The sequence below is a fragment of the Pangasianodon hypophthalmus genome, chromosome 26 (genome assembly GCF_027358585.1).
Source record: "Pangasianodon hypophthalmus isolate fPanHyp1 chromosome 26, fPanHyp1.pri, whole genome shotgun sequence".
NCBI lineage: Eukaryota > Metazoa > Chordata > Actinopteri > Siluriformes > Pangasiidae > Pangasianodon > Pangasianodon hypophthalmus.
Genome location: NC_069735.1, coordinates 5,808,950 through 5,881,038, shown reverse-complemented (window position 1 = coordinate 5,881,038; position 72,089 = coordinate 5,808,950).

Below are 72,089 nucleotides of genomic sequence, written 5' to 3'. Positions count from 1 at the left end.
TTATCTTGCATTACACTCAGAGTGAAACAGGTCACAAGTTTTTCAAAATGATCTGATGCCAGACTACCAGCTTCAGCTTTAGAGGATGAGATGCAGCCATTGAAAATAATTCAGGGTCTGCAGAGGCAAACGTAGATTATTTGGGGGCCCCAGGCAAAATAAATGCATGGGACCCTTCTGACAGATTTTTGTTGTTTTATGTCTTCATGTTACCCATGTTAATTATAATTATATAATGTAATGTATTTAAATGTAGTCAGAACACATCTAACAGAACATGAAGTGTTTATTTTTTACAACTTCATGGTGTGTTTTACAAATAGGAAATCAAAACTAAGTGAGGAAACAGAACGTCCATTGTCAACTATTTACAGTACATTTATTAATTTTAGTTAATGTTTATTTCCTAAAATACAATTGTTTATTGTTAGTTCATGTTAGTTCATTATGCATTAACTAACGTATGTATTTTAATTTAAAAATGTGTATTAGTATTTGTTGAAATTGACATTAATCAACATTAACAAATTCTGTAAATGTATCTTCAAGATATTTAATGTTAACTAATATTAACTAATGTATTAACTAACGTATTAAGTAACTTAAAGTATTGATTCGTGGGAGCAAGAGACACTTATTTGTGTCACTTACTTGTGTACAGATACTTGCCAAGCGGTGCCGCTGGTGTTGTGCACATCATTCCTGGTACCACCTATTGCATTTAAGCCCACATTAAGAACTGCTCACTCTATTCAAAACATGCTAACCCTAGCTATTACAAATAATTCATCTTGCAAATAATAAGGTGAAATAAAACTGAAATTGGACGACAGGGTGTGGGTTTGTTTGTCTTTAATTCAGTCAAAATCCTTAATTAATTTGTCATTATCTCCATCACTTACTGCTGTCCTGTTTCCTCTTTTCCTCCTCTTCTTGCTTTCTCCCACGGATTCTGGCTGCCAGAGAGGTATGTCTTCTTCATTTTCATTGCATGACTCGAGTGATTCTTCATTGTGTGACTTGAGTGTGAAGGGGTAGCACGGAAGCATAAATGAGTCTCCATACACGATAGCGCCCTGCAAAGGGGGTTGCAGAGATGGTGCTGTGCATTATTTTAAGATGAAAATGTCTGACTATTTAAATAATCAGCCCTTGGGGTCCCTCTCAGAATGCAGGGCCCCAGGCAATTGGTTGCCTTGCCTGCCCTGTAGCTACACCTCTGAGGGTCTGTCTCAGGTATTCGGGCAGCTGAATTAAGCCCCTGAACTCTGCACTTCATTCTGCTTTTGCATTGTCAGTAAAAACTCTTGCATTTGACCCATACATATTGCTGCCATCTCATCTACTCTGCATTATAATGCAGTATAGACGTTGCTCTTCATCTTCCATGGGGTTGAGCAGCCAGGCCTTGTGACCATTTCTGGTCCTGCAGTGACACAGTGAAGTAAGTAGCTTATCTTTTTCTTTCTAGATGGCTCTGCATACATGTCTGCTGCTCAGTTCACTCCCTACTGTGGCAAAGCATCATCGGAAGAAGGTAATGTAAAGCCTGTCAGGTGTGGCCATCACCATCCAGAAATCCAGAATCATCTGACCAGGCAATGTTTTTCCAGTCTTAAAATGCCCAGTTTCCGTGAGCCTATGCTCACTGTAAATGTATCCTTTCTCATAGCAGACTTGTGACTGTAAACATATTGTTAGAGGAAGCATGCCCATGGTTCCAGTATAATTCTAATGACTGAGGGATTACTGATTGGACCATTAAAGATGAATATCAAAACAAAAAGAATTAATTAGTTATGTAAAACTTTTACTAATTTATCATGTTTATATTTTAAAAGCTAGTGCAGATGTATGTTGATTACCAGGGAAGGAAGCATTAATTTTTTTTGATAACTAAGTTGCCAACCTCAGAAAGTTCCAAAATTTTGTGGCATAGGGGGCATGGTCGAGTGTCAGCTGCAGTCGGAGAGGAGGCAGGTGGAACTGGCAGATAATGTGTGATTCTCACCTGTTTCTTTTTACCGCCAGTCTACTTATTTGTGTTTCTTTTTGCTTTCAGTAATGGCCGTAACCAGAGAGAGTGAGTGATCGAACTGGCAGAGCATGCAACACAGAGAGACACACACCCACATGCCAGGGAGTGTGAACTTGAACTTGAACAGAGTGAAAGCTGCAAGATCATGATGGACCCTTTTCAGTTGGTTTGTGTTTTGAGTTTGTGAAAGTGCGCTGAAAAGCCTGGTGTGAATAAATGAGATGGCCTCCACTGATGATCTGGAGGCCTTCTTGGAGCTTTTCAGGCATGCTGCAGCTGCATGGGAATGGGTGGAGGAGGAATGGGTTCTCCAACTCCTCCCTTTGTTATCAGGGGAAGCCCAGCTTTCCACCCAGCAGCTGACATCACGGACACAGCTGGAGTATTCCAACGTCAAGAGCTTCCGCTTGCTGCACTCCCAGAGGTTGGCCACCCCTTCACCTATGCTCAGCAGCAGAAGGACTCCTGTCAACAGTGGTTGATGAGGGGGGAGTGGGACATGGAACAGATCATCGAGCTGGTGGCACTGGAGCAATTCATCTCATGACTCCCTGGACGAAGCTGTTCAGATAGCAGAGGATCACTTGGAGGCAGTCCCTGGTCCAGGCATCACTCTCTTCCCTCTCTCTCTCTCTCTCTCTCTCTCTCTCCTATACTCTTCCCCCAGTCCCAGCTACCTGGAACCGAGGTGCCAGGGCCCCAAAGCTGGCTCCCCAAACCTGGTTTTCTCCCCACTTTTCCTCCCCCCTTCTCCTCCTTCTCTGATGTCTCCCTCAGCTCTCTCTACACAGGTACAACATTCTGTGCCCAACAGGACCATGGCAATGCCTGGGCAGGTTGGCTGGGGTGGCGGGGAAGCCAGGCATTTCCAGGATCAGCATTCCTTCATGGAAGAGGGAATGCTGATCTGGACCTCTGACATGCCACAGGCCTCCCCCAATTGAGCAGGAACATACCGCATGTCAGTGATTATACAAGGGAGTGCACATCAGGCCTTGGTGGACTCGGGGTGTAACCAGCCCACCGTCCATCAAAGCCCGATTCAATGCGGGGCATTGAGAAATGCACGAATGGTGAAGGTGAGGTGTGTTCACAGGGATTTTAGTGAGTATCCCCTGGTACCAGTGATTATTAAATTCTGGGGGCAAAAGCATAAAGTGGAGGTGGCAGTTAGTCCTTGCCTCACCCATCTACTAATTCTTGGGACCAGTTGGCCAGGGTTTCAGGCATTAGTAAGAGAAATGTTTGTGGATGGGTTCTGCAGTAGCGAGGGTCGGTGTGGAATATGTGCAGCATTAGCATTGGAGGCAATGCTGGGGCTGTTGATGTTAGCTCCATGCCAGGGGAACACAGAGAGTGGGGAGGGCTCTGTCCCTCCACCCTTGGCAGTGATTCCCCTCAGGGATTTCCCCTAGGAGCAGTCGTGCAATGAGACACTGAGGCATGCCTTTGACCAACTGAGAGTAATGATGGCCAACGAATCCAACCTAATGTTGTGCTAACCAACCCATACTTTCAGTTATCAAGGATAGGCTATATCAAGTAATGCAGGACTCTCAAACCAATGAAGAGATTACAGAATTGTTGGTACGGAAGAGCCATACAGAACTCCTGTTCCATGTGGCTCATCATAATCCCGTGGGCTGGGCATTTGGGACAGGATAAAACACTGAACCATCTCATGGTCTGTTTCTATTGGCCAGGCATTCATGGCGATGTTTGCAGGTGGTGTGCAGCATGTCGAGAATGTCAGCTAGTGAATCCGGCCACCCCAAAAGCGCCATTGCACTCTCTTCCTTTAATTGAGGTCCTCTTCGAAAGAATTGGTAGGGACCAATGTCTGGCAATTAAAATGGACTGCACGAGGGCATCGCTTTGTGTTAGTTTTAGTGAACTACGCAATGTGATACCGGGAAGCCATGACTCTTCACAACATCTCAGCATGCCGCATTGCGGAGGCAGCCTTCTGTATTATGTCTCGAGTCGGGATCCTGAAAGAGATCCTGACTGACCAGGGCATGCCCTCTATGTGATGCACTCTTTGCAAAGTGTACGAATTACTGGGGAGTAAATTGATTCACACCAGTGTTTACCATCTGCAGACAGATGGACTGGTTGAACGATTTAATCAATGCTTAAAAATATGATTGTTATGTTCATTCACAATGATGCTCGGAATTGTGATAAGTGGCTCAAACCTCTGTTGTTTGCAGTATGAGAGGTCCCACAAGCTTCCACGGGGGTTTTCCCATTCGAATTATCGTATGGGCGCAAGTCTCATGGCGTCTTGGACCTCATTAGGGAAAATTGGGAGGAGGGACTTTCTAACAGCAAAAACGAAATTCAGAATGTTCTGGATCTGAGAGCAAAACTCCATACCTTAAGTCACCTAACACGGGAGAATTTGCATCAGGCCCAAGAATGGCAGTCCCGACTGTATGACGGGGTACTCAGCTATGGGAATTTGCACCGGGAGGTAAGGTACTCATTTTACTATCTGCGTCGAGCTCTAACTTACTTGCAAAGTGGCAAGGACCCACTTGAGGTCACATGGCGAGTTGGAGAAGTTGACTGTGAGGTCAGGTGAACGGATAGACGTGATGCATGTCAAATATGCCACCTCAATCTCCTGAAACTGTGGAGATAGATGGTTCCTGTGGCTCTTGCAATGGTGGTTCCCTAGAGGGAGGAGCCGGGACAGGAGGTAAGTCTAAAAAGTGTGGCCCAATTCACCCTGATCACCTGTGAAGTCCACCTCTCGCCGTCCCAGAGAGCACAGGTTTCCAGGTTGCAAGGAGAATTTTCTGAAGTGTTTTCACCTCTACCTGGTTGCACAGACCTCATAGAACATCACATTGAGACTCCTCCAGGTGTGGTGGTATGCAGCCAGCTATACTGGATACCTGAACACACAAAAAAAGGTGGTTCAGAATGAACTCAAGGCTATGTTCGATGTGGGAGTAATTGAGGAGTCCCACAGTGATTGGACCAGCCTGGTGCTCTTAGTGCACAAGGCTGAAGGGTCTGTCCATTTTTGTGTGGACTTTAGAAAAGTCAACATGGTGGCTAAATTTGATGCATACCCAATGCCCTTATTGATGAACTGTTTAATCGGTTAGGTACGGTACCCAATGCATATGCTGCTGCATACTTAGACAAAAAAAAGAAACCGTGAAAGCAGATAGCCCTGTTGTGTTCCTTGGTATAACAGGGAAAAAATCTGAATAGGTTTTGTAAATCTTTCTTAAACAGTGAAATAAACTAAGACCATTCTACTCTGTCAAAATCTTTTCAGCATCAAAGGAAAAATACTACTTTGTATGCTGTAAGACTGATTATTTAGAATGAATTTATCAGGCTGCATAATTTTGACTAAGGGCGTCATACTTTAACATCTGTCTGTTCCTCTGATTTAACACTGGGGAGGATATTTTTTTAATTAACACTTTTGCTTGAATTTTAATATTTACACAGCAAGATATTTTATTTTATTTTTAGTCTTGGGTATGATTTGTAAACTTATATGCCCAGATTTTTGTAGTGTGTGTGTGTGTGTATGTGTGTGTGCGCACTATTATGTGTGTTGCTGCTAAATAGTGTGTACAACTCTTATGTTAAAGTATTGCCTATTGGGCTATGCCTAAGTGCAATGTCTAGTACTTTTTAGTGTACATTGGATTCCAGGATGTAAGCTCTGCATGCTTTCCAGCATGCCAGCTACACCCTTTCTAATTCTAGCAATCATAGCTTCTGCAGCAATGTCTATATCTAGTACAATGTAATTATGGAACTGAGAGAGTGAACCATGTTACTAGGAACACTTGTTTCAATGTTTTCACATGTGTCACAAACTTGACCAATGTACTTAGACATACATGCAGACACATACACAGTTATGACATAAGAATACCTGCAAAGTCAGAGAGGATTTCCTCTCACTCAGGGCACTGTTATGTGTTTTTCTTAGTTTGTCTTTCTTGCCTTTTTGGTTTTTTTTCCCCCTAGCGCAGCAGAACATTACATATGTAATGGCAGTTCTACAGCTGAACCAGAGCAGTTTCCTTCAGAGCTAGTGGAGTTTTCCCATTTGTTTGTTTCTTTGCTGAATACTAATAACAAAGTCACCTTGTGACCTCGTGTGAAGTACATAAAAGGCTCTTCTGGTCATTCTTGTCAACCTGAGTGACCCAGGTGGCCATGGTGATCCACCACTCAGTTACAGATCCACAGTTACACAATATGGCTAAATATAATATGGATACCTGACCATGACACCCATATGAGGGCCTTCCCTAAACTTGCCACAAAGTTGGAGGCACATGATTGTGTAGAATGTCTTTGTATGCTGTAGCGTTACAATGTCCCTTCACTGGAACTAAAAGGCCCAAACATGTGCCAGCATGACAATCCATGAAGACATCGTTTGCCAAGGTTGTTGTGGAAGAACTCGAGTGGCCTGCACAGAGCCCTGACCTCAACCCCACTGATCACCTTTTGGGTGAACTGGAACACAGAATACATGCCAGGCTTTCTCGCCTGATATCACTGCCCAACCTCACTAATGCTCTTGTAGCTGAATGAGCACATCCTCCAGCCATGTTCCAAAATCTAGTAGAAAGCCTTCAAAGGAAGGTTGTTATAGCTGCAAAGGGTAAACCACCTCCATATAAGTCCCCATGGTTTTGGAATGAGATGTTCAACTAGCACATGTGGTTGTGATGGTCAGTTGTCTCTTATTCTACTTCCTTTCATTCCAGACCAGCAGGGTGGTTTTGTTCAGAACTAGTGGAGGCTGTGTATCAATATGTGCTTGAGGATTTGTAACATGAGGTGCAACTTGCCAGACAATAATATGCAGGAAGTGCAAATACCATGCTTTATTCAGGCTACGTTTACACGACAATGATGTAGTCAAAAATGGAAAAGTTTTTCTCTTGCATTTTAAAAAAGTTTCACGTATACATGAAAACGGTTTCAAAACGATTCGCGTTTACACATATCCGCGATAACGGCCAAAAATGCTGTATTACGCATGCCAGGTCAGTAGTTGACGCTGTCACCTTGTTAGTTGGTTGTAATATTGGTGAAGTAAATACACACTTTGCTGAAGAAACGTTAGCAAACTCTTGAGCAGCAACAACACTACCATGTACTCCGCCATTGTTGTGTATGTTTGTTCACGCTTGCCTTTACAATAGACACGTACTGCACATTTCTACATACCTAACATGTACTACGCACGCGCATGACGTCACCGTTTTCAAGGATTCCCGTATTGGGTGTTTACATGGACACGATAACGGCTGATCTGTACTGTTTTGAAGATAAGAATCTCTCACCAAGTTTTATCACTAAGCTTGTAAGTGCTTAGTGGATTTACAGACACAAATGTCAGCAAGTGAGGTTGCCACCCAGGAAATAGCCATAGTGGAAGTCAAATGGCATTTAAAGGAAGAAAGCACCTCTAGTCCTGCGTCTATTCTTTCTCGCAATTGTGAAAATACTCTTACAGGCATACAACCAGCACACACATGCAACATGCACACTAACTATATTTTGTCTGACCCTTTGTCAACATTCTAGCACGCTGAGGTCACTTGCAGCATTCATTACCCATAATTTCAAGATATGTGATGTGCTGTGCCACAGTGAACTGTTCATCTGAGACAGTAGGTCTGTTCTAATGTGCACTGGATATGGAGGGCCTGTCAGTAACATCAACAAGTGGAACCATGGTAAGCCAGAATGGGGCAACACTAGTGGCATAGTCTGTTGAATGTGCTGCAGCATTATCCATAACAATAACAGTAGTGGGAATTCATTGCAGCCATTAATTTGGCCAGTCATGTGACAATATTCATCCCTTATGTTTATGGTTATGAATCAATCATGTTTGTTCAGTGCTCACATCACATCTGGTATAGTATGTAGTATATGGAACTGCAGTTGTTTTGAGAAATTATTTAAATTTCTCATATATCAAATGGGGCAGATTCTGCTTCCTTTGTTGAATCAGAGATTTCATTTAAATTTGATTTATATAGAATTTTTAACATAGACATTGTCACAAAGAAGCTTTACAGAAATCCAGATGTAGATCCCCAAGCCAGAGGCACCACCGGCAAACCTTGAGGAACTAGATTCAAAAGGGAATTCATCCTCTGGATGAATCTGGTCTTCTGGTTGACACCAGATAATGGGATTTTAATTCACTACTCTTCCACCATTGTACAATATATAGTCAAACAATACTGAGCATGCTGAAAAGATGTTTGGTATAAGCTTCAAGGTCTTTTATTTTTACATCAAGATCTTTTTATTTTTTAAGTTCTTAGGTAAGCCTACATTATCCAAGTGAAGTGATCCAATGAAGATCAGATAACAATTTGCTTGGGTTTTGCTTCGCTGTGGGGTGAACCACTGTTTTTGGAGGTGGCTGATAGTGAAACTGCAAACAGTGTGCTCAGTAGACAGTGCTCACAGTAGGATCAGAGTATTGGAGCCATCAAACTTCAATATTCTGGTTGTAGAGGGGAGATCTAACATACTGTTGATTAAATCAGTTCATAATAATTTAAAATCAGATCCAACTGAGTTTATAATTTCCATTTAATTCTATTTATAGTGAATTTGAGTACAACAAAGTATAGGTACTTTGAAATTTGAAATGCAGTTCAATATCATTACACTGGGAACATACACAAGTTAAATGATCTGTTTTTGTTGAATGATCTGGTTTTGTGTAATCAAGGAATTTGAATTCAAAGAAATACATTAGTGCCACTTTAAGTAGTGTTCTGTTATTTTTCCTTTAGAGAAAAAGCATTATCAGTACACAGTAGCAGTTAGTGCAGCAATGGTTATGTATAAATCAGAAGTGTAGCTGTATAATTGTACACACCTGGGTTTTAACAAGACAGAGAATACTAACCTATATAGACTGTATGGAATTTAGAGATGATGAGAGGAGGATGAGACTACATACTATCACATGTAGGTGTTATTACAGTGAACAGTGTACTTCCAATGTCATAATGTGAAGCCAATTGAAAAAGAATTAAAACCTGTGAGGAAACAAATACTAATTACTTAATCCTATAAACACAACTTTGGCAGTCAGTTCTTAAGTCAGCTTCTGAGTCAAACCTTCCACTACTTTCAAAATGAATGCTTTGAGCCAGGTGAGGCCAAGAAAATAGGGAGAAAAACAGGACAGGTGAACATACAGAGGAAAGAATTTACTTCTATATTGGACCATTTCATGTTTTTGTAAGCCAGTCTTGTTTTGGAAAACCATTTCTGGGTTCATAGTTTCCTACTCCTCACCCTTACTTGAGTGGGGAAGAATTTGTGAAAGTGGGTGGGCAGAAGTTGCAGTCTGGCTTAAAGAGCAACAATGTTTATCCTTATTCCAAATTTTTGTTGATATATTTTTTAATAATATAAGATGCAGTAACATTTAACACTACAAATAGAACAATGGCACATTCTAAAGCAAAAGATGGCATGAAACCTTCATTGCAGTGTGTAAGCGATTTTGTTATTTTGGATGTACAGTATATTCCAGGGCATTAGAATAGAAATGACAGACTATGAGGTTAAAGTGTAGCATGTCGGCTTTAACTGGATTAATCATACATGAATAACAGCATTCTTTCCCTTATTTCATAGTACTATAAGTACAAAGTAAATTAAGCCTTGGTTTCAAATGTCATATTTGACAGCCTGAAACCTAGATGCATTCTCAAAGGGGTTCATCCCAGGTGATTCACTTGCCCAGTCAAGAACATTCCACTTTGGCAAAACACATTGGTAAAACTTCATAGTTGTTTTTGCAGTGTGTTTTGAGTAATTGCCCTGCTGGAATGGCAACAGCATTCCAGCAAGTTTTGAGCCATTTGGTTTGATCTGAACAGTCAATATTCTTTGGCCATCGTCTGTTACATTTTTAATAAAGAGAAGTGACTCATCTACACTGGCAGCCACACATGCCCATGACAGTATATTTCACAGGTGGTATACTTTGAAATATGAGCAGTTAATGTTTTTTTCTGCACTTTCATTATTATGTCTCTTTGGTACAAGCTAACATTCAGCTAATTTGCCCACAGTTCTTGGCTTGGTACTCTACATGCCTTTTTAATGTACAACTTAAACAAACTTAATAGAGTCTTTTTATAGCAATTACCAGCAGTTTGTATCTTGTGGTTTCTGAAATCTTTGAGGTCATGCTGGTGTGTTCTCCTTTTTATTATTGTCCTTAAAGCATGCCTATATCTTGTAATGTAATATCTTTTGTGTTTATAGAAATTGCTTCACTTCAATCAAATGTAGTGGATACAGTGCCTAGCTGTGTCCAATATCTTTATCAGTTCAATAACTTTATCTGTTCTGGTGTCACTGGCATTTCTGGCAAACATTGACAGAGATTCCTATCTAGTTCCTGTCTATTCTTAAAAGAACCACTCCAATGTTTAACAGAAAAAAAACATCTGTGTTTCCATCTTGGAAGCCGCTCAAGCATCACGTTTCAGGAATTTCCCCATTGTCCACCCCCAAAGCGAAATAATGTGTACACTTTACTCCGTCCGTTTTGGAGTGACCCATTTAACTCTAGTTGACTTTAAATTTCATTACTGCAGCAGTTCTAGTCACCGCAGTCCTCACGTTTATAAAAATGCACCACCAAATATAAAGCTGTTTTTCATATTTGCTGGTGGACTGGTATTGGGCACCTAAAGGGCAGATTTTTCACACATTGTTACCCCATGATTATGGTTTTTGTGTCATATTTCTACAGTCTATTCTTTATGCTTAATCAACGAGCCCAGTTTTGGAAATAATTTTGAACTATAACACATTTTACATGTAGATAGACAATAGGAGTCTATAAATTTGAATTTGAAAGCTTTATTGGTGGACATATCATTCTGGAAAAAAACAAAACAACACTTTGTTCTGTCTCTTTAGACAATCCTTTTTGAAATGACACAAGATTGAATAGTTTTGACATGGTTGTGCTGATTAATATTATTCCCTATCTGTTTTTGGGATACAGCATTGGTGCTTCAAGATTTTGGCTGGCACATGTTGTGTTTCTTTTGATGTGTTTTAGCTACACTCATAACAAACATCAATACAAAAGAAAAATGTGCAGATGAAAAATAAAAGACATATTTTAGACAGATTTTAGCCCTTGATATCCAACCCACTCCCAATTTCAATCCAATATGAAAGTACGATCCTTTCCATATGAATATAGGCTGTACCCACACTGCTTCTTCTTCTTACCTGATCCTGACCTCTGGCATGCCTCCAGTCTGTCGGATGTGATCACCTCCATTGGGAAAGCCTTCTAAAACAAACTCAACACATTCCTGTGGCTGGCCTCTCCATGTCAAGCTCACGCTTAGAAATGCATTACAAGGGCATTCCACTGATGTCTGCTTTCAAGACAGCTCTCCTGAGAGTACCTTAGTGGGCTGTATTTATTGTGAGTCTCACTAGCATGCTAATAATCCGTTCTAGTGAGTTTATATGTGTGCTTAAACAGGAAATGGAAGAAAATGTGTTGATCCCCCACCACTACCAAATATCCACCACCAAACTCTTAACTCAATGGGCCTTATTATTCTACTGTTAACATGGGCCTAGAGACTTCTTGGACACAAATCCTCTGCTACCTTGCTTGATAACAAGCCAGCGATGCATTTTGTTTCCTGTTACTAAACCAGGATATAATAGCAGTTAGAACAGACCTGGAGGTCAGATGGTTTAATGAGTCAAAATTTAATTTAAACCAGAACTGTGGTAAATGTTGTGTTTCCTAATTAACCCAGATAACAGAGCACATATTAGTGTGAGAAAGTGCTGCAGCAAGAATCGGACATTGTATGTAACAGGGTTGATTTATACGAAATGAGACTGAAAATGAGGTTTAGTAGAAACACAGTACAAATGTCCTTTATATATGAGAAGGTACAATGAAGAAATGAGACCACCAGTTTTCCTTGAAATTAAATTTCAATTTAATAATTAGGCATTATGCCCAGACTCCCATTTTATCTAATTAAAGCATGAGTTCTTATACATGTATAGTACATCTTGTGTTGTCAAAGCTAAATTTGAAACTACTTTAAAAACAGGAATTCTGTAAATAACATTTCACCAAAGTATGTAACTGTCATGTACACAGACTATATTGGCTTAAACAATGGCATGCAAAATGCTACAGATCATTTCTACATGTTGATGTCTAGTATAAGTGTGTACTACTAAGAAGATATGCTCCTACAGCTGTTAGATTGTTGTCCTTGTGTCCTACATGGAGATTTAGATAAGGTATGTCTCTTTGAACCTGTATTTGCCATAAATCATGATTTCACCATTGGTACAGTAAGCTATTTTTTTCTGAAAGAAAGACTATTTATGTTTCCTTGTCTATCAGATATCTGAAAAAAAGGTTGTAACAACCATTGATTCCTGTGGTCCCAGGTATCCCAATATAACTGCCCTGAGTTATATGATGCTGAATGTCTGGAATAACTTTAAAACTTCCGTAAGAGGTTTTGGAGACAGAAGCCCCCACAGTTATTCTTTACATCCACTATCAAGCTGTCACTCTTTTCTCTGAGGTTTAGACTTGCTAAGATATGTACCATAGGGGAATGCTGAATGACAGATTATTTAGCTGTTCTGAAACAAAAAAGGTGTTTTCTCACATGTGAAATTAGAGAAGAAAACATATGTGCAAAAATTCAGGTGACTGCATACTACATGCATGGGGTCTGTGATAGATAATTCTTTTCACTTTTTGAAGTTTAAAGTCAAGTAGGTAACCAGGGTAGGATCTAAATTAACAATTAATATTCACATATATGCTCATATTTCACACGTTCCACATATTAATGAATTACCAAATTAAAATGATATAAATCTAATTATATAATTGCTAAGGTTGACACACATAGACTATCTTGCTTTCTTAAGGACTGTATTAGTTCCACTGAATTTAGATGGTTCACATTCCTTGTATGACCTATTCATCAGTCTTCATGGCAGAACCTAAACTGAGGTTAAGCACCCTGGTCAAAGACTCCTTAGCAGTGGCCCCTGAGGGATTTAGGGAACTCCTAGTCTACACGGTCAGCACGAAACAATAACATACATTTAAAAAAAAAAAAAGAAACTCTGCTTCCCAGTGATCATGAAAAGAAAGCAAGATGGTCAAGTGTTTATCCAATTAGTGAAGTCCATGAACTTAACAGGTTAGACTAGTCAAGATTGAATTCTATCCCTATCCCACAGCAAGTCACAGGAAAATCCCCAAATGATAATATGAACACAAGAAATTTGCTGTGTTCAAAACAACCGGCAAAAGAACAAGACTAGCAGACATGGAAAGAGACTCTCGGAAGATTTAGAACAGTATGATTACCCGAAAAAAGCAACTACTATTAATGGATTGTGATAGGGAAATACCAAAATGTACAACTAAAAGAAGCAGATTAATTGTTACAACTGAAGAATCGCTCCATGACATATGCACCCATGGAAGGCCAGCATCTTTGGAAAGTCTGTTTTTTTGCTTTGGCACTCTTTAGTCATTGGTGATGTGGAATATTTGAGGCTAAAGTCAAGCTGCATCAGCAAATCAGCTACAAACAAAAAAGAAGCAGAACTTATCCAAACCAAACAACTGCGGTTGCCTTTGGCTTGGATTTATCCGTCAAGAGCACTACAAAAGAAACACATGTGCTGAAATGGGGATTACATCAACAGATGGCAACCTAGAAGGGCCAAACTCCCAGAATGAGTCAACCGCACTGACTAAACGGCTAATATAAATGCAAGCTGTACTGTACTTGTCCATGTGGAATCGTCATACAATAGAGGGCATAGTTTGGGGCTTATGTACAAATTTATGGGGCATTGATGTGTCTTCATTACCTTTCAATGAGTTACAACTATGCTGAACATGATATTCTAAAAAAATCACTGCTTTCTATTATTCTATGAGAAAGTTGTGCTGAAAATTGTTTTTAAGAGAGTAAGGAATGAGTGAAAATTACTCTACATCTATCTATCACTGAACAAACACTCTATTTCTATTACAATGCGGTAAATTAAGCCTTAACATCAAATAAAAGTTTGAGAAATCTGTAACTGTAAGACTGTAGTTGATAACTTCAAAAACTATAATGAATTTCCTAGTTACACAATTGCACTTTTGTAGTACCTAGTTATAGAAGGGAAATATTTATAATTGCACTATCTGGTGTCACCCAGATGAGGATGGGTTCTTTTTTGAGTCTGGTTCCTCTCAAGGTTTCTTCCTCATATCATCTCAGGGAGATTTTGCCTCTGGCTTGCTCATTGGGGATAAATTTATAAATTTAAAATTGTCCATTGTTAAAAGCACTATAAACATAAAATTTAATTTAATTGAATAAGACCTGTGATTTAACTCATTTGCCAGTTCCTTGGGTTCTTCTGGAAAATACCCTCTACAAAATATCTGTTAGGCCTCTAAGACTAGATTAGATAGATTAGTAAACTGCTATCCTGTGTTTATAGATTTGCTGAAATTCTTTGCTTTTTATGTCCCTGTTTCCCTGATCTGTTTAAAAGTGCTACTTTTGTTAACAGGAACTTGTGTATGAGCATCATTATAGTTTTCTTTACTGTTAAGTCTATCATATCAAGTTGAAGTTATCAACTGTTCAGTGATGGAGACTGGAGTGCAAACTGTTCTTAGCAATTGCAATCCTAAAGCTATCCAAGGCAGAACATCCACAGCCATCTTTCTCGTTTCTATGTGGTACCATCCGCAGTAATCTCATGGTGATATTTAGGCTATCCAAGCAGCGCCATCCTTAGCAGCAGTGAGTGATTTTCGGGTGACAAAAGCTCCAAGCAGTGGTGAGGCATCAGGATGGATTGGGCAGCAGAAGAAGAAATATTCTAGAAATATTCTATTCTAGAAATATTGTAATGCTGTTGTTTTCATCAGTATATAAATGCTTCATCAAACTTATTTGACCATTTTGTACAATAGTAGAAGTACACCAGGTGTACATTAACACACAACCAGTAAATAACTTATAACTCACTCTCTGGCCTTTTTTTAAAACAAAATTCATAATGATTGTAATTTTTTTAATTTTATTTCCTCTACTATAGACAGACACCTGTGGTATTCAGCTTATGTAATAGTCAAACCTGTGGTAGATTTCATGTCTACTTACTAGCAGGAATTGGAGTGCTGGTTCAGTCTGTGCTCTTAAATAATGACCTACTCAGAACATTTCTCTCTTACCTCTAAATCAGAATGCACCCTTTACATTTTCACAATGTTTCCTTTCTGTATTTTTTGTACTTGTATCATGCTGTATTTGACCTTTAGAAACATGACCTTATTAATGTGAGCAGGCTTATTTAGGCTTATTTTCTGTATCATCGGTGTCTGTATTATGCTATAATATAGGTTAGCTTAATTTAACAGTATCAAATGAACAAAATAAAATCCTATTCAGGTGCTATAATATGGTTCTTGGCACACTAATAATGGGCCACAAAAGCCTGATTATAGGAAAACAGCTTCTAGTTCTCATGATCCTGCATTGCACCTAGATGTCTGACCAGGACTCTTCGTGTAGTATAATAACATAACAATGGTCACCAATTATGAAAAACATGGTTAAGAATGGTCAATTTTGCAAGAGTCAGATTTGCAGGCCTTCCAAGTGTCTGCCATCAGCACTGCATCCTCACGCCTTTGATTAAAAGAATAAACACATGTTTTCTGAATGATTCTATATATATATATATATATATATATATATATATATAAAAGACCTCTGAAGGTGTGCTGTGGAACCAAGACATTGGCAGCAGATCCTTTAAGTCGTGTAAGCTGCAAGGTTGGGCCTCCATGGATCAGACTTCCATCAGCACATCCCACAGATGCTCAATCAGATTGAGATCTGGGAAATCTGGAGGCCAAGTCAGCACCTTGAACTATTTGTCATGTTCCTCAAAGCATTCCTGAACAATTTTTGCAGTGTGGCAGGGAGCATTATCCTGCTGAAAGAGACCACTGCCATTAGGCACATATAGAATGTAAGTATGGTGTACACTTCTGCTCTGTGAATTTGACCATCTTCATCTTCATTGTTTTTTTTTTTTTCAGTGTTAGGTGCTTGTATAGTAACAAATGTCTAAAGAGTTTGATTTATTTGTTGATTTGTTTAGTCTAAACTGTCTATGAAATTACATATGGCCTACACATGGCCTTTATAACATATACATAAGGATTGGTTAAATCTTTTATAAAACAATGCTGGAAAATGAAAGGCTTATGTCATAATCCATGAGGTGATATTAGAGCTTTGTCATTTTTTCTGTACATGAAAGAAAAGAAGCCTCAGTTATCATTATGGGTTGACTGATTAGGATTGTTGCTGTAATTTTGTATCCCTATCTTTTAAGTTATTAATTTATTTTTAATATCAGAACACTGATGGCACTTTAATAAAGTTGTAAAAGGTATACATAGCTCTATGTGTTATTAATGCAATTAATGCAACTTTTTAGCTTGAGGGTATTCAAATCATTAATTTGGCCAGCACATGTGCTTTGTAAGTAAGTGAAATGCTTCATAATAATTTTGAATGCAAATGGACCATCAGCACTTCAATTGAAAAACATTAATCTCCGTACTCCTATGAGATGCAGAGAAGACTACAGGTGGACACTTTAGAGAAGATTTATGCTTAATACTTAATGAATTAATTCATTCCTCAGCACCTGAATAGAAAGCTGAACCTCCTGGGCCTTAACACTACCCTCTGCAACTGGATCCTGGACTTCCTGACTGGGAGACCACAGTCAGTCCGGATCGGGAACAGCATCTCCAACACCACCACACTGAGCACTGGGGCCCCCCAGAGCTCTGTGCTCAGTCCACTGCTGTTCACTCTGCTGACTCACGACTGTGTAGCAATGCACAGCTCGAATCATATCATCAAGTTTGCTGATGACATGACCGTAGTGGGTCTCATCAGCAAGAACGACGAGTCAGCATACAGAGAGGAGGTACAGCAGCTAACGGACTGGTGCAGAGCCAACAACCTGTCTCTGAACGTGGACAAAACTAAAGAGATGGTTGTTGACTTCAGGAGAGCACAGAGTGACCACTCTCCACTGAATATCGGCAGCTCCTCCGTGGAGATCGTCAAGAGCAGCAAATTTTTTGGTGTTCACCTGGTGGAGGACCTGGCGGTTCACCTGGTCGCTCAACACCAGCTCCATAACAAAGAAAGCCCAGCAGCATCTCTATTTCCTGCAAAGGCTGAGGAAAGCCCATATCTCACCCCCCTGTCCTCACCATGTTCTACAGAGGGACTATCGAGAGCATCCTGTGCAGCTGCATCACTGCCTGGTATGGGAATTGCACCGTCTCAGATCGCAAGACCCTGCAGCGGATAGTGAGGACAGCCAAGAAGATCATCGGGGTCTCTCTGCCCTCCATCACAGACATTTACACCACACGCTGCATCCACAAAGCCAACAGCATTGTGGATGACCCCACACACCCCTAACATAAACCTTTCACCCTCCTTCCGTCTGGCAAAGGGTACTGAAGCATTCGGGCCCTCACGGCCAGACTGTGCAACAATCAGACTCCTCAACACTCAGGGACTGGACTGAAAACACACACACACTCAACTGAGCATCACCCCATCCTCTTTGCAATTTATGCACATACCTGTATTCAATTTCTGCTGCTATAAATATTTATTATATACTGTATATTTATACTCTCCATCTGGCTGCTATGTTTACATTCAGCAACTTATTTTGTCAATCTTTTGCACTACTGTCATAAGATTCACTTTTTTATTAGTACTGTGTGCTAGTCGGCACTGCACTGTAACTCACCGTGCCCATTGTCCTGTTTTGATAGTTTTTGTACTGTCTTGTGCCATCTGCACATGTTTGCACTGTGCACTTTTTGTAAATATATGTAGTGTCTACTGTAGTTCTGTGTTTTGTTTTATGTAGCACCTTGGTCTTGGAGGAACGCTGTTTTGTTTCACTGTGTACTAACTAGCTGTATATGGTTGAAATGACAATAAAGCCACTTGACTTGACTTGAATATCGCGTTAGTAAAGACAAAGTAATAAATTCCAAGATATGGTTCAAAAATTACAGATACAACAGTCTCAAACAGCTGACCCATAATGCTAATAGAAAGTTCTTCTTCTCTCTTCTTTTTTTAATACAAAGACAAAGCAATAAAGATTTAGGCCAGGAAGATATGGCCAGGAACCTTAGTCAAAAAGGGTACCAAATGGTTACATATGGGTGATCATTCCTGCTAAAGATGTGGTTCTGTTGGATAAGAGTTTTTTTTTTTCACCTGAGCTTCATTACTACTTTTAATGGAATAACGAATTACACTTCTTGCCATGTTCAGAGAAGTTCCCCTTTTCTTTAAAAATGGCTCAACATATGATTCATCAAAAAGCTTTTTTTTTAATCTAGAGTGTCTCTCAGAAGAGGGTGATTTTATTCATTTGGATAGTAGATTTAGTATTCATTCCATGCTGATTTGTCTGATTTGATTGTGTTATTTAACTCTAAATAATTCTGATATTAAGTCTAACTATTTAAAGTTGCACATGAGAATGGTATATAAATTCTGACATGAACTTTGTGTGTCTGTGTTAAACATTTTGTCTAGGACATGGCTTTATATGAAATAATTTAACTATGAACCTCACAACCCACTTTAATAAAGTTGGCTCTTTATTACAGACATGTATAAGATTTAAGAAGCATGCTGAATAATCAAAGGAAAATGTATTATATTAACACTCCAAGACAGGCCTGCTAGGTCAGGGGACATTTGCAGAGATCCCAGAAGGTTTTGAATTTTTGGTGGTATGTTTCTTGGACAAGTTGAATGTTGCAATAAGAACACACATAGTGCTACATTTGACACACATTTTCCCGCTCCACCCAGATGTTATATAAGCTTTGTGAAAAATAGAGGTTCACTGCACATTGATGAAAACTTTTGGGATTTCTGGGCAGTGACTTTCTCATGTAATGTAATTATTTTTAAAAAGGCTTGTCTGCTTATGACTCGAATATGGAATTTATTTGTAGTTTCAATATCAGCATCTACTTTTGTAAATTGCAGCTTCAATATTAGTTTTATCAGTTACACTGGCCCTCCACTTTTGCAGTTAGAGGATTGTTTAATACACCTAATAGTTTCCTTTAGGTGGCCACAGACAAATCCCAAACCTAGTACTGACTAAATTTTGACTTTTTTCAATATTCATCTCAAGGTATCTCATATAGATATTAAGAATTAAACTTATTACAACTTAAACTTAAATTCAAACCTATTTAGTCTGTTGTATTTCACACATACCGTATGTAAAGTATGTAATTAAAAATAATCAGTTCAATAATCAAAAAGTTCAATATAAATAAATAAATAAATAAATAAATAATCTAAATAAATAATATATATATATACATATATATATACATATATATATATACACATACATACATACATACATTATATATATATATATATATATATATATATATATATATATATATATATATCCCTCCATTTTCACAGGCTCAAAAGTAATTGGACAATTGACTGATAAGCAGTTTTATAGCCAGGAGTAGCCTTGTTATTTCATGACAAATTTAGGAGATAAAACCGGTCCAGAGGTGTCGATGCAAGTGAAGGAGGTAATCGTTAGGTTGAAAACACAAAACAGACCTATCAGAGAGATAGCAGAAACTTTAGGAGCGGCCAAATCAACAATTTGGTACATTCTTAAAAGAAGGAATGCACTGGCTAGCTCAGCAACATCAAAAGGCCTGGAAGACAACTAAAGTGGATGACCATAGAATTCTTTCCTTGTTGAAGAAAAACCCCTTCACAACATCTAGCCAAGTCAAGAACACTCTCGAGGAGGTAGGTGTATCTTTGTCAAAGTCTACATCATAGAGACACCTTCAAGAATGTAAATACAGATGGTTTACCGCAAGATGCAAACCACTGGTAACACTCAAGAACAGAAAGGCCAGATTAAACTTGCTAAAAAGAAACCTCTAAAAACAGGTGGAGGAAGTGTTATGGCATGGGCATGTATGGCTGCCAATGCAACTGGGTCACTGGTATTATTGATGATGTGACTGTGGCAGCAGTCAAATGCTGCAAAACTGATAAGATGGTGCTTCACAGTACAGATGGATAATGACCCAAAATGTACCGTGAAAGCAACCCAAGAGCTTCTTAAGGCAAAGATATAAAATTTTCTTAAATGTCTGATGACCTGAAAACAAAACTGAAGGCAGAAAGATCCACAAACAAGAAACAACTGAAGGCAGCTGTAGTAAAGGCCTGGCAAAGCATCTCAAGGGACGGAACTCTGCATTTGGTGATGTCCATGGGTTCCAGATTTCAGGCAGTCATTAATTGCAAAGGATTTGCTTCCAAGTAATAAAAATATTCCTAACATTCATGATTATGTTAGTCTGTCCAATTACTTTTGAGCCTGTGAAAATGGAGGCACTCCAATATAAACAGTTAAATGCAATATTTTTTCATTTCAAATTCATTGTGGTGGTGTATATATATATATATATATATATATATATATATATATATAAGGAGCTATGTCCTCACTGGAGCAAGGAGGTGGAGTGATGTCTTCAGAGGAGCAAGGAGGCGGAGCAATGCCCTCGGTCGAGAAAGGATGCTGAATGATGTTCGAAACGGAGCAAGGAGACAGAAAGATGTCCTCAGTGGAGCAAGAAGGTGGAGCAACGTCTGAAGCAGAGCAGGGACATGGAGTGAGTTGTAATGGCTTCTTTTGCAGGGCAGAGGGATAGAGGGATGTCCTCGGCCAAGAGCGACTTACTCAGCTGGGCAGGGAGAGTGGGGTATGGTTCCAGCCTGGTCGGGAGCCCCCACCTTTTTCCAGGGGGTTCATGGCTTCGAGCCATTTTAGTGTGGTATTTATCCATTCTCCTTTCCCCTGTTGCTCCCACATCAGGCGGTTCAAAAATATCTGCTGAATCCACTGGTCAGTCAAGCTTTCTGTCAGGAATGGAGATGGAAGCGGAAGCAAGTGCAAATAATTTATTGTGTAAAGTACAACCAAAACAAAAGAAACTGTGAAAACAAGAACCGTAAACATGAACTGTGGGTACAAGGCAAGGGACCTACAGACTATAAGTGATAATGAAGCACACATGACAACAAACGACAACTACAACAAAAGCCTGAAAGTGAGACACTGAAAAACTCGAACGTGAATAGTGGTCCTAACAAGGTATAATTAGACACATGTGAGAGTGATTAGTGAGACATGTGACATGTTGGGACTGATGGGTAGTGTAGTTCTGTGCCCTTTGGTGTTAACATGACAACTTTTTAAATGGTAAATGCATACATATAAACATACAGGCATGTACAGTACAATATTAAAGAAAAGACCATTGAATTAAAATGTTAAAAATGATAAAGTATAATAAAACCATTTTGGTCCTAAATGTGCTGAATAATTGTGTGCTCAGTACTGGACAAAACATTGTTGATATTATTATCATTCCACCAAAACTAGATGACTATAATTTATGCCAAATGCAGGTCAAGTGTATCTGTCATATACTGAACTAAAACAGGCCACATTTCATTCCTCTTGTACATGCTGCCATCATACTGTCAGGTTGCAGTGACGGATGCAGTTGCAAAGATATTCTTTATTGAAAGCAGACAGGCGAACAAATCCAAAACATGCAAAGCAAAGGCAGAGTGAAAAACAAGCAGTGTCATCAGAGTATATGAGGCAGAACTAGAATCGGTAAACCAGGAGACAATGAACAAGATCATGAACCAGAAATCAAACATAAGAATAAATACTTGGCATGTACCCAGCATCTTCTGGGTCATAGATTTCAGATGAGACACATGGAATGACAGAGCTAGTTGGCAGTGGCATAGCAGATCCATTTTATATGTTACATCATTGATTTGTTGTAAGATCTCATAGAGACCAATGTGTCGGTGCGTGAGTTTTTTGCAACCTTGTGTGACACAAATGTCTCTAGTGGAGAGCCAGACTTGGTCCCTAGGCTCATATTGGGGTGTGTCTCCTCTACGTCTGCCAGCAAACTCCTTGTTAGTCTGTGCCACCAGCTCTAGCCATTGGCGGGTGGTCTTCCATACTTGTTTGCTCCTTCTGAACCACTCATCAACTGTGGTTGAGTCTGTAGGGTTAGCGTTCCATGGGATCAAGGGTGGTTAGTATCTGAGTATGCACTGGAATGGGGGTGAGCTGGGTGGCAGAATGTTTCAATGATTTCTGTATGTATTCGTCCCAAGGAAGAAACCAATTCTTCCTTGACCAATCTTCCTGATTGCTGGCACAAAAGATTCTTAAAATCCTGCCAATTTCCTGGTTCGCTCACTCAACTTGACCATTAGACTGTGGGTGTTAGCCTGATGTGAGGCTGTCTGACACCCCTAACTTCTCCATAAACTTACTCCAAACCCATGATGTGAAGTAATGGAGTGCCTCTGTTACTTATGATGCTATCTCCCAAAGAAATTCGCACTTCTCCCTTTTGACATATACTGTAGGTGATTTTGGATATGGTGAGCCAGGACCCGTTTGACATGGATCACATGAGTATTTAGGGAAGGGGGATACATCAGTTTGTCATCAATGTAGTTTATTACAAATTTTCCCAACACACTTCTGAGGACATCAATGATCAGACATTGGAATATTGAAGGTGTGCAAGACAGCAGAAAAGGCATTACAGAGTACATGAAGTGACTGGTGGTGCTAAAAGCCATCTTCCATTCATCCCACTTTCTGATTTGGATGTTATGTGCGCTGTGCAAGTTTAGTTTTGAGAAGATGTGGGCATTTCAGAGCTGTTCAAGGGCAGAAGGGACTAGTGGCAGGAGGTAATGATACTTTATTGTGATTTGGTTCAGCCCTCTATAGTCTGTGCATGGTCGGAGACCACCCCCTTTCTTCTCCACAAAGAAGAATCCAGCTGAGGCTGGAGAAGTGACTGGGTGAATGTAGTCCTGCTAGGGGGTAAATGCGACTATACGATAGCATGATACATACCATGAGCTCAATGGCAAAGTCATAAAATCTGTGAGAGGGCAAACCACTGGCTTTTGCCTTTGCTGAACACCTCCTTAAACTCATATACTGTAGATGGGGGAATTTCCATTTTTGTGGTTATGTCAGGGCTCTCGATGGAGGTCGATGCATTTAGGAGCTGAGGTGCTTGGAGCCATGATGTGTGACAGTGAGGGGACCAGTGTGTGATTTCTCATTCTGCCCATGAGATTTGTAGATTGTGCATCTGCATCCATGGAAATCATCTTGGGGCTGCTGCAGTAGTAGCAAAGTTGCTCCCATTTATGCTTTCAGGATTCCATATCTGTTTACTCTGTCTGCTATGACTGTTGGTTTGTTCCATCCACTTTCTCCTTCAAGTGTGCAGAACTACAGGGTGAATTAAGCAGTTTTATGGATTACTTCCTTGACACACAAGAGTTTCTCCCCAATTTTCTTGCCTTCTGGGGAATAATCGAAGACTTGTTGGAAGCACTCAGTGAAGTGGCTGTAGGATGTGGTGTGATCACCTTCTCGTGACCAGACACCAGTTGCCTAGGTGAGTGCTTTGTCTGTAGGCAAGTTGATGAACTGTGATATTTTGCGATGCTCTGCATCTTCTTCTTGAACAGAGAGGAAACTCTTACACAGGGCTGTCAGATGGCAGAGTGGACAAATCCAAAACCTGAAGCAGAGGCACAGGTTTTGAAGCAGAGTCAAAAAACAGGCACAGGGTCATGAGATTGGCAAACAGAGTATATGAGGCAAAACTAGAATTGGTGAGCCAGGGGACAATGAACAAGATCATGAGCCAGAAATCAAACACGAGAGCCTCCTCTACACTGAGCAGCCATATTTGTCACAATGCATCTTGGGAGTTGGATGCTAATTGCCTATTCCGGCATTGACATTATTAATGTTGCATAAATTGAATATATTTGAATGATTCTGTGAACTTATCTTAAAATTATTTGTCATCTAGCAATAGATTTCACACACAATTCAAATCAAGCTCCATAGTTGATTTGAAAGATTAGAACAGCATGTTCACAGGAATAATGAGTATAACCCAATGGAATGATCAGATCTGAACACTGATGTAACTGTTACAGAATTTTATTATAGAATCTTATTTCAGGGAATGCTTTACAGTATGTGACTTACTTAAAGATAAGCAGTGCTTAACCTAATTGTTTTAATACTTTATTACTCAAAGGCACCATTTTCTACATTTCTGAACTGTTTCAGACAATACTTCCTAAATAAAATATATATGAGTTATAAATCTTTTGACAGTTTGTTATTACTGACAGTAAAATATTATCTTTGAGTCTGCTCTGAACACATTTCACAGCTCAAGTTTGTAAATAGATTTCATCAGTCACTCATGAAGCCTAATATGGGCCCAAATATCCCAACTTCTGTACTTTGCTTTAGGGTGTTCACTTGGCAAGTGCAAGGTCTTCAGGCGGAGCCTGTCCCCCTTGAGCCTTCTGTGAGGTGAAATATTCATCTTTAATTTTACTAAGTAGGTTGAAAGGTTATAGCAAGTGCATGTGTCATGAACATGCTCAGCATTTAGGACAAAGACAAACAGCTGATAATATGTTTCATAATACACAGGCTAAGAGAACAGTTTGTTTGTGTGTAAGACTGTTGCTGCCAATAATTCCCACAAAAGACAGATAAAGGACATTTAAAAAGTTATCTGAAGCTCTGATCTTACAATATGCACAGGAAGGAACAAAATACATGTTAGAGTGATGACCAGGTGGTATGTACTTGATTCACTCGAGTGACACTCACACCACATTATGACTGCATTAAAGTTTACCGTATTCTTAAAACCCATTACATCAGCTGCCCAGAACTCTACCACATAATGCCAAATGATTCAACATATTGCAACAAAACAGTCAGTAAGATTAGCTCAAGCACAGCTGGCTACGTTGAGTGTATAATGAATACTTCGACAGCTATATAAACAACTTCCTTGAATTTTGTTCCATCATACTTCGAGTCCCATCCAAAAGTAAGGCCAATTCTTTTGTATCTGCTATACATTGAAGATTTGGGTTTGAGATCAAAAGATAATTATGAGACTATAAATTTCAGAATTTCAGCTTTCATTTTCTGATATTTACATCTAGATGTGTTAAAATATACCATGACACCTTTTGTTTGAACCCACCGATTTTTAAGTGATCAAAAATTGACTGTTTAAACAGTTAATAGTTCTGAATGTCTATCCTTGTTTTGAGCCCTGGGTTTCACCTGTGAAGGCTGCATTTGTTAAAAAGGATAAACCAACATCAAGACCAATGAGCTGTCCATGGGTGAAAAGCAAGCCTTTTTGAAGTTGAAAAAAGAGGGAAAATTGTGCCATTGCACAAGCATTGGGCATAGGCAATACAAAAATTTGGAATGTCCTGAAAAAGAAATAAACCACTGGTGTACTAACAACCAGACATTAAACAGGTCAGCCAAGGAAAACAACAGCAGCTGATGACATAAATATTGTGAGAGCTGTGAAGTAAACCCCAAAAACAACAGTCAGTGACATCACCAACAACCTCCCTCAATAATCTGGACTTAAACATCTCCAAAACCAAGGAGATGTCGGTAAAGAGGTCGAGGGAGTAGAGAGCTTTAAGTTCCTTGGCGTGCATATCTCAGCCGACCTCACCTGGTCCGCACACATCTCCCATCAGGTAGGGAAGGCACAGCAAAGACTGTACTTCCTCAGGAAAAGAAAGCCAGTTGTATTATAATGGACCCCACTCACCCTGGACATCACCTGTTTTCCCCTCTGCCCTATGGGAAAAGATACAGAACAATCAAAATGAGGAATAACAGTTAAAGAACAGTTTCTTCCCACAGGCAGTCAAATGCATAAATCCTCCTCCTTCCCTCCTTCTGCTCCCAAGCATTATTGAACAATAAACCAATGTCTCAGGTCTACAAGTGCAATAATACACACACACACACAACACTGCATATTTGCACTAATCTGTAAACACCTCTCATATGTTTACACAAATCTTATACTGTTACACTTATGTTTATTATTCATATATCCTGATATACATTCCTAGAGTATATAACAATACTATGTATACTGTATTCTGCACTGTTGTTTTTGTTTAATTTGCTCCAGTGTGCACTGCAATATCTTGCACTAACCATTGTATATATTACCTTTTGGAATACCTCTCTTCTTGTCTATTTTATTTTTTATTTGTATCTATTTATGTTCGTCTATTATGCCAAATCTTGTGAGCTGCTAAACAGTCTTTTGTTGTTCAAAACAATGACAATAAAATCTATTCTATTCTATTCTATTCTACACAGGGCAGGAATGAAAGTACCACAATCCAGTGTTCAAAGAACATCAGCAGTAAGAATCCGAAGGCCAGATTGGAATTAGCAAAGAAATACAGAGATGAGCCACAAAAATTCTTTAACCAAGATTAACCTCTACCAAAGTGATGGAAAGGCAAAAATGTGGAGAAAGAAAAGATCTGCTCATGATCCAAATCCTACCTCATCAGTCACGCGGTGGTGGAGGTAGTATCATTGCTTAGGCTTGCATGGCTGCTTCTGGAATGGGGTCAGTAATCTTTATTGATGATGTAACTCATGATGGTAACAGCAGAATAAATTGAGAAGTCTACAGAAACATTCTGTTATGGCAGTGGAGGCGTGGCCACGTGTCAGCTACGGACGGAGAGGAGATGGGTTGAACTGGCAGGTAATGCTTGACGATTTTCACCTGTGACTTATTACCGCCAGTGTACTTATTTGTGTCTCTTTGTGCTTTCAGTGATTCCCATAACCGGTGAGCAACAGAGGAAGAGTGTGATAGCTGGCGGCCCTTGCAAGACACAGTGCCATGTTCTAAGCTGTTTAACACATCTAGATGTAAATATCAGGAAATGAAAGCTGAAATGCTGATCTATCATCTCATCTTTTCATCTTGTTAATGTAGACATATTAGATTCCAGTTCCATTTTAAGAAAAAGCCTTTATTTTGTCACAGACATTACAGCACAGCGAAAGTCTTCTCTTCAAATATCCCAGCTTGTTAGGAAGCTGGGGTTAGCCATGATACAGCTCCCCTGGAGTAGAGAGGCTTAAGGGCCTTGCTCAAGGGCCGAACAGTGTTAGCTCAGCAGTGCTTGAACCCCCAACCTTCTAATCAGTAACCCAAAGCCTTAACCATTGAACCACCACAGCACTCATTTGCACCACTCTGAGAATCTTTAAAAGTACTAATTGAGATTTTGGAACCAAAGCATAGCAAGTGCAGGGTGGAAATCCCTTGAGCAGACTTGCTGGTACCTGCCTTTTACATGCCTTGATTAATCAGGAAGTGTCAATAATATATTTTACATGACAGAAAACCCTCTCGCCAAGCTTTTGAGTGGGTGTGATCCTTTTGTACAACCTTTGTTCTGAAATCAAGTCACTAAAAATGCACATGCTAGTTTCACCTAAGTCAAGGTCATGTCATCTATCTGATGTCATAAAAAAATTAGGTGAATTGAAAAAACCTTCTTAATCTGAACAATTAGTAACATCTTCAAAGGGTGTGTGTGAATGTGTGAATTCTTATGCTGCATTTGAGAAATAGAGACATAACTACATTTTTGTAGCAACCACAGAAATGACTTTTGGTAATTTAGAAAAAGCATGTCAGAAATTCATCAACCATTAAAATGAAATCACACAGAGAGGGTGGGAGATGGGAGAATTCCAAGAGTTGTGGCTTGGAAAATGCTATTTGCTAACATGCAAGGCTCTATAAGACTCTATTAAACTAAGTAACATTACTAGCATGACCTGTAACCCACAGTTTGACATCTCATTTCTCATTTCTTTTCTCATTTCTGATTCTGATGATCTTATGCATTACAGAATTACACACAATCAACAAAAACTCCAGTGAAGGGGAGAAGCCATTGAACTTAACATTTTGGTGGGGACCAAAAGTCCCTCAAAGGATAGCATTATCTGACAGTTTTGACCTTGTGGGGAAATTTAGGGATAGTGTGTGTGTGTGTGCATGTGTGAGTGATGGGTGATGAATGCCCAGATGTCATTACTCTTTCTGGTGCACTGATGGTTGTTCCACCCTGTGACCACATGTGGCACTGACTTTATGTGGGTGTGTTGTACTTGTCATGACAAGAAAATGCATTTATTAATTATTATAATAAATTTTCTTTTAGCATCAATATTGATATAGTGGAAAACTATTGCATTAAAAATACATAAAAAATAGCATTTTGTAATTAAAATATTTTAGTTATTAATTTAAAGATATACAATACCAGTCAAAACTGTGGACAAACCTAATTATGAACAAAAGTGTTAAACAAATCATAACTATTTTATATTTGAAATTATTAACAGCTTTTCTGATGAAGCTTTGCATGCTCTTGGCATCTTCTCAACTTCCCAGCATCATAATTTAGTCTCCCAGGAGGGTGGGGAGGGAGCTTAATAGTATAATTAAGGAAAACGTTTCTTTTCTTTTCTTTTCTCTATGACATCAATCTTATAACATCATCCTTCAGAAATGTTTAGAATACATCATCCATCACTATTTATGACACATTCATAATTGTAACAGCTGTATTCTCTCTATCATTCACTCATATGTAAAATACCATATTCTGTACACAATAGTTGTACACAGTACTTGTGTAGAGCAGGAGAACTGTTGACTCTCCTACCAGTTGCTTCCATCATGCTCCATTTTCACTGGTTTTCAGGTCCAAGCCTGTTGATTGAGGTCAGATGCAATGAAAGATGGTGACCCTGGCAGAAAGACAGGCCGATTTTGGCAGATGAAGGGATCGCTTGTTTCTACATGCAAGGAAATATGATAGTGAGAGATGGTGGGAAAATTAAGTTGTCAAAAATGAGAGTCATTTAGTTTACTTTAACCAAATTCCTCTAGAGCTCTTATACACATTGTAGTTTAGAATCTCCTCTGAACATGTCCAGGTTCTGCCAGACCTGTTGCCTGTCAGAAGCACTTAACCTTGTGTTATTAAGCTGTGTGGGTGTTGTAACTAGTAAATGCATGATACAAAGTGTGATGTGTAACATACAAATATATCCTTTACTTACTAAAACGTCTACCATCTGGGTGATAATTTTCAGCAGCTATCAAACGAAACAATTTGATTCTCTCAGAGACTGTCTGACATGACTCACATGATTGTGTGCCCTTCTAGGATGCATGATATAAAAAAAATGTGATAAAAATAATAGGATGTGCTGGAAGAAATGATTTTTCATAAGCTTTTGAATAATGAGGGTGGAAGCTGTATTATTAAATTACACCAAATTTGCAGTTATTACTGTGATAATTACATCTAGGCAATTCATGCAGCAATATATTGGCAAGATAGACTTCTGTGAGATTTACTTCATCTCATGGATGAGGATGAGGTCATAAAATTGCAAATGGCCACACATCACCCATATGTAGACTTTCTATGTCTGGATGGTGTGATATTATTTGCAACTCTAGTGAAAACTAGGCATGTTGCACCACAGACCATAGTTAAGCATATCTAGCTTTCTATAAGGCTTCTATGTGAAACTTTATCTGAACCATAAACACTCTGTTTTGCAATTTGTCTACATAGGACATTTAGAAATAGGTACTTAACATGATTTACATCAGAGCCTGTTTGATAAATAATATATATTAAACAGGGCCTTTTAGACAAAAATCTTTCAATGGCTGTGCAAGCAAAGTGCTTCTGAGGCTGTCAGAGGTGAATGCATCTGACCTCAAAAAAAACTGGCTTTATGTTCTTAATCTTCTTAAGAAGCGTTTGTTCACATAGCTGATGAAAGACATTTCTCTAAAATGTAATGTTTCTCTGGAAACTTTGGGCACTATTCTAATATTTAATGAGATGAAGTAAATCTCACAGAAGTCTATCTTGCCAATACATTGCTGCATGAATTGCCTAGATGTAATTATCACAGTAATAACTGCAAATTTGGTTTAATTTAATAATACAGCTTCCACCCTCATTATTCAGAAGCTTATGAAAAATCATTTCTTCCAGCACATCCTATTATTTTTATCACATTTTTTTATATCATGCACCAACAGTTAGGTTACTAGTGCTCACAACTTAATAAAGCTATGAGACAAATCATGAATCAAATCATGAAATCATGAGAAGATCATGAAATCATAATGTGTGCATAGCATATAATAAAATTTATCATGTATTAAATTGGCTATTTTGATTTGTTGAATGAATTAAATATTGTCAGAATAATTATTAATTCAATGTGCCTATGGTTTGAAGAATAAGCAGCACTCATCTGTTACACTTACATCACTCAATTTACTTCATAACTTTATTCTACTTTATACTTCATTCATAAATTGGTCCTGGAGATAAGCAGTGCCTCAGATGTCTCAATGGACTTTAAAGGAATGATACTAGTAATTAATAACTAGAATCATATTTATGTGTTTAATGTGGTATTCCGTATTGTTTTTGAATGTACAGTATTTACAGCCCGAAACATAAATTTCAGCATTATATGCTGTGTATTAAATCAGCCAATGACACTGGACTTAATACTTCTCCTTGCTTGAGCCAATATCATGAAAGAATAATGGAATAAAAGACACGTTTTACTCAAACTCCACCATAACTCTTGCATAACTTCTGAGTAGTGCTTAAGTCTGAGGTCTGAATAGCGATGTGTGCAATTTTGGTATAAAAATCCAAACTGTGTGCTTTCAACTCAACTTCAAATACTCTGTACTATGCTGAATTTCTAAACTTCAATCATGAAACATGGATCAGATATTAAAGGTGCAATAGTCATTTTTTATTATTACATTAGCAAACCTGGAAAATATACTTAATATTCATTCAATCATCTTCAGTAACAGCTTTTCTCACATAATTTAATTAAGTTTTTACTTGTCTACTCTTGCATCAGAAATTTGCATGCAATACTTTGGATAGTGGTATGACAAAATATTTACATTTATATTATTTGTATTTCATAAGTTGAATTTTTGAAGTTTAATAATATATATATATTTTTTTTAAATCTTACTTATTATATTAATTGGGAGCAGTCTGGCAGACCGTTCGAAATACCTGTTTTAAAACACCAGGCCATGTCTGGACACCTGTTGAATAGCCTTGATCTACAGTGTCACTATGTATCCCAATGTGAGGTCACTTTACATGGCTGCACTTCCAACAATAGTCTTTATAAAATTATGTTTTTTTTGTAGTTACAGTTTGTCTCCTAACAACGCTTCATTCATGCCATAATATTGTGCTTGGTGTATTAGCAATGAGCTAAGATGACCTCGAGATTATTTTACAAACATGTTCCATTGAAAAGATCATGTTCCATTTTGCTGCAACAGGAGGTCAAAATCCAAAATACTGCTGACTCAGTTTCAGGTTCCAAAGACAATGGAAGTCTGAAATCATCAACAAACTACAGTTTGTTATAGTAGGATGGTGCTGAATAAGCCCAGATCAAGTCAAATGCAGCTAATGAGGGGAAAACCTGAGAACAGTAGTTTTCAGCTGAGAGTGAGAGGAGAGTAAGATGGAGTGATGTTAAAAGTAGTAAGACAAAAGGATTTTGTAAACCTGAGGGCTGTGTTGAAGTTTGTTTTTGCTAGAATGCAATGTCAAGGGTAATTCACCACTGGAAATCGATTTTGGTGAAGGTATAACTTGCAAAACTGCATCTTGGAAACTGGCCCAAAGAGTGAATATTATTTGAATCTGTAATACTGTGGAAGTACTGAATGTGGTAATAGTGGAAGAATGCTTTGTGTATGCTTACTGCTTACTGCTTAAACTGCAGTTTTTTTTCAGTCTTGCAAATGCCACCCTAATTGGAGATAAATCATATAACTGACTACCCTCAAATACCCTTACTTAATTTATAAAAGTACTATGTCTAAGTTCACCATATACAGTAATCATTAGGGTACACATACTACATGCTGATCTTACTTTTCCATTTCAAAGTCACGGCTTGTTGGAGTCAGGAGTTCATCAACAGCTGCATCCCCATTACCCCTAATGATGCTAAATCCCGTATGTGACCACATAGAAATAATGAAGTCCCATGCAGAGTGCTTTTCAAATGAAAGCTTGAGAGACTCTGCAGGCCACCAGGAGTTGTACAGAACTGAGAGGAGGGAGGCATGAGGGGCAAAGCACCAATTAGGCTGATATCTGTTTCACTTCAATAGCCTGCTTAGAGACACAAGCCTGTAGAGTCACTCTCTCCATATACTCACCACCAATTCCACAAAGTGCTCTAATAACAGGTTCAATTTACACAATTACTCAAAAAGGAGATAAAGTCTAGAATGCTATATACTATGATATTTAGGATATACTATAATAGAAACAAATAACTATTGTGACCAGTATCTTAAAGCTTTGAAAGTTCTGCCAGGGAAATAAGTTATATATAAGTTGAATAAAATATAATCATGTGATGCTGGTTTAACATTGGAAAGTGGTGAACATGTAAAAGTGTGGGCAGTTCTGTGCCTTTTTTGTGGCTCCACACCATTAAACAATTAATTATTAAATATAGAAAGAATGTTCTTTAAAACAAGTTTTGCGTATCTTGTTGAAAATACGCAGATCAGCCATAACATTTAAACCACCTGCCTAATATTGTGTACGTCCCCCTTGTCCCGCCAAAACAGCTCTGACTCATTGAGGCATGGACTCCACAACACCTCTGAAGGTGTGCTGTGGTATCTGGCACCCAGATGTTAGCAGCAGATCCTTTAAGTCCTGTAAGTTGTGAGGTGGGGCCTCCAAGGATCAGACTTGTTTGTCCAGCACATCCCATAGATGCTTGATCGTATTGAGATCTGAGGAATTTTGAGACTGAGTCAACACCTTTAACTCTTTGTCATGTTCCTCAAACCATTCCTGAACAATTTTTGCAGTGTGGCAGGGTGCATTATCCTGCTGAAAGAGGCCACTACCATTAGGAAGTACTGTTGCCATGAAGGGGTGTACTTGGTCTGCAACAATGTTTAGGTAGGTGGTATGTGTCAAAGTAACATCCACATGAATGTCAGGACCCAAGGTTTCCCAGGAGAACATTGCCAAGAGTATCACACTGCCTCTGCTGGCTTGCCTTCTTCCCGTAGTGCATCCTGGTGCCATCTCTTCCCCAGGTAAACGAACACACACGCACCGTCCACATGACCAGTCTGCGGCTATACAGCCCCATACACAGAAAGCTGCAGCTATGTGTTCTGACACCTGTCTATCGTAGCCAGCATTAACTCTTTCAGCACTTTGTGCTACAGTTGCTCTTCTGTGGGATCGGACCAGACGGGCTATCCTTAACCCCCCCCAACCCCCCACGTGCATCAATGAGCCTGGGGAGCCCATGACCCTGTTGCCTGTTTACTTCCTTGGACCACTTTTGGTAGGTACTATCCACTGAATACTCAGATCCTTATGGATGCCCATTTGTCCTGCTTCCAAAACATCAACACACATCGAGAGCTAACTGTTCACATGCTGCCTAATATATCTCACCCCTTGACAGGTGCCATTGTAACGAGATAATCAGTGCTATTCACTTCACCTGTCAGGGTTTTAATGTTATGGCTGATCAATGTATGTCCATTGCATATTCTGGTTACTAGGTTACATCAGAGTACTGATTATGAATAATCAACGTTAATCGATATGGTGAAACTTTAACAGTCTAGTTTTATTGTATGTCACAGGCTTTAAGGCTTTTCCTGGCTACACCCCTCAGGAATTCAGTGGTTCCTTCCTGCTTTCATAATAAAGTAATTCTTAATGAACTACTCTTTAATGCACTTGTGGTACCTGCTGAGCCCATTAAAGTGGAATGATCTAATTGAGCAGGCATGATGAGATTTGACTTGAAAACAATATTTCTCCCAAGCCAGAAGCAGGGCTGCAGAATGAAGGTGTTTGTCAAGATAAGACGGAGGGAAAGTAAAAAAAATTAGCTTTTTCTGTTAAAATTTAACAGAAAATGTAAAAAGAAAATGGCGCTGTTGATGGAACAAAAGTGACATCAGAAGAATTTGTGAGGAGCAGGGCTGCAACAAAATCATCAAATTAAATTTAAGTAATTAAATGAATTCCGAAACAGTAAAAATTTGTATTACTTCATTGCCAGAAATTGTGTTCTACCTTCTTAACATGGTGTGGCACAAGTAAGTACTTTTTTGTCATGGCACTCAAGTTTTTTTTCTTCCATTACAGTAGGTAGGTCCAACTGAAAACATGGAACAAAATCAAGATAGTCAGTAAAACTGAATGAAAACTTTGGAAGTTTGGGGACATGATAATGTTCACTGCAGTCTAGGCATATATGAATTAGTCTGGCATAACAGCACCATTTGTAGTTGTTCCTGATGGGGGATTGTGGTAGGAAAGATAAATGATGAATTACATTGGGATAAATGGAAAACAAGGCTCAGAGCTAGAGGACCAGAGTAGTATAAGAAACTTATTCAGGTTGCACTGGGAATTAAGACTGTTATTGTCACCTTAAATCTGAGGACTAACACATAGGCCAAAAGTAGCAATGTGTACTTAAATTGTGGGGACTGCTGTAATCATACCTTTGTTTTACCAATGGTCAATGCCATCTACCATTAACACACAGGTCATAGAAATAAATAATCTTTGACAAGATGGTGAAAAAATGGAAGAACATCCAACAAACCAAAACAACCGATAGCTGCAGGTCTAGTGACAGGGGAAGCCAAAAATTAAAATACAGTAAACAGGATCCAGGAAATCGAAATGCAGTAGAGCCAAATTATACCAATATCAATTACAGTTTATAGGCAGTAGTGAACGATCTTTTAGATTAATTTTACCCAAGACCTTTCCTTTGTGAAATGAAGAGAAATTAATGAACAGACACTTACTTTTAGGGCATCTGATCAGATTACCAGTTACTCACAATCAGGTACACGAAGATACACAAAAATCCAATACAATTTTTAGGACATCACACATACCTTCACTCACACTCTTATTCTCTTATGTTATTAGAACATGCAAACCTAGTAATTGAAACTCAGTATTGAAACCGATCGAATCAAACTGGAGTAATGAGGCATCATCACTACCTGCTGTCATTTAAAAAAGCATGTTGCATATACCTGTTACCACATTATGTATGTTTCTAAAGTTATAAAAAAGTAAAGTAATTGTGAAAGAAAGGTTGCCTGAAAGAGCTGACCACTTTAGTACACTAAAAAATGGGTACTAGATAAAATTAGTATTCTTTAAACAACCCCTCATTCTTACTATATAAATCCATCCCAAAATTTTGTAGGAGTAGTACTGTATATACAGTCTTAAGGCCTTGCTTCAAACCAGATTATTTTTTTCTATACAGGTTATTCTCACAGATAAATTGTTCATTGATGAGTGAGGTGCTAGAAGATCTGACTTTGAAGATAAGGGCTCCTGTTTCTTGAATAGCTCATCTAGAAGGGAAGCCAGCCAGAGTAAAGCTGAAGACATCCAGCAAAATGTCATACATTGTGAAAGATGACACAGTGCAGATTCCTGTCTGGTTTGGGTCAAGGTGATGGAGGAGGAAAAGGAGTGGCCAGCAAGTTGTAAATCCCCATACTGGTTTCCCTGCAGGCTCATAGAATAGATTGAAAAGATAATTCACAAAAAACGTAAGGGAACAACAAATTAATTTTATCCCCTTTGACAACCAGGTCCCTTTGGCGGGTTGAGCGTTATATTTTTCATTCTTGTAACTACAGATGTTTGTCAGTTTCACAGTAGATACTGAATAATTCATAGTAACTGAATACTATGCTTTATGAAAGACTGTATAATAAGCAGAAACTTGAAACTTATGTGTAAGAAAATCTAGACTAACTCTCATCTAAATCTAGACTGAATATCATGTCATATGTGATTCAGACTATTAATAAAGGCAGACTTGTTAATTTACTAAAGTTCAGAGGCAGACCCAGTTTTTATGTTAGTAAATGTTAACCAAGAGATAAAAGTATTACACTCTTTCTTTTAAATAGTCACTAAAATTGATGTGTTCGACTTTGCTTTTTTTTTTCTTTTCATCAAACAATTTGCCAAATAATTTGGTGACTGGGACAATGATGTAGATTTCCTTATTAGAAAGAAAATTAAAAAGTGAGAAATTGAAAATGTCTTTCAGTGATATGTTTAAATGTAACATATTAACTTGAAAATAGAACAACCTTATTTTTCTGATTCAATTGTTTATAAAATGTTTTAAGTGACTAAGTGCCTTAGTTAGGTTTTGAAGACTTAATAACAAAGTTGTCATCATAAAAAGCTGTGCTTCGCTTTTTGGATGCAACTCTGTAGCCCCACTTCAAGCATTTCAAACATTCCACTTGGCAAGGACAACAACCGCTAGATCCAGTGTCTTGCCTACCCTTTGTCAACTCTACAGTACTTCCCCTGATAAGCTTGTCTAGACTAAAGAGGCACCAACGGTCATGGGTCTGTAGAATTGATTACCCACCTCTCAGCACATTCCATAGACTTCCGTCAACATGTTGTCATACATTAAGTCCTTTGCATATTGTTTTTCATCTTTTAATGTACACACACACACACACACACACACACACACACATATATATATATATTTATCTCTCAGGTCTTTATATTTCAGGTGACTCAGTGTCCAGTGCTTTTAGATCTTCCTTCAGCCATCTGTTATGTTAAGGCATTTAACAGATGCTTGTTCAGCACTTCAAATGATATTGTATGCAATAACGGAATTTTGGGTGAAAGACCACACCTGAAACTCATTTCTCAGTAACTAGTACTCTGTGAGACCTTTTGGACAGATTATCATAGTATGACTTACAGAAACATCTGAAACTTGTTTGCAATGCTATTATAAGTGTCATTTGTTATGTCCTGTGTCTGAATGTTGTCTGTGGTAACTATTGTGCTGCCTTCTTGATCAGGGCTAGCTTGTGAAAGAAACTTTCTTCTCTCAATGTGATTACTTTGGTTAAATAAAAGTTACATTTAAAATATAAATATAAAATTATCTATATTTATATTGCATGTGTTATGTCAACATGGAGTTGGAAGTGTATTAGCTCCCAATATTCTTTATTGTGGTCTGTTTATTCTCCCTCTGGGCCCTTACCAGCTCTCACCATCATGGCCAAGACCTGCACCTGCTATTCCAGGCCTTGCTTGGAAATTTAACATATTAAAAAGCAATCAGATTATCACATCTGATATGGTGCCAAACAATTCATATTTCTTCTTGACTATTCCATTCATCTGCATCAAAATATTGCATAAAGTACAAGAATTTAAAGGATAAAAGAGAAGTACTCTATGGAAATATTTTAGCTAATGTTAGATGACCATGAATCTGAAAATAGGACCAGACATCTCAGTAAGCAGAAAATAAAGATAGGTAAAAATAAAGATAACCAAGCAATATTCTTTAGTTTTTTTCCCTTATAAAGCCACACTTCAAACTACATGCCAAAAATAGCATAATTGCATTGAAATTGCATCCATCTCTGATGCCATCTCTTCTTCTAAATAGTATTGGGAAAGTGATGTCATAGCCATTGTAAAAAAATACATGGACTGTAAAAGGCAAGTAAAGTTTCAGAGGTAATGTAGGAGAAATGTATTTTGTAGACTATATTGGCATTTTCTGCCTTTTAGTGGATATTATGGGAGCATATGATTTCATGGATTTAGATTGATAGAATTTGCACCAGTAATTCTATAGAAAATAGAAAATACATCTCATGTCTCACCAGGATGTGGTGTGAGCATTTCTTTACACAGCTAGGACAGTGGTAAGTGAAATTATAATGTAATATTTTTGATATTACATATAAAACACAATAGTGTTTATACTAGCCTAAAATCATTGGGATGCAGTTTACAGATCTGGTGATGCAGCAACATCAACTGCCAGAACCAACTTGAAAGGAGACATCACAAGCTAAGATGGTATGCGGGCAGTGGCTTGAGGACCAGTTCACCAGCAATGACCCACAATGTGAATGGCAAGCCATCCAGTCCATTATCAACTCTAACAGAAATAACAAACATGTCCCCTATGGAAATACTACTACTAGTCCCCTATGGTAACACTAACATCTTCTTTCCTTGTATCGACAGGTGCAACAAACAGCCAACAACAAGATCCCAGCCAACAGCAATGGACCAACCTCTCATGCTGCAGACACATGACATTAATTGGATGTTCTGCAGTGTGAATTTCAGGAAAGCAGCCAGTCCTGTTGGGATTCCTGGATGAGTGATGAAGGACTGTGTGGCTCAACTGGAAGAGATGTTCACCAACATGTCTTTGTCACTGGCTGTCGTCCCCAAGTGCTTTAAGACAACCACCATTATACCAGTGCCAAAGAAAACAGCCATCAAAAGCCTCAATGACTTTCACCCAGTTGCCATGATCCACTGATGCTCCACAGGGCTGTATGTTAAGCTTCCTCTGTAATCTCTTTTCACCTATGACTATGTTACTGCATACAACATCAAGACTGTCATAAAGTATGCAGAAGACATAATGTATGCAGAAGGCATAATGTAATGGCTGATCTCTCACAACAACAACAAATCTGTTTACAGTGAGGAGGTGCAGCACATGGCTATGTGATACTCAGAGAACAGCTTGGCTCTCAACACTACAAGACCAAAGATCCCATCAACTTCAGGAGAACTGGTGAAGCACCTGCTCCAGACTACATCAATGGAGACATGGTAGAGAGAGTCTCAAGCATCAAGTTCATAGGTCTGTCAGAGGACCAGTCATGGATAGTCAACATCATAGCACTGCTAAATAAGTCACAGCAGTGGCTCTACCTTCTTAAGTCACTCGAGAATGTAAACCTCGGCAAAGACCTGCTCACCACCTGTTGTAGCTGCAGTATTGAGACCATATTCATGGTACATGATCCCTCTCTGCCAGGGAGAGGGATGCCCTGCAATAAGTCATAGTCATCACTTAAAGGATCACGGGAGCTACAGGTTTATCAAAGCCTGCGCTGCTAGACGAAGAAATAGCTTCTACCTCAGAGCCATCTTCAGAAGGTTGATGGCCCTGAGGTAGAAGCTATTTCTATGTCTAGCAGTGCAGGCTTTGATACAGGAAGGTTATCAGAGGAGAATGGCCAGACTGGTTCAAATTGACAGGAAGGTTATTGAAACTCAAATAACCACTTGTGGTGATGGGGGAATGGTCAAGAATTGATTAGTGCATGGATAGAAGAGTCGGGAGAATGCATGATAAGGAATGAGTGTAGAATGTAGGAATGCGAGCACCTATAGGTGATTAATTAACAAGTGTATTGTGTTTTATTGAACTGCTGCGAGATGATAAAGGAAGGGATGAGAGAGCACAGACGTGTAATAAGTGGCATGAGGTTCAAGCAGCAAGAGCCGCTGGTGTACCAAGACTTGAAAAAAGCCATTCTGCAATGGGTCGGCTGCACCCCCAACAGAACCACTAGTGTTTCCATCTGCAGGTAGAGGACTGTGGTGCTGCAGAGGTGGTGGACCTTGTGGTACTGGAACAGTTTATCACCAGACTGCCTGAAGGGATGGAGGAATGGGTTCTGTGCCTGAAGGAAGTCCAACTGGCTGAGGACCACTTGGTGGCATGTCCAGGGGCTGGCAGACCCTTCTCTTTCTCTCTCTCCCACTCTCCCTATTCTTCCAATCCCCATCCTTCTCCTGTCCCTGGTCTCCCAACCATTTTCCCAGAAACCAGTTCCTCAGATCTGGTTTCTTCCTTGCTTTCCCCCCACCACAATCTTCTTCTATTTTTGTCCCTCTTCTCCTTCAGGTCATTTACCCTGAGGCCACAAGTGCAGGGGAAATGCCCAGGGAGGTGTGCTGGCATTGCAGGGAGCCCAGGCACTTCCAGGACTAATGTCCCATGATGGAGGTGGGGGCATTGGTCCAGGTCCCCGATGCCCTGCAAGCCTCCCCCAATCAAGCAGGAATCTACCGAATACCCATCCAAATATCCAAGGGGGCACATAGAGTCTCCTCCAAAAGTATTGGAATGGCAATGCCAATTCTTTTGTGTTTGCTATACATGGAAGATATTTGGGTTTGAGATCAAAAGATGAATATGAGACAATAGATTATTTTTCATTTCATCTATATACAGTATGTTAAACAACTTAGAACATGGCACCTTTTGTTTTAACCCACTCATTTTTCAAGTGATCAAAAATATTGGAACATGTGACTGGCAGGTGTTTCTTGTTGCCCAGGTGTGTCCTGTTATATTGATTGTCCAATCAGTTAATAGCACTGAATGTCTACTCTTGGTTTGAGCTTTGGGTTTTGCCTGTGAAGACTGAATTTCTTGTTAATATGGATAATCCAACATGAAGACCAAGCCATTTTGAAGCTGAGAAAAGAGGGAAATTGATCAGAGCCTTTGCACAAGCATTGGGCATAGCCAATACAACCATATGTAATGTCCTGAAAAAGAAAGAAACCACTGGTGTACTAAAACCCAGACATGGAACAGGTCAGCCAAGGAAAACAACAGCAGTTAATGACAGAAACATTGTGGGAGCTGTAAAGAAAAACCCAAACACAACAGTCAGTGACATCACAAACAGCCTCTACAGAGCAGGGGTGAAGGTATCACAATCCACAATTTGAAGAAGACTTTGGGACCAGAAATATAGAGGCCATACCACAAGATGCAAACCACTCATCAGTAGTAAGAATCGGATGGCCAGTTTGGAATTTCCAAAAAAATACAGAGATTAGCCACAAAAGTTCTGGAACCAAGATTAACCTCTACCAAAGAGAAGGTCACTCTACCTCCCTGCCCAGCTGATGACTTCACCTCCCCACCCTACCCCGCTGGGGACATTACTCCTCCTCCCAGCCTGGCTGAGGGCATTGCCCTGCCTCCCTTCTTGGCTGGGGATGCTGCTCTGCCTCCCTGTTCAACTGGGAACATCACTTCGCCTCCCTGCTCGGCTGAGGACGTCGTGCCGCTCCTCTCAGCTCAGCTGAGGATGTCATTCTTCCCCTCCCTGCTCGGCTGAGGACGTTGCTCCACCCCTCCCTGCTTGGCTGAGGACATCGCTCCACCTCTATGCTTGCCTGGGGATGTCACCCTGCCTCCCTGCTCAACTGGTTGATGTCTTGCTGATGACTTCACCTCCCCACCCTACCCTGTTGGGGACATTGCTCCACCTCCCAGCCTGGCTGAGGATGTTGCCCCATCTCCGGCCTGTCTGAGGACATTGCCCTGCCTCCCAGCCTGGCTGAGGATGTCGTTCCGCCTCCCTGCTCGGCTGAGGATGTCCCTCCTTGTTTGTGAAGCATTGTATAGGTTGTATTCTTGCTGTTATGTTATATTTGCACCATGAGTAAGTTCTTTTTTCATGATGGATTTTCTTTGCCTTTCCTTAGTCTAGTCCTTTGTTGTTTTGGTTTTTGGTTCTTTTCTGGTATTTTATTTGTCTTTTAGTTGTCTATCATTAAAATTACTGCAATTCCATCTGACTCCCTGGATTTCATGACACCATGTGGTTCATCCCATTTGAATTATTGTACAGCCAACGACAGTGTGGCATCTTAGATGTCATGTGGGAAAACTGGGAGGAGGGACCTTCACAGAGCAAGAAAGAAATTCAATAGATTCTTGACCTGAGAGCAAAACTCCACACAGTAGCATTTGCTCCAGGCTCAGGTTTGGCAATCCGGGTTGTATGACAGTTGTGGTTGATTATATGAGCTTTCACAGGGATAAAGTGCATTTATTATTACCCATATTGACTCTAAATCACTCGCAAAGTAGCAAAGGCCTTTTGAGGTCGCATGGTAAGTCGGGAGCATTGACTATGAGGTAAGGGGAACAGAGTGGCATTGCAAATATACCACCTCAATCTCCTAAAACCATGGAGAGAGGAGGTCCCTGTGGCTTTGGCAATGGTGGTTTGCTTTTATTTTACACTGGCTTTAACAAAGAGGTACTGGCAGATCCCCTTGACTCCAGTGTCCCATAAAAAATGACCTTTTCCACTCCATTTGGTTTACACCAATGTGTCACCATTCCTTTCGGGTTGTTTAGAGGCCCAGTTTCAATGACTCATGGAGAGAGTCATCTGCTCACATGCTGCCTGCCACTGCCTATTAGGATGACATTATTATTTATAGTAATGACTGGCAGTGACACATTCAACATATAAAGGCTGTCCTGAGATCATTGAGATGCAAGACTCACAGCAACCCCAAAGAAGTGTGCACTTCCACTTGGGCCATGGGCAGGTGCATCCCCAAATCATACAACAGCAATTGCGGTCTGCCCAAGACCCAAGACCAAAAAGGAGGTGAAGCAGTTTCTGGAGTTTGCTAGCTGCTATTGTAGGTTTGTGCTTAATTATTTGGATGTTACCAGCTCTCTGACTGACCTCATTTAAAAGGGAGCACCAGATCTGGTCCAAAGCCATGTAAACAGGCCTTTATTTGGGTAAAAGCTGCATTTTGTGGCAGACCACTGTTACATTCTCATAAATTCCTTTTAATTTTATGCTTGGTGGAACAATATGCTTGGTGGCAGTTGTTGGACATAACTCCTGTTTTCTGTGAGCACTCAGTAGCTTTGGTTAGAAGTCAGGAATTGGGCTACTTTCAAGAGAAAAAAAGAGCTTGTAAAAGTCTGGATGAAATGAGATCTGTCTGGAATGCTGCATGTGTCAAGGCATGAGAAGAGCCACAGCGTCTCTGCTGCCTACCCCCTCCCCCCCACACCCCTCCCCTCCCCTCCCCACCCGCAACCTGGCTTTGTGCCAGACCCATGAGCTATGGTTTCATCAAACCAGGCAAGACAAGTGATAATAGATAATTTCTACAGGTGTTTTGTTAGACTCCAGACATTTGTAGAGGTACGTGTTGTAAACAAATACCTGTTACATATGTGAAAGGCAGAAACTGATCTTTTGGCTGTTGACAGTCTAAGTATACATTGTATGCTTTTAACACCTTTAGCACCTTTATAACAACCCCTCATCCAAATCGTTTAAAAGGTGTTTTTTAAGCAAGAGAATCATTGCTTAATTCTGGGGCTACAGGAGTGGATTTTGATACCATTGCTCTAAACAATGTTCACAGTATGGATAATACACCCTCTAAAATATCATGGAGAAACAATTGTGTTTGGAAAGTTTTTTATGAAGGTTCCCTGCCCTATCTGATGACGCAGATGATGATGGCCTCGCTGTGGTGAAGCTGTGTTGACGGAGGAACTCCTGGCTCTCTCTGCAAGGAAGTGGATTTGTCTGCAGGGTTACAAAACCAGCCTGGGAATTTCCTGCACCAGGCTAACTTCATGAGGCATTCCCTCTCACATCCGCTGCTGTAGGCTGACCAGCAAGTTGCCCAACCCCCTCCCCCCAGCCTTGCTTTTAAATCCAGCTGTAATGATCAGGGGAAGAGATAAATATAGGAAAATAGATGCCATATCAATAATATGAAACATGTCTCTCCCTTCACATGCAAGTAATTTTGCTGACAGTTTTGACAGGGCTGAAGGGGGAGTATGAAACAATGATTAAATAGCGAAGACTGGAAAGAGGGGTTAGAGAAGTGTATCATCGGTGGTGAGGGCTTTCCTATTGAATAGCAGCTACGAAATTGAGATGACCATGTTCCCAAACCATGTTTCACCACATCAAGCATGTACCACATTTAAAAATTCAGCCTTGAATATGAGAAACGGCCCACACACAGTCATGACCTACTGTTAGGGCCTTTGCATGTGATTCTGGAGTTTTCTTTCTCTCTCTCTCTCTCTCTCTCTCTCTCATACACACTCACACACACAGGAGTGTCTTCTTCTCTCTCAGCACTCCTATGTATTTTGGCTGGAGGTATGCTACTTTTGGATCACAGCCGGTCCAACTGCAAATCCATGATACTGGATGCAATATTCAAAGTAAGAGCGAACCATCTCTGACCCACTGAACTGTCTCAGTCTTTGTGAATGTGATAAGTTGTTTTCATCTCTATAAAACCTACACAAAAAGCCATTAGATTCTTTAATACGTCTCAGTGTCTCTATCTACTATGGTACAATTTCACAAGTATTTGAACACTATATTTGTAAAAAGGATGGAGGCTACCTCTTATCCATACTAATTCACTCTGAATAAAATGATGCTGGAAAACTATGCCCATATAACAAACATGTAGCAAATGGGTGCTTGAAGTTGTTGTCTACAACATTCTTGCTATTTTAAGTTCTTGCTGACTTAATATCTGGATTTCTTCAAAAGCTTTTTTTCACTGGGTCATAAACAATATACTAGTTAACAGTGTACGGTTTTCTGAGATGAGCATAACAACCTTTTTTTTTTTTTTTTTACCTCTTTTCTGCCCTAACACAAACATTCTGTAGTAGCACCCCAGGTGTTAAAGGAAGTTAATCAGTGTATCATGTGATTGACTGTGACCAGGAAAGTTCTATATTCTGGAAGGAGGTCATGCTGGAAACCCTTCATTTGCCTTCAGTACAATTGAAATACACTTATTTCTTGGAGAGAAAAAAATAGACAGTAATAAACACATTAATTATCCAAGTGCGTTATGATTGACAGGAGTTGTCATGACAGTCAATTTAAATAGGGCAACCTCTGTTTTTCTTGGAAGGCCTGACGGTCAGTTCTCCCACAGCACTATGCATATGTAAGGTTTGCTGTTAAATGAGAGACCCATTCTCTGGTATGTAAGCCTAACCTGACAAGTGAGTTTAACCTACTCCTGACAGAAAGTGGTCCAAAGAGTGTATGTGGGTGAGTACAGACATTCTCACGCTCTATAGTGTAATCATGTGAAGGGTCAAATAGGGATATTCACCGATTTGTGATTGCAAGGATACCTTAAGGTGAGTCATTGTAAAACTTTAACATCTTGAGTTTTAAAAGCTGTTAAAATCTACTGCTTTGATGTATATGTAATGCTGTCCTTATGTTGTTTGAAGTTTACAAGCCTGACTAAAATTAATTGCCTCTCATAAGAACTGGAATTAGTTTGATTTCTTTAGTTGTCAAAATACATAGAATGTTTATATCTAAAACTCCTAATACACGATCTACAATTTCAGTTTGTTGGCACTTCTGGATTTTTTAATGAGTGGTAATGTATGGTATGTGTGGTAATGTATGACTAGAATCAACTGGTTTAACTTAAGTTAGGACAATTATTGGAAGGGTGAAGTTATTGGAGATCTTGGCATGACTTCCTCTTTTTGTGAGTGTAGGTGGAAATGGGTTGGGTGGACCACGTAAGAGGAACAAGTACAAAGACCTTCCCAGGAAGAGCTGCCCATCCCAGGACACTACGTCTAGGAAGAAAGGGGTCAGGATTTGGTTTGATTTTTTTTCTTTTGATATTTTTTTTTCTCTGGGCTGCAAGACAGCCTAAACCTAATTGTATCAATATTAACATTCATATTTTCCTACTAGATTGTCTTTTCAACAATTTTCAGTATATTTTAGAAACATTTGAACTTTATGATGTTTTTGGTGCTACTGCATTTTATGAAGACACTGGAGGGTTTTGTACAGACTTCTTAGTTAAATATCTAGTGTCTCACTGTCCAGACATGTTTCTAAAGAGTAGGAAAAAGTATGTAGTCAAGCCTATTCCCTGGGCTTTCATTGCATCAGATTGGAATGAAATATGTCCATGTGTTAGCAATGAAAACAATTTTAAGCCATTATGTAATATTCACATGTATTCAACTCACCAAAACAAACCCTAACGATTTTTCTCATCTTCAATTTCCTATAATTTAGGCAATAGACCAGAAGCAGATGTTGTTGTTTACATAATGCTTCATGCTCTTTTTGCATATAGAGATTAATGTCCAAATTTTACTATTCAAACAGTCTTCATATCATCACTCTATATTTCCAAACATCAAAAATGGTAAGGGATTACTGGAGCCCCATAAGTCTAAGGCATGCTTCTAATGGCTTTCTTGAGACATGATACCATTGACCCATTTTTGTGATTCCTAAACAGAGGAGGAGAACAAAAAGGCAAAACCAAACACATATTCTGATTGTCCTCTTTTGTCATCAGAACATTGAAGTCTGAAGAGGGGCTCTGAAAATAAACATAATGAGAAGAATCATGAATCAGTTATCTTATTCAATGACTTTTTCTTTTGCTAAAGAAAGTGCATGGTTATGCAGACATAAATTAGCAAAACTAAAAAATGACATGGATTTATCCTGCTTGTTACTCACTGTTATAAAAGAATTTTTCAGCATTACATGACTATTTATTTAAGCTATATAGTGGATTAAAATCTAGACTACTGCTCTAATTTTTGCCAGATGATATTAACTACAAAATACAAAGTTACAGGACACATTATATGGTAGGGGATTTTCCTTCTCCTAAAAGCCTATTGGAGTTCTGGTATAGCTATTACTGTCTGTATTAACATACTTTAAAGGCTAAACACGACAAGTTGCCCTGAAACTTTAATACAATAAGAATTGATAAGTCTAGAAATACACTAAAAGAAAGAACATTTATGGCCTACAAACCATCAACAAGGACACACGCAAACACACACACACACACACACACTTTATGGCAGTAGGATCTTTTTATGGGGTAAAGAGCCCCAATCTTATTGATGCATTGTGGAATTTTTATTTATTTATTTATTTATTTGTTTGTTTGTTTGTTTATTTATTTATTTATTGGAAAAATGTATTCAAAATTAATTTTGAAGATTAATTCTAGCTTTGTGTTTGTGGATTTTCTCTGGGTATGGGATATTGAATGTTATTCTAAACATAGACCACCATTCAAAATCGTGGACTCACATTGTAGAATGGTTTTCTTCCTTTTTACTATCTTTTACAATTTTAGAATAATATTAAAGACATTACCACTATGAACTAACACATATGGAATTATGCAGAGACCAAGAAAAGTATTAAACAAATTGAAACTACTTTAAATTTTAAATTGTATATTTTAAATTCTTCATAGCATTTCCTGGTGAAACTTCGCACATTCTTCTCAACAAGCTTTGTGAGGTGCTTTAAACTACTGGTTTAAAGTAAAAACTATATACTCAAAATAGATTTTGATTCAGATAAAATTTTACTTCGGTATTAACTTCATTATTTACATTTGTCTTACAAACCAATTTCAATGATAAACAATGAAATATATATATATATATATATATATATATATATATATATATTAGTTCCCAGGAAATTGTGATCTATCGTCTCATATTCATCTTTTGAAATCAAACCCAAAAGTCTTCAGTGTATAGCAAAAAAAAAAAAAAAAAAAAAAATAAATAAATAAATAAATAAATAAATAAATAAATAAAACGGTAAAAAAAAATGGCCTTGCCATTCACATACATATGGAGGGGACTATATAGTCTCTGGCTGACCTTAAGTTAAGTGTTGTTGGGTTTGTTTAGATGAGTATTAAGAGTGCCTGTGCACGTGTGCGTGTGTGTGCGTGTATGTGTGTGTGTGTGTGCGTGTGTGTTTTCACTCTGGTGTTTATGCTTGGGGACTGCCAGAATTTTCATCAGGCCTGTGGAAAATGCTGGACCCACAGATGGGTGTAAACATAACATCTGACCCAGTTAATCCATTTCTTTTCATTGGCATTTTTTTTTAGCTCACAGAACTTGTGAGGCTATTCAACATGATGACTGGACACTTTAAAACTAATATTCCTAAATAATTGTACTGTGTTTGTAGTACTGTCTATACAGTGAGTTGGGTTGTGTTTTTGTGTGTTGGTGAGTAGCTGATCAAACTGCTGACCGCTCAAGTTTAGTTACTGCAGCATGAGTCATAGAGTTTCTGAAGAGGCGGAACGTGGGTTTGATGGTCATAATAGTAATTATCTCTCCCCCTCTCCCTCTATTTATCTTTATATACATGGCCTATAGTGATGCAAAGCAAAAAGCCATAGCATGGCACAGTGGTTTTGTGCCCATATCAAATATGTTTTTTTCCATTCATTTTGAGGCCACCTAAATGTTGCCAAATCATTGTGCTATATGAACAGCTGCATGCAACATCATCGCCTGACAGGAACAAGCCCTGACCTCATCTGACACTGATTGTGTCCCACAAACCCCTGCTCCTTTTTTCTTGCTAACCCTAGCTAATACTCCACACTAACAAGCTGTTGAAAACTCCAATACTTCCAATAATAGTGTACCTCCTTGAGCTAGCTAGAGAAATACAAGCAAGATTAGGGATGTATAACTACATATCATAGTTAGGTTTAATAACCGAGTATGTTTAAATATTTATACTTATACTTTATATTTATAAAAAAAATACATAAATATAATTCCCCCCTAAAGAAAAATAACATTAAAACATTTTAGCTGACTTCCTGACATAACTTATAATAAATTTTGCAAGTTTGGTTGTTAATTAGTTTTATTAGACATTTTTCAAATTATATGATGTTTCGTGCCATTTACATTTCACAAATCCAGTTGTTTGTTCTTACCTACTATGGTTAAAATAATCCAGACAGTCGTTTAATTGTTTAGTTACTAGTTGAATGGGGTAGCATAAATAGTGTACATTCACAAAGCTGTTACGAGTTGTAAGAAATGGAACAGGACTTTTAGGTTTGCACTTAAAGTCATGAAAATACTGTTTTTGGTACAAGAGTGGTAATAATAAGCACAATTTTGCACTGGATAAATGTCCCACCCTGTACTGGTACTTCACTCGTCAATGCAAATGCTTTCATTTCCTATCAGAAAAAATGTAAACACTCACAAATGAGGTAAAATCACTTGTGCTCAATGAAATAGCCATGCTCACTTGTTAAACCAGTTAATTACACTTGTATCTGCATGAAAAATGAGTTTATGGTTAATGATGGTTAGTGTTATAGATGGGTAGAAAGACACACAAATCCTACAGATGTAACAGTCTTGCTTCCTGTGAATGACCAAATCAGCATGAATTGAAGTCCTTGTTTGTCCCCAACGTCATTCTTTAACCGCACATGTGGATCAGTGTGTGGGATTCAATCTGTTCATTGTCAGAACACTTTTCTGTTCACTGACTGCACAATTCTTATTTGCTTGCCTGTGCTGACTAGGCCAAAGTGATGACAGCACTCACATATGACAGCACACACATAATTCAAACTGAATTAGCAGAAAGGTCTTGCTGTTGCAATTAGGCAAGGTTGGAAGCTGACCATGTTTTACTGCTTTGGAACGTTGTACATTTAATGCCATTCATGGTTATTTTACCGCATATAACTTTTTAAATTGATTTTAAAACTTGTAGTAAATTTTATAACCACCAATTTATAAACTACAGTTTATAGAAAGTTTCAGAATTGTATTTAATGACTTTATATGAAGAAATATTTCAATTAAAATACAAAAAAAATTTAATTGCAAAGTATGTAAACCTATTTAATGAAGCGCCAGTTTTACTACACTATTCACCCAATTAAACTTTTCCACGTTTTGTATTGTTACAACCTGGAATTGAAATGGGCATAATTGATATTTTTAAGATGTGTTTTACACAGAATGTCTAACATTTAAAGTTGCAAATAATTTTTAGTGGACATAAAGATTTATTAAACCAAAAATCAAACATTTGTTGGTTGTATAAGCATTTATTCCCCTGGGATGATACTTGATTGAACCACCTTTGGCTGCAAATACAGCTTTACAGCACATCCTCTGGGATATCCTGTACATCTGAATCCTAATATTTTTTGCCCAGGCTTTGACTGGGCCATTTTAACACACTCAGCTTCATGGTTTTGAACAATGCCAGTCTTTGGTATGCTTTGGTATGCTTATTCTCAGTCATTGTCTTTTTGGAAACTGTGTTGATTTCCCCACACTTCAATATTATGAGCTATTTGAGCTATGTGCAAAATGTGGAAAAGTTCAAGAGGGAATTTATGTAAGGTAATGTTCCAGGATATCAGCCAGTACCTTTAGCACTGGCCTACAGACAACATGAAACATCCACAGACTGAAAAGAAAACATAGTGTTTCTGATGTGTTTATTTGTAGGATGGAAAATAATCTAATCTGCACCTTATTACTCTTTTTCCTAATTTCAGACATTTTTGTGTTTTCTGAGTGTCTATGAAAGCCATTTCTATGAAACCCATTTCCCATTTCAAATTAATGTTTACTTCTTTTTTATTTTCAATAAAGCTGCATTTTTAATGCAGTAGAGTGCCTTATACTCTCCGCTCACAGGGTGTTTTTTTTTTTTTTTTGCAGGTGTTCATTAATATGAATTAATTGACTTATCAGTTTACTAAAGTTCCAAAAATTTGATGGTGCACCTCGAATTAAATTTTTCTAGTACAGAGTATGTGAAAGAATAGGAGCAGATTATTTTACTGTGAGGGCAGTGAGAGAATTCACATTGTTGAGCTGTACTTGTAGGACTCAGGGGTCAGCAAGCTAAAGTTAGTTTGCTCCGGTGAATTAGCTAAGTAGCCAATGGCCTGGCCAATAAAAGGAGAAGTATTGTTGTATATATGAATACAAACAGACATCTACTTTGACTTCAGTATTTTATAACTTGTTGCTAAGGACTCTGGAGAGCAGTTGTAAGATTATTATGAAGATGGAAGGAATTTATTTGCTATTGCCTCTGCTACATTCTGTGGTACATTTCTCAGCGCTCTTTATTCAGAATCAGTTCTGAATTTGCTTTTGAGAAACTCCATCTAATTCACTTGAATGATACCAGAAAGAGGGTTAGAGTCACTACTACACTGTAGAATTTGCAGAAGGTGCAGTTTATGTATTATCTCAGTATTTCTGCAACTCCTTGTAGTATAAGCAACTATTCAAAACAGACAAAAAATATACATATCATATAATAAGGTTATTATAAACAAGCCAATTGTGGGTGCTTGCGAGTTCATGTATGTGGATAGATAGAGCTTCCCTCCATGTGTGTTACTCTGTGATGTATCATGAGCAGCACTGATGATTCATGTGTCTTTGAGGAAGCATGTGTTAGCCTTCACCCACTCTGGTTGGTACAGTAGTTGTTGTATGAAGTAATTCAGATACAATTAAAAAATGTTCTGGGTGTAATGAGCCAGTATGGGTTTGATTAGCTATTGATTGTACTGTATATTCTTATCTTAATGTAGACTGAAAGAAGATTTAGAATGTAGAAAATTATATAGTGTGTGTGAACAGACCCTCTCTGCCAAGAGCCTGGGAAAAAACACTTACATGTAAAACATTTCAGATGCAGAAACTGTACATGGGTAAAGAGTGTGTCTGCTGTTACCACACTTTTTTTTAACAGGATGTCTGGGTTTTGTAACTGTGATGTAAGAGAGCTGACCCTGAAGGCTAGAGTTATAAAAACTAGAAGAGATATTCCTCAGAGACTGGCAGAGGAAATCAAGCTTTGCTTTTACACAGATTTGAGTGGGGGACTGTGTGTGTGTGTGTGTGTGTGTGTGAGAGAGAGAGAGAGAGAGAGAGAGATCACAAATGGCCAGGTGTTCTTCAGACATGCTAGAGGCAACTGTTTTTCTACTGAATAGCAGGTGTATCCACACATTAAGTGCACGCATGCACTGAAAATGGACCTGCAACCCTTCACATTTTGATTTAAAGAGTGTCTGGAAATTGAGTGACTTCTAATGCAGAGTATTCAAATATCAAGCCTTTCATCTTTTCCCTGGTCCTCTGTGAGGTTTACATGAATGTACACTTCTGAAGATTCATACTCAGAACTGGACAAAAAAAATTGTTCATATACAACCACAGTGTTTCATGTGTGCACAGCAGAGGGAACTTGAGTTTAAATAAACACCATGTATGTATATATATATATATATATATATATATATATACTTAAGCTAAAGGCTCCAAAAATGCATACCTTCAGTATGCTGTAGAAGCTTCATATCTCCACAGATTTTGCAGGAGCAAGACATTACTAAAAATGAATTAATGAATAAGTAAATTCCAATTAACGCTGGACTTGGTAAATACGTCGCTCAGCACTCCGCGAGCCACATCCAACACACCCCCACTTTAATGAATGTTGTTTTCCATATCTGAACACCCGCTCCTGCCCGCAAGTTAAGTGTGTAATGGTTTAAAATAGTGTAATATGATACACAGATTTTTTATTCTGAATATTCATTGCACTGATTTATTTATTTTCATCTGGCATAATTTTTGCTTTTGAATAATGATAAAAAATATTCTCTACTTTTTTCTTTGCAGAACACTGAATGTGTGTGTATATATAAAATAGCTAGGCCTGAAGAAAAACTAATTTTGTGAAATTGGGAACTCCACCGTCAGTGAACCCAGTCAGTGAACTCCATTTCCCAACACACACCGTGGCCTACAAATATGGCCAGGGGATGTGTGGAAGACAGCATTTAGCACCACCTCTGGCCACTATGAATACTGTGTGATGCCGTATGGGCTCTCTTGTGCCCCCTCAGTATTCCAGTGAACACCCATGTCTCACACACCCGTCAGGTCCTCCAGCATCTCGAACAGCACTAATTATAGGTGAAGGGGGAGAAGTGTGAGTTCCATGAATACATCATCTCGTTCTTGGGATACATCATCAGCCCAGATGGCGTCTCCATGGACCAATCCAAGGTGGCTGCTGTCATCAAGTGGCCCATGTCCCAGACATTCGAGGACCTACAACCGTTCCTCTTTTACCTGCGCTTCATGAGAGGTTTCAGCTTCTTTGCTCATCCCTTAATGTCACTCCTCTGAGGGGGACCCAAGTGGGTGGCCTTGAACTCAGCAGCTGAGAAGGCCCTGACCCAGCTCAAGACAGCTTTCACCACAACTCTCATCCTCAAGCACTCTGAGGTGCTTGGGGCCCTTTGTTGTAGAGATAGATGGCTCTGAGACACGTGTAGAGGCCATCCTTTCACAATGGTTTGGAGAGAAGCCAAAACTCCATCCTGTCACCTTCTTTTCAAAGAAGTTGTCTCTGACTGAGTGAAATTATGACATTGGGAACCAGGAGCTGCTGACCATCAAACTAGCCCTGGAGGAGTGGCGGTTCTGGTTGGAGGGGCCACCCACCCATTTACTATATTCACAGCTACACAAGAACCTAGAATACCTCAAGTCGGCCAAACGGCTGAACCCCTGGCAAGCCTGCTGGTCCCTTTTCTTAAATGGTTCACCCTGTCATATCATCCTGGCTCCAAGAACACCTAGTTCACACATCCACACAGCCGACCACCGAGAAGGCAGTGAGGATCTCATCCTCCCCTCCTCCTGCGTCATGCATCTCTCGTATCCCCCGACAGCAGATTCCCCCTTCATGCCCTCCGAACAAGCTCTTTTTTTCTGATCAGCTGACAGCCAAACTCATCACCTGGGCCCACATCTCTGTAGCTACCGGCCACCCGGGCACCCAACGCACCTACGACCTACTGCGGAACAAGTACTGGTGGCCAAACATGCTCGCCTTTGCCATGTGTGGTCCAGCTTCATGGAGAAATTGGGATTAACTGTAAGTCTGACTTCAGGGTATCACCCACAAGCTAACAGCCAGGTGGAGCAGGTGAACCAGGAGATCAGGGCTCAGTTCCTGCCATGGGCGGTGTATGCCCAAAACTGACTCCGCCACACGGCCACCCCATTCCAATGTGTGCTTGACTACCAGCTCCGTTGTTCCCCTGGAATGCGAGACCCACCGACTCATCGGCCATGGACGACTGGTTTCAAAGGAGTGAGCAGGTCTGGGAGAACATGTACCAATGTCTCAAGCACGTCACTCAAACCTACAAGGTAGTAAGTAGTAAGAAGTACTGCATTAAGAGTTTAATAGATCATATTTTTTTGACATACTGACATCTTAAAGTGTACTTGACAATAGGTCATCCCTGATTTAAAGTGCTAACAGAGTTAAGGAGAACATTGTACAGACATGTTGGATGTTTTGATTTCATAGCATGAGATGTGATGTGTGTGTTTCTTTGTCTTTCCTGCTTTATGGCCTGCATTCCTTGTCAAATGTGACTACTGATGTATCAAAACATGCATTGATAATTACATGGGAGAAGTTAACCATACTTCATTGAGTATCATTTTGAATACATGTGCATTTTTCCATTTGCTATAAAGCAACTTATAAAGAAGTACTTGAAGTACCCAGTGAAGAAGGATTTGAACACATAAAAGAGATCTCCAGTTATCATGCAGTGGATACAATTATCATGGATATGAATACAAATTTTTGTGCCAAAAAACACTTATTTTCAAGTTCAGAATCATGGATAACTGAGAAGTGTCTGTGAAGAGACAAAAGATTTTCTTTTCTTGTTTAGGCTATGGTTTTGCTTAGCTTAAGTACTGGCATAGCAGTATTTACACTGGTTAATGGAAATGTCTATACAAGTTGCACAACATGTGCATGTGCGTAAGGATATTTTCCAGATACTCTACTTGCTTATAGTCTGAGTATGTACTGTCCAAATGTGAAAACCAAAAAGGGTGTCTTATTCTCAGAAAACTGAATCATCCTCTTAAGATTTATCTTATAAATCTGATCTTATATGTTATATATTCCTGAGAATATTCTAATATGATGTTTTACACAAAATAGCTTTCAAAAAATTTATGAGTTAACTGATGATGTGTTAATTGACTAATAGGAGTTAATGAAGGTGTTAACTAATAGGAGTTAATTGAAGGTTAACGTTAGTATTAGGGCTTCACATTGCAATCTCTAACTATAGTAATACATGTAGCAATACAAAAGATTGGACTACATTGGATTAGAGCTTCCCTGCTTAATAAATAAATTAAATGGCTCACAAAAGATTGAGCCTACACACATGTGGAAAAAATTGTGGAAAAAGTCCAAAGGAAGTCAGTGGGAAATTTGGCACACCTTCGTATTCTTGATTTCTTTCAGCTCGGACCATGAAACTCAGTGGTCTCCCCATGCTTCTGTCACTGTATTTCTTTCCACTGCCATTTGCTCCAAACCATTAAACCATATGTGAACCAGTGAAGCCCCTGTAGGGAAGCTTGAACATTAGCCTTCCCTGCCTCTCTTTCTTTTTCATCTCATGGGACTTACTGTTTCACTGTGAACAGCTGTATAGTTACTTAGTAAGCCCCAACCGTGACATGTACCGTTTCTTCTGGCCACTGAAATAGGTATCCAGTGTTCTATAGGTCCACACATTAAGCAATAAGCAACCAATAAGCAATGAAATAAATACATCACAGATGAAATGTGAATAGATTTAGAAATTTAGATTGCTGGCAAATGTAAAATGGAAACGATGGGCTGGTAACACTAGCTTGGCTAAACATGTCATTGTTATGTAATAAGTTAGGACTCATCACATGGGAGAAAAATACCCTAGAGTTTACTGTAGCTATTTAAGGTTTATGACAGAATATAGCTGACCTTAAAATCAAAGGATTAGGTCATGACTCTGGTTTATGATGATCTTAGTAAATAAATTTGAAAGTATTCTTGTGAAGTCCATCACATTAAGCACTATGGGTAAGTCCACCTTGGTTAGGCCTAAACAGTACTATTGTGTGATTATTTCCCTTATGAGTAATGTGACATTTTCATTTTTTCATAATGGTAAATACCCAGGATGTAGCTGCTGAATCCAACAGTATTTCAGTCACTGAAATGTAAAAATAAAATAACCTAACTTTGAATAACCTTTCTGATTTTATTGCCAGCATATTGATCTTCTTTACAGGGGCTCCTAAGACCAGTTGTGACTAGATACCAAATGTGAAACAAAAACTAAAGATATTATATATGATATAGCCCACTACTAGTTGCTAATTGTTACACTGAGCAGAGAAAAAATATAACTTTTTTTACTTTTTATAATTTGCATTTTAAGTGGAATTTTACAATCCAATTTTATACACTGTCCAGGCACTGACAAAGCAGCACTAATGTATGGATATACAGTAAATATGATGATCATTCAATAATTGTGTTCAGTAGTGTTCCTCACTATTTTCTGGCAAAACCATTGTAAATGTTGGAAATATGTGAATCCCTATTTATCTGGGCACAATCAGAAAAATGATTGAAGCAAAGTACATATGTAGTGTTTCTGTATTCTTTGAATAATGTTCTTTGAAAATCTTATCTACAATTGCTCATTTTTGGAGTTTTATGGTTCAAGAAAGACAGTCCTTTAACCCATGCTATTCCTTGATCCCACCCTTCCAGACAGGAAGCTCTCCGGAAATGCTGCCAATGGATTGTTTGAAGTTAATGGGAATTTGTGAGAAAAGCCAAGGAGTGAAAATAGGGCAATTCACACGCACTTGGGCCTGCAGTCCACCGCCCACCCTGTTACTCCAGCCCAGGCAAAAGAATGTGGGAAACATGTGAAGAAGAATTTGTCAGGGTTTGACACAGGGCTTAACGCAAAGTGAAAGGCAGGTGAGCCTGGAAAATCCCCATAATACCCCTCCTTCCTTTACTTTCCCCCCTGAGTCAAGCTCCCAATATGCACTGAACAGCCAGTCGTGTTTGGGCAAGGAAAGTGGAGGCTTCAGGGGGCAGCTCAGAGACTGTAATGTATACTGGTGGTTACTAACAGAAAATATCCAGCATTTTTGTGTGCAATTGAAAAGGTTAATGGACAAGTCTCCCAGAGGGACAAAGCCAAGTGCAGCATGTTCAGGAATTGAAAAAATAAAAGGTACATAGTACATTTACATTATGTTTTATTACCACCAAGCAAGCAATATTTCAATGATGGCCCCTGGGGAAAATCATTAATCTGACCATTAAGCACTAATTATTAAGCACCATATTTATAATGAAAAGGTTACAACATTGGAAATGTACAGTTTTCCAGTTCAAACATGTATGGGTATGTCATTAGGTGTGCATGAAAGTGTATAAAGACATACATTTGTGAATGTGCATGCCAATGCTTGCATGTAGATGATGAGTTGTGGATTATTGAGCTCTTTTTTCCATTAGTTACTCCCATTTGAGAGGCATCATAGATTTCACTTTCATGTGCAACTCATTAATTAGGACTTGTGTAACACCAGTATGATATAATAGATCTAGATTAGTGCACTTACATGGAAACTTAATGCAGAACAGTTGGAAAAGCACCTATAATGTAAAATACTGGGGACTTAACATGTTTTCAATTTTAAGAAATCATGTAACTGTTCACATACCTGTGTGGTGCACTCAGATTTGTCCAGATATAAGCAGCACATAATTAAGTTATGCCAGAAAAGAAATGTAAACTAATCAAGTCACAAAACCAGACCTATGGAATTATTTTGCTGCCCTTTAAGTACAGGCAGATGTTAAGAAAGCGATGTGTCTAGCTGTGTTTATTTAAATGGACTATTTTGGCTCAAGAGTTGCAGGACTTAAAACAGCCATGTTTATCACTTATTGAACATAGTTTGAAGTCTGAAAGTTCTTGCTCCAAACTACAATAATATTACATTGCAATGCAAACATTCCATTGGACATACTGGTGGTCAGAAGTACCATGTATCTAAAAAGATCTTATGAGAAAATTACGCTTATTCCCTAACCTTGACAAACAGTATGTTTGTATACTGTATAGCAGCTGCTGTGATGGTCCTAGAAAAAGAACGGGTCTAGGGCTAGATCCCTAATTAATATATTCTAAATATCTGTTTGAACGCACATATTTTTAGCATCTCATAGTCACTGTTGCTGTAACCATGATTCTGATAGAATAGGGGTTGAGAAGCTATGGCTTCAAGCCAAGTCCATTTCTTTTTCTTTATTCCAAATGGCTCATCAATAATAAGATACAGTTATTGATAAGGTGAAGTTTTGAAAATGAAGTTTAATGTAATCCACTCCAAATCATGTGCCCAGATAAGAGATTATTTGAAATAAAACTCCAACTCTGGTCTTTTAATTGTCCCCCAGACTCGGTTGCGTACTATTGGTGATAGGTTCTTCTCTTCTTACGCTCCAAAACTGTGGTACTCCCTTCCATCTGAGCTTAGAGAAGCCCAGTCTCTAAATCTTCTATCACTGTTTGTGGAAGTGGCAGCTCAGTGGTTAAGTGGGTCCTTGAGCAAGGCCCTCAGTTGTATAAATAAGATAAATGTAAGTTGCTCTGGATAAAGATGTCTACCAAATCACATAAATGTAAATGTTCTCTTAAAACTTATTTTTTCAGTATTGCCTTTATTTGATTACTTTGTTTTGTTTAGTTATTAAATTATTGTTATTTTTATATATGTTTATATACTCTTATGTAAAGCACCTTGAGAGGTCGTTTTAAAGGTGCTATATAAAATAAAGTTAAATATTATTATTATTATTATTATTATTATTATTATTAAAACCACTGAAAGACCATTAAAAATATACATACCACCAAAATCACTGATAACTGTGTTTCCACATGTGTGGAACAATCAACTTCTCAAAATATTTTATTTGACATTCTCACTGAGCTTGGGTCAAAAAATGATGGCATAGCAATCCAGGTCAAATATGTACAATATGAATTATATATCACAGTTCCACACACACACACACACACACACACACACCTGCTTACTAGCGGTTTGATATTTTCCATGTACTACAATTATGTTTGGAAGGCACTAGAAAATTACAGCTGGAAATGAAATGTCAAAACACATTTTAGGAGAAAGGTGGTTAGTTGTGATTTTATATTTAAACTATATGGATGTGGTCATTCATTCCCAGAGTGACCACAGTTACAAGCTTTATATCATATGTCTGTACATTCAAACAGAGTACCCTGCATACAAATCCAAGAATTATGCCTAAAGCTTTGCTTCCTTCTCATTTCGCTGCTTTGGCATTCAGTATTGCCCAATATAACATTAAATCAAATGAACATGAAAGGAAAAACAACATGCCCTTTCACAGATGAAAGGCTTAGTTTGGAACGCAGACAGCTCTGTGAAGGCATTTCCATTAGTGATCATCCACACAAAGTCTCCCAAGAAGGGGATGAAGAGGTATGGTGCATTTTGGGTCACAGAGAGAGCCTGTGTGATGATATAGGTGGTTCTCATTTAGTTTTTTATATTTGGCTTTTGACTGCTGAGGTTTTAAAAGTCTGAGTTGAATGTTCCATAAGTAATAAAACTTACACACAACTTTTGACCTGTACATATTTCTCTGTCATCTTATTGGAAAAAGACATTTTCTGGGTCTAAATCAGACCTAGAAAATGTCTAGGTCTAAACCAGCAATGAAGCATTTTGACCATGTTTTTGCTGTTTACTGACTTCTGAGAGCTTGTTTTGTATGGGGTGTTGGGCTCAGAAAACAAGTAATTCAATACAAGGCCTGCCTCTGGCGATTTCTGGGCCAACCTGTCACTTCAAGCTGTCTTACATAGAAAGGAATTTCTGGAGCATGTCACATCTATGACACTAAATCCGACCAGATTAGATGACACAAGCCTTATAGCCTGTGATTAATAGACCAACTAGTCCAACTATAGGTTAGCACAGTGAAGTACAACTGTCCTACAGCAGCTGTGTTGAATCGACTGTGTTAAATGATTACATTCGGTAAGTATAATAGGTATTCTTTTATTTGAGTTATTATTATTATTATTATTATTATTATCATCATCGCCATCAGCATGTATGTGTTGATATCATTAAGCTATCTCATATACATACACTTACAATATGGCATAATCAAGTATTTAGAGCACTATACAAGTATTCCTGCCAACAATGCTTCTCTTGTTGCTCCCTGGGTTTCTCTGCAGAATCTTAATACAAAATGAAGCAGTGAGGAACTAGATTATTACCCTTAGAATATACACTATATGGCCAAAGGTTTGTGACTATCACACCCATATGTGCTTGTTGAACATCCCATTCCAGATTTAGTCCCCATTTGCTGTTTTAATAACCTTCACTCTTCTGGGAAGGCTTTCCTCTACATTTTGGAGCATTGCCCATTCAACCACAAAAGCATTACAGATCAGACACTAAGGTCAGGCACTGATGTTGGGTGAGGAGGCCTGAGGCACAGTCCGTATTTCAGTTCATCCCAAAGGTGTTCAGTGGGGTTGAGGTCAGGGCTCTGTGCAGGACACTCGAGTTCTCCCACTCCAACCTTGGCAAACCATGGCTTCATGGAGCTCGCTTTGTGCATAGGGGCGTTATTATTCTGGAACAGGGCTGGACCCCTTAGTACCAGTCAAGGGAAATTGTAATGCTACAACATACAAAGACATCCTATACAGTTTTGTGCTTCCAACTTTGTGGCAACAAAGTTTGGGGAAGGCCCACATACGGAACAACAACAACATTTTGGCCATATATTGTATGAATTACACCAATAACTGGTCCCTATTGTGCTTTTTCTGCATCCCTGTGTAAATTCTGCCTGTAATAGGGCAGTAAATTCCGCCCTATTTGGGAGTGCGAGAATATATTTAGCACCAAGGCACAGGAAGAGAACACTTTAAGGTTAATAGACCTTATAAAAAATTGGCTAACAAGGCTGTTTACAGGCTGTTGGATTAGACGCTGACCTGTTAGGGAATATTTTTCCACAGGTGAGAGACTGGCAGCCAGTAAAAAAACAAAACATGCAATAATGCAGTATTCACACACACACACACACACACACACACACAAACACACACATTAGCATAGCAAATACTAAAGTTGTCATGTTTCCCTTAGCTCACAGGTCATAGACTGCCTCACAGAATCCAGTATTTGATGAACATGTCCTTGATTAAAAATGTTTGTATTTTAATGTTTGAATATCTTCTAAATATGAAAAGCCTATAAATCCAGTAATCAATAATAAAAACCATCCAGATCAATAATAACATATAAATAAACTGTGCCCAGCTAACAAGAGTTATTCCTGTCAGGTTTAACATTTAATGTTGCTGTAGGTCTCTTGGCAGCCTCCCTGATAAGTTTTCATCTAGTCCTGTTCTGTTCTGACGTTCTGACATTCTAGTCCCCCATTTTCATAAGGGTGTGCAAACTTATGCAGCCAGGTTATTGTACAGTCTCTAGAGTTTACACAGAATGGTGCAAAAAACAGAATGGTGTGATAAATAAAAAACATCCTGTGTGTGACAGTTCTGTGGGTGGAAACACTCTGCTGATAAGAGAAGTCAGAGGAAAATGGCCAGATTTGTTCGAGCTGACAGGAAGCATTTAGTAACTCATATAATCAATCTTTGCAACCGTGGTGAGCAGAAAAGCATCTCAGCATGCACAAAAGATCAAACCTTGTGGTGGATGGGCTACAACAGCAGAAGACCACAGGGTCCACTTCTGTCCGCCAAGAACACGAATCTGAGGCTATCATGTGCACAGGTTCACCCAAACTGGACAGTTGGAGATTAGTCGAAGATTCTTTTTCTAGTTACAGTAGACTTCCTGTCAGCTCCTCTGATCTCCTCTGATCTCTCTCAACAAGGTGTTTCAGCCTGCAGATCCTACGCACACAGGATGTTTTTTTGTTTTTTGACCATTCTGTGTAAACTCTAGAGACTGTTGTGTGTGAAAATCCCAGGAGATCAGCAGTTTCTGAAATACTCAAACCAGCCCTTCTGGCACCAAGAACCATGCCACGGTTCACGTCACAGCGATCATGTTTTTTCCCATTCTGATGTTTGATTTGAACATTAACTGTAGCTCTTGACCTGTACCTGCATGATTTTTTTTTTTTTTTGCATTTTGCTGCTGCCACTTGATTGAATGATTGGATAACTGCATCATAAATAAGCAGGTGTACAGGTATTCCTATTAAATATATATATATATATATATATATATGTATATATATATATATATATATATATATATATATATATATATATATATATATATATATATATACACACTCACCAACCATGTGGAAGCAAGAAATATTGGCTATTGGCATAGTGTATGGATTTTGTTTTATCTTTCAGCTTGTGCTTGTGTAGGTTTCCAGTAGAATGTTAGATTTTTCCTTCCAATTGTTTTGGTGCCCTTAAAGAGGGTAAAACAGATCTTCACAGTGTTTTCCAGATGATGCTCCAGCTAACTGTCTCTTTTATGTATGTGAGTGAAGTTTGTGTTCCTCTAGACTTGCTAACTTAGAAGTATCACATTTCCTGTGCAGCTGGCATGGAGGGGCTGGCTAAAGGCTGCTTCTCTCTTGGGTGGTATACATATGAAATCATGGTAGTATTATATGAAATCATAAGAAAAAGGAGAAACCAATGATATCATTGTCTTATATGTTTAGCAATTTTGGTCTAGACAGCTGTGCCAAATTTCTCAACAGAATTTTGCAAACATTTCTTCTTTAAAACAGTAAATTTCAACAGAAATGTTGTTTATTTAGACATTAGATGGTGATATTTTACATACTGCAGGACATGTGCTTTTCGAAGATGTGCTGTGAGAATAGGCAGCCTTTGAAAAATGAAAGCAGCTATGCCATGGCTGCCTGAGGTCCACAGATAAGCATGTTCATGTAGAGAGTGCATTGTTGTTGATTGAAAATTTGTCGCAATAGTCAAACCTGGTTTTTCATTTGCAGAGATTTTAAATCAGCCAGTTAAACACGCTGTAGGATTGTGTGAAAATGTGTGTGTATGTATGTGTGCAAGTGTGTAGGTGTGAGACAGTAGACAGCAGATGTCTGAGGATTGAGACGTGGCTTAAGGCTCCGGTTTCTGCAGAGCCATTTTGACCACATTTACCATAGAGAGGAAGATGGTTCAGACAACCACTGTCAGCTAAATCCGAACCATCCCCCAATGTGTGTGTGTGTGTGTGTGTGTGTGCCCTCCATACATTTGCAGTGAATGCATGAATGCCTATGCCGTGTAATTATTTCTAAATAAGTTGCAAGTTGTGTTTTGGTTAACAGTCTGCCTTCAAGTAAGTGTTAATGGTATACATGTACACTGTATGCTATACACGTCCACCTTGTCCACCCCTGACCATCTTGTCGCCTTGACATACCCCTTTACCTACAGTATGTCTCATCCTATAAATCATTTAGGTATTCTTTAAAAAGTGTACCTCCCCAAAGGTGTTTATATCATATAATAGAACATTCATCGGATACAGTCTGTCATTTTTTTAGTTGTTACAATTCATGTTTTGTGTGCACATCAACCACATGTCCTGTGTAAAAGGCTGTGTTGATTAACATGGAAATGACATGTTGTTTACCATGTCTGGTATAAAATGGGCCTTACTGTCTGTCACATGATCACCATTTCACTATCATTACTGTGGCCTTAATAATGGTAATGCATAAGCATAGACTAATTGTTTCTATATCAGGTGTGAGTTATTAGGTAATAAAACACTGAACACCGTGTTATAAGAGCACAAGGTGTATTACAACTTAAATTAAATATATGATGTAAACAATTTTAAATAAATAAAGCAAATGATCTGTAAACTAGATATTCAGATACACTTTAATTTTACATAAGGATATCATCTAAAAAATATCATCTGATTAAAAAAAAAAAAAACATTCAAACTCTTGGACCCTACTGAACTTATGGCATGTGTACTTAAGAAGTGTGTGTGTGTATGTGTGTGTATAAATGTCTACTCCAGACACTGTTACTTCATGTTGTTACAGCTGCACTCTCCCATAGTCCTGACTCAGCCATCAGGTGCTTTCCTCCCTCCGCTTCTCCTCTTTGTTTTTTTCCCCTTCCCTTCTTCAAACGAAGGGGAAAAGATTCCTCCTTTCCACTCCTTTTTTCAGCTTGCGGTGAGCTAGGCATGTTGGTGGATATGCATAGCTTACATGGCAGGACCAGCGAGTTGATTGGCAGGACAGGCAGAGGTTGACTAATGATAAGCCCTCTTGGAGTCTTTGGACACTTAGCAGCATTCCACAGGCTCTTTGTCTAGTTCCTGTATTAGATCTAGCCATATCTTTTGTTTTTTGTTCTTAATCTCTATATTTCAATGTTGTCGGCCATGAACTCTTTTTTGGGTGTGAGTATTCATTTTAAAATACCAAGTTGGCTAGTTACTTTAAGAACTTGGAATGCTGCTCAGACATCTGTGTTCTGATATATGTGTGTCTGTGTGAGAGACTCAGTATAATAGACAGTCTACTGCCAGCATAGAGATTGTCAGTACTGTCTCAATTTGATCACCCAGGCATAAGTTTAATACAGTACTTGTGGGTATTTGATTTACTTGGCTTATTTTTTGATTGCTTGATTTTTTATTATTTTCTAAACTGCAGTGTCAGTGTAATGTAATGATGTAATATGTAATGTTCAACGTCAGATATTTTTGGGTGCTTTTTGGTGAAGAAAGCAATTCATGGTTGACAACATCATTAAAAAGCAGCTTTGTCAGTGTTGTGTGTGTACAAGAAAGCTTGTTCGGGTTTGTCTCTTTCTCCATTCTCTGGGAATAACAAGACACGTATACAATAGGACATGGGAATAACAACAGGACATGTTGCTGTCTCTGGGTACATATGAGACTCATCTGTAGTTTACCGGAACTGCAGCTACCTCCAGGTTACGTCAGTTTCTAATTAAAACACACTTTCCCAGCGTGCAACATGCTGAGGTAGATTCCCTGCACTAGTTCCACTTTGTGTATTTTCCCACTACCTTGGAAACCAGTTCTCTGGGGAAGAGATGGATATCTGTAAACACAGCCAAGTGCAGGCACAAACACACACACACACACACACACACACACACACACACACTGGCACAGAAACAACATCAAATCCTTATTACATGTATGTCCAGGTTAGAGGGCACTTTCTAACTCCATAACTCCTACTGTAGATACAAAGAAAGATTAAACACCCATAGCCAAGGCACACACACACACACACACTGAAAATCTTGTACACTCATTAAATTTCTCCCTGCCCTGCCAAGATCCCATCTGTAAAATGTGAACCTCAGTTAGGCGTGTACACACATATTACCGAGAGGAAACCTGAATCAGAATGTTTGGGTCAAAGAGCAGTATTACTCTCATTAGACAGTGAAATGTACCTTTTTCTAGTACTGTTCTAGATTAGTTTGATTAAATATAATGTAATACTAAATTACAGTATTAACAATCAGTTAATAGCTATTTTGGTAAAGGAAAAAAAAGTTACAGATTTCTCAGTTGCTCTTTCTCTCTTCTTTTCTTCACCCACTTTCCATTTTCTCCTACTCTTTTACTCTTTGCTCGTGACTTGGATGATTGCTGAGGTTTGGCTGGTACCCTTGACCGGGTCTGGTGGCAGCATCCAATTCCGCCAGACCACCAGGACTTCTTGAGGTTTTGATCATCCCTGCCAACAGGAAGTACGAGGTACGGAGTGAATAGGTTCAAGTTGGTGTACCAGTAAAAGGAGCAGGGTAAGCATCAAAATGAAACATGCTACTGATTTATACTTAAGAGACTTAAGATGTACAAAGTACAAAGATGTACAAAGATGTACAAATGGAATTTGAAGTGCTTTATAAAGAGAATATTTTGTATTTTGAGAAATCTTTGGGAAAATACCAGTGAAAGGGCCCACCCCACCATTCCTTTTTAGCCTACATTCTTTAATACTCTGCACAAAAATAAATAAATAAATAAATAGAAATTCCCACGAGACTTATATGATACCCTTTAGAATCCTTCATCATTTTTTGCAGGCTACACATTTCTCGCTGTGTATCCATTTCTTAATCACAGTTTTAGTAATTATAATGTGAATGATAGTCTGGATAAGTCACTTCACTCACTCACTCACTCACTCACTCCACTCACTCACTCATTTGTAAATTTGGACATTTTCTGTTACATGAGGTTCTGAAAAATACAGTTTTTACTGAACTGAAATGTTTCTCTTTTGCACATATCTTGCATAAGTGAAAAGTTAATGAATTTAAAGACTTCATTCTGACTCCACTGAAAGACACCACCACACTGATTTTCTAAAATCAACTACTATTTATTTAATTTGCATTGCATACAGTATATAAATAATAAATATCAGCATAAAAAACACATATAAAAATATATACCAAGCAAGCATCCCAGTCAGATCTACATTTGCAACCTAATCTAGGTGTAGAACATTACTGATATTTTATCAAAGATTAAAAAATCTACAATGGAAAAAGAGTAACCACTTTGATCATAAGCATCATCCACATCATTCAAAACTTATCACTTGAAGTTCAATGTCAGTCACTTCATTTGATGAGCTTCATTTCATCTCTTGACTCAACTGATCAGTGTCCACTCTTACATCTGTGCTAAAAGAATAGCTGATGAATTCAGTGAGTTTTGGTGGCTATTTTTAAATATCATTCAAACAGCTGGTATCTAGACCATTTGCAGACAGAATCTCATGTCTATTTTGCTGCAGGCTGACAGCATAGGCAAGGATAGAAAGTAAATGAAGAAAGTTTTGCATTGTTTTGGTGAAATATATTGTTTTCTTGATTTGTTGTCATGTTTGGTTGTTTGCTATAATTTCGTCGCAGCAATATGTTTTCCTAGGCCAAATACAAATTCATGGAATCTTTCTAAATTGACTGTTTCTGACTCATATCACATGTAGATGCCTACCTCCAAACATGGGGACTAACTTAAGTTACGTAAATGTTGTGTGGAAAAAGATAACGGGAATCGTTGTATGTTTTTAATTTCAATTCTATTGTTTTTTTTAATGAAAAAAATATAGTGTGATTTTATTTTAGCACACACGGTTTAGTTAACTGCAATCTCTCTGACACTCTCACTCCACCCTCTACTTTATTTTGTTGCATCATACATGCAAATGAGTACCAACAAATGTGTGAATGTCAGAATATTTCCTGATTCCGCACTGCGCTCAATGACAGCAATTTCTCATATGTACTGCATTCTTGTGGAAACTCACAATCTTGCAGGCACACAGGCATTGATATATTGTAATTGAAGCATTCTAGATCTTAGAGAAATGTACACATATGATTTATTCAGGAAGGGGTGAAAGAAATCAAGGTTGAGAAACTTGAAGACTGATGATGATTGAAGTAAAAAGTTTTTTCTTGCCTTTTAATTTTTTTTAATTCTACTCTACACCTAGTTTTGATGAGCTGAAACAACATCATCAATATCGGCCTTATCACTATACATATCATATTGACTGAAAGGCAGGAAAAGTGTGTGTGTTTGTGTGTGTGTATGTGTGTGTGAAGTAAGTTCATTCACATAGCTTTTATTCAGACCAAGTACAGAAAGATTACTCCTGAATTTGGAACCAAGGACTATGAATACACAAACTAGATAACAAGAAGGAATTGGCAAACTAGGGAGCACAGGAGATCTTGGAAACACTTTATACCACTAACCTAATAACAAGAAATCAGTAGTAACAATGACCTGAGGTGAGGTCAGGGCAAAGCTTGAGCAGCAATGAGGAATATAGCACAGAACTGTTAAAAGCCAGGAAGTAAAACTGTAAAAGCTCAGAAGTAAAGCATCAAACAGGAAGGCTCACTGCGGAAGTCTTTCCTTTTCTCTATAAATGTGCTGAGTTTTCCAACCTTTTTTTTTTTTTTTTTTACATATATTTATTCCTAGCATTTTCTCATAAAATGATTACAAACATTTCCCAAAATTATATTTCATTGCATGCTCTTACCATCATCTTCAAGCTTTTACAAAATAATAATGTTACATTACCCATAGTTTAGAGGTACAGGACATACAATATTACATAATAAGCTGTGGCTGCACAATTACATAGGACATTTTGAAATCAGCTAAAATAATGTGGTTTATATTCAATAGGATATATTTTCAGGAGCCCTGCAAAAACTGTTTGTTTAGTTTAAATAGTTTTAATGATTGTCTATGTTTTTATTATTGTTAATCTTCAGTGTGACTGTTTATAATGTAATTACCAGATTTAGGACTACTGATATAGGATATATCTCCATTCTTAGCGAATGTATGGAGTGCTCAAAGTTTTCCCATTCACTCGTAAAGCATCAACCTAGCCATTATGTCAGCATATATGCTTGGACTGTGAATGCTTGGACATCATTCTGCTGAAAACTGTTTATGTGCATTAAAAATGTTTATGTACATTTTCATTTCAAGGTGATTTTGTGGCACTCTCCAGACTGTTTCCCAGTTGTTCTGCAAGGATAGCTTTAATTTAGCTTTTAAATGTAACATCCCAGTGAGTACAGTACCATTATTTTATTATAAAACATTTGTGCTAGTGTTCATATTTGTCAAATGTGATTTATATAAACCTTGATAATTCAACACTAGGAAATCATTGTGGAGAGTTTTTGGAAAGTTTTCAGAACCTGCACAAAACAAAAACAATACTGTCTTTCTACTCCATCAACTTAATTTCATCATGAAACAAATATAATTATTTTTTTTGCAACTTTGCTCAATGGTTCTATGCAGTCCATAGAACAGTGCGTTCATTATGACCAAAGGGTAGGATAATGCTGGTAATGTTAAGTGTTAGGAGGTGTTAGGGTTAGGATAGTGTTAGTAGTGTTCATTCAACAAAGCAAGGTAATCAACCAGTAATTTTCAGCATTTAAACAGTCTGTTTGTATCTTGAACACTTATTTTCTGTGGAAGCATGGGCATCCATTTGTTTTCTAGAAAAACATATACACTTACATGTATCAATCACAAACATACATTATATGGCCAAAAGTTTGTGTTAATCTGACCATCACACCCGTATGTTGAAAAGTATAATGTTGGAAGCACACAATTGTATAGAATGTCTTTGTGTAGCATTACAATTTCCCTTCACTGTAACTAAGAGTCCCAAATCTGGTCCAGCATGACAATACCCCTGCACACACAGCGAGCTCCATGAAGACATGGTTTGCCAACGTTGGGCTGGAAGAACTCGAGTGGCTTGCTCAGAGCCCTGACCTCAATCTCACTGAACACCTTTGGGATAAACTAGAATGCCAACAGTGCCCAAGGCCTCCTCACCCAACATCAGTGCTCTAACGCTCTTGCGGCTGCATGGGCAATGCTCCAAAATGTAGAGGAAAGCCTTCCCAGAAGAATGGAGGTTATTAGAAGAGCAAAGGGGATCTTCTGCTGTGTAGTAATGAACTGCTCATTTTGTCCATGAGACTGTAGCCTGTAAAGGGTCATACAAGTCTTCTCAATGCCTAAGACTTTGAACATCATTTGAATAACCTCAGGTTAAAGTTGGAACAGTGTTTGTTAAGATGCATCTGTGGTGTTCCATGGTGACACAGCCCTGTAGCTGTAAAGACTCAGGCTACTGTGGCAGCTTGGTCATCAGGCAAAAGGTATCCATTTTATAAAATAATCTTGAACCACTAAAAAGGAACAGTCATAGCAATAATATCCTTAGGCTATCCCTCAGGAACAGTGCCTATACAGAAGTCTGAGATTTCTTGAAAGGGCAGCCTTTAGGAGAATAGCTGGTGTATTTATAAAACAAGACTGTGGTAGTATGCAGCCAGCCCCATAAACTGACCTCAGAGACACAGGTAGGTTGTGGCCATTCTTGTACTTTTTGCACCTTCTGGCAATGTACTCAAGATAAAATACAGTAACAATTCACTTAAACCCTGTGTAGTGACATAGATGTAATTGTGTCATACACCTGTTATGCCTGATGTCATGTGTTGTCATAAGTTGTAATAACAGTGGCTGTAACCATTAATTAACCAACAATTGTTATGATAGGACAATGAATATCATAGAATTATTCATGTTTACTCCTTTTTAAGGGTTTTCCTAATATTTCTGGTAATCACTTGATGGAGTCATTTTCTTCAGGGGCGCTGATCTTTCCTGATCATTAGGTACACTGGCACTTTTTCTATTTCCTGATCTAATTCCAAATCAAATGTCCATGTTTTTAAGTCTTTATAAAAGTTGCATACCTAAATTATTAAAATTCTTATATGAGTTCAAATCTTGACAGTGGCACAGCCATCCGTGACCAGGACTCCATGAAAGCAAAACTGGTCCTAGTCTGTGAGTGGGAAGAGTGAAATACTTTCACAGCAACAATCACAGTGACACTGCTCATGCATACAGAATGGAGCGAATAGCACTATCTGCCCACTTCTGTATGCATGAGCTCACAGATGCCCATGATTGGCTAGTCTCTCTGTGACTGATAGGAGAGAGGAGAGAGTATGCCACACCTCTCTCCCTGAGAGCACAGCCAATTTTGCTCTCTTGGACTCCCAGCCACAGATGGCTGTGGCAACATCGGCATTTGAGCTCGTGATCTAAGATTACCAAAATGCTTTTTAAAATGAACACACACACACACACACACACACACACACACACACACACACACACGTACATTTTACATGTTATTGATAATCTTACTTTTGATGTTTTATAATAGACTGAAAAAGCAGGCTATTTCAATTACTCTTTTAAAATAACCTTTTTCCCTGTATAAAGTCATCTTTAAATATTTTAGACTCAGTGTTAGTGTAAGCAGTTATAAACTGAACTACCATAAGCTCAGGGTAATGCAAAGATTTTATACACCAGGCAAGACATCCTCTAAAAGTCCCTGTGTAACCACAGGAAACAATTTCCAGTAGTCAGCGTCTTCTACAACATGCCAGCTTTATTTCTCATTTCCAGTTAACCTTATTTCTCTAATAATAAAGGAAGTCATAGTCCTTTTTACCATGGAACACCAATTCATTGACTGAAAGCACTAGTCACTCTCTTGACATCTATGTCCTTTTGACTGAAACATGCTTTTATGGTTCCTGGAAGTCTGAAATAGGCAGACAAAAGTTACTGACCACAATGACACAGAATAAAGGTCACTTTTTACTAACTTGCATTGGTGACCACTTCAACCGGATTTGCCCCTTCTCAAGTACTTTTGTTGTTCCTGATGTACATTTGTAGATTGATTTACAATTGTAATAAGTTGACTGGGGAACATAAAGTAAAGTTTATTAGTCTCAAAGTGTTAAAGCTTAATAGAACTTTATAGCAGCTTTACCCATATTTTACCCGTATTTTCACCTCTTCTAACATCACATTCAGCTCATGAAGGACTTGGTAATTAGAGGATTAGTTGTATCAGTTGCATTAAACAGTGCAGTGCTGTTGCCCTTCAGCACTGAAATCTGTTCCCTGCGCTTTACAGTGTTATATAAGGAAAGGTAAAGAGCAAAAAAGAATAATTGCAAGGAAGTGCAGAAGAATGAGAAGAAGAAGGCGATCTTGACTATTATTATCCTGCCAGTACCTTTCCCTAACCATATTTTCTATTCTTTTCACTTTCTTGCTTCTCTTCTCTTTTTGAGCCAGGGTTTATTGGATGGTATGTCTAGCTACAGCTGGCACTCTCAGCAAGGCAACCTTCTGAGGTACTGTTTTCCTTGTAACTTTTTTCTGTGGTTTGAGAGGTGAAAGGAAGGGCTGAAGGAGGGAAGGCAACTGTGCACCTGTAGTGTTTAACAGCTGACCATGAGCCAAATCCTACACAGCAGCCCTGAGAGCCCATTGCGTGACAACATTCTTCCATCTTCAATTCCTGCAATTACGCTATTCCTTCACTATCACTATCCTATCACTCAATTCAAATCACATACTTCGTGCTCCTTCAAAGTAAAGTTAGGGCTAATTGGTGTGCTCACAAACATCTGTGCTGTAAGAATGCTAGCAATGCTACTTCTAGAAATGGAAAAATTCTGCCACA